General features: G+C 46.7%; 1 protein-coding gene across 2 annotated transcripts; it reads left to right on the top strand.

Moving 5' to 3' along the window:
* Window positions 1–38,083: 38,083 nt before the first annotated feature.
* On the top strand, window positions 38,084–69,017 carry LOC140205479 (cdc42 effector protein 1-like). 2 transcript variants are annotated; one of them, XM_072273088.1, is made up of 3 exons: window positions 38,084–38,170; window positions 55,841–57,009; window positions 67,202–69,017. In XM_072273088.1, the coding sequence occupies exons 2-3, from the start codon at window positions 56,592–56,594 to the stop codon at window positions 67,990–67,992; spliced, it is 1,209 nt and encodes a 402-aa protein (XP_072129189.1). In that variant the 5' UTR covers window positions 38,084–38,170; window positions 55,841–56,591; the 3' UTR covers window positions 67,993–69,017. The 2 variants fall into 2 exon arrangements, with proteins under 2 accessions (XP_072129189.1, XP_072129190.1); XM_072273089.1 differs by having other exon boundaries at window positions 38,169–38,232.
* The last annotated feature ends 2,910 nt before the right edge of the window (window positions 69,018–71,927 follow it).

Genomic DNA, 71,927 nt, shown 5'->3' with positions numbered 1-71,927 from the left:
CTGTTTTCCCTGATTGGATTCATGTGGACAGTCAGTGTTGCGGTGACTGTTTTCCCTGATTGGACTGATGTAGACGGTCAGTATTGGGGTGTCTCTTTTCCTTGATTGGACTGATGTATACTGTCAGTGTTGGGGTGACTGTTTTCCCTGATTGGATTGATGTAGACAGCCAGTAATGGGGTGAATATTTTCCCTGATTGGACTGATGTTAACAGCCAGTGTCGAAGTGAATGTTTTCCCTGATTGCATTGATGCAGACGGTCTGTGATGTGGTGATTCTTTTCCCTGATTGAACTGATGTGGATGGTCAGTGTTGGGGTGACAGTTTTCCCTGATTGGACTGATGTATAAAGTCAGTTTTGGGGTGACTGTTTTCCCTGATTGGACAGATGTAGGTGGTCAGTGTTGGGGTGACTGTTTTCCCTGATAGGACTGATGTAGACAGTCAGTATTGTGGTGACTCTTTTCCCTGATTGGACTGATGTGGACAGTCAGTGTTGATGTGACTGTTTTCCCTGATTGGACTGATGTAGACAGTCAGTGTTGGGGTGACTGTTTTCCCTGATTGGATTGATATAGACAGTCAGTATTGGGGTGGCTGATTTCCCTGATTGGATTGATGTAGACGGTCAATGTTGGTGTGGCTGTTTTCCCTGATTGGACTGATGTTGACAGCCCGTGTTGGGGTGAATGTTTTCCGTGATTGGATTGATGCAGACGGTCAGTGTTGGGGTAACTGTTTTCCCTGATTTGACTCATGTAGACAGTCAATGTTGGGGTGACTGTTTTCCCTGATTGGACTGATGTAGACGGTCAGTGTTGGGGTGAACGTTTTCCCTGATTGGACTGATGTAGACACCCAGAATTGGGGTGTCTCTTTTCCCTGATTGGACTGATGTAGACAGTCTGTATTGGGGTGACTGTTTTTCCTGATTGGACTGATGTAGACGATCAGTGTTGTGGTGACTGTTTTCCCTGATTGGACTGATGTAGACAGTCAGTGTTGGGGGTGACTGTTTTCGCCGTTTGGACTGATGTAGACAGTCAGTATTGGGGTGACTGTTTTCCCTGATTGGATTGATGTAGACAGTCAGTGTTGGGGTGACTGTTTTCCCTGATTGGTTTCATGTAAACACTCCGTAATGGGGTGACTGTTTTCCCTGATTGGATTGATGTAGACGGTCCGTGTTGGTGTGGCTGTTTTCCCTGATTGGACTGATGCTGACGGCCAGTATTGGGGTGAATGTTTTCCCTGATTGGATTGATGCAGACGGTCTGTGTTGGGGTGACTGTTTTCCCTGATTGGACTGATGTAGACAGTCAGTGTTGGGGTGACTGTTTTTCATGATTGGACTGATGTAGACAGCCAGTATTGGGGTGTCTCTTTTCCCTGATTCGACTGATGTAGACAGTCAGTATTGGGGTGACTGTTTTTCCTGATTGGACTGATGTAGACGGTCAGTGTTGTTGTGACTGTTTTCCCTGATAGGATTGATGTGCGCAGTCAGTGTTGGGGTGACTGTTTTCCCTGATTGTACTGATGTAGACAGTCAGTGTTGGGGTGACTGTTTTCCCAGTTTGGACTGATGTAGTCAGTCTGTATTGGGGTGACTGTTTTCCTGATTGGACTGATGTAGTCAGTCAGTGTTGGGGTGACTGTTTTCCCTGATTGCTTTGATATAGACATTCAGTATTGGCGTGGTGATTTCCCTGATTGGATTGATGTAGACGGACAATGTTGGTGTGGCTGTTTTCCCTGATTGGACTGATGTTGACAGCCCGTGTTGGGGTGAATGTTTTCCGTGATTGGATTGATGCAGACGGTCTGTGTTAGGGTGATTGTTTTCCCTGATGGGACTAATGTAGACCGTCAGTTTTGGGGTGACTGTTTTCCCTGATGGGACTGATGAAGGCAGTCTGTATTGGGGTGACTCTTTTCCCTGATTTGACTGATGTTGACAGTCAGTGTTGGGGTGACTGTTTTTCCTGATTGGTTTCATGTAAACACTCCGTAATGGGGTGACTGTTTTCCCTGATTGGACTGATGTAGACAGTCAGTGTTGGGGTGACTGTTTTTCATGATTGGACTGATGTAGACAGCCAGTATTGGGGTGTCTCTTTTCCCTGATTCGACTGATGTAGACAGTCAGTATTGGGGTGACTGTTTTTCCTGATTGGACTGATGTAGACGGTCAGTGTTGTTGTGACTGTTTTCCCTGATAGGATTGATGTGCGCAGTCAGTGTTGGGGTGACTGTTTTCCCTGATTGTACTGATGTAGACACTCAGTGTTGGGGTGACTGTTTTCCCAGTTTGGACTGATGTAGTCAGTCAGTGTTGGGGTGACTGTTTTCCCTGATTGCTTTGATATAGACATACAGTATTGGCGTGGTGATTTCCCTGATTGGATTGATGTAGACGGACAATGTTGGTGTGGCTGTTTTCCCTGATTGGACTGATGTTGACAGCCCGTGTTGGGGTGAATGTTTTCCGTGATTGGATTGATGCAGACGGTCTGTGTTAGGGTGATTGTTTTCCCTGATGGGACTAATGTAGACCGTCAGTGTTGGGGTGACTGTTTTCCCTGATGGGACTGATGAAGGCAGTCTGTATTGGGGTGACTCTTTTCCCTGATTTGACTGATGTTGACAGTCAGTGTTGGGGTGACTGTTTTTCCTGATTGGACTGATGTAGACAGTCAGTGTTGGGGTGACTGTTTTCCCTCATTGCACTGATGTAGACGGTCTGTATTGGGGTGACTGTTTTCCCTGATTGGACTGATGTAGACAGCCAGTATTCGGGTGACTCTTTTCCCTGATTGGACTGATGTAGATGGTCAGTGTTGGGGTGACAGTTTTCCCTGATTGGACTGATGTAGATGGTCAGTGTTGGGGTGACTTTTTCCCTAAATGTACTGATGTAGACAGTCAGTGCAGGGGTGACCGTTTTCCCCGATTGGTTGATGTAAACAGTCAGTGTTGTGGTGACAGTTTTCTCTGATTGGACTGATGTAGACGGTCAGTGTTGGGGTGACTGCTTTCCCTGATTGGACTGATGTAGACGGTCAGTATTGGGGTGTCTCTTTTCCTTGATTGGACTGATGTATACTGTCAGTGTTGGGGTGACTGTTTTCCCTGATTGGATTGATGTAGACAGCCAGTAATGGAGTGAATATTTTCCCTGATTGGACTGATGTTAACAGCCAGTGTCGAAGTGAATGTTTTCCCTGATTGCATTGATGCAGACGGTCTGTGATGTGGTGATTGTTTTCCCTGATTGAACTGATGTAGATGGTCAGTGTTGGGGTGACAGTTTTCCCTGATTGGACTGATGTATAAGGTCAGTTTTGGGGTGACTGTTTTCCCTGATTGGACAGATGTAGGTGGTCAGTGTTGGGGTGACTGTTTTCTCTGATAGGACTGATGTAGACAGTCAGTATTGGGGTGACTGTTTTTCCTCATTGGACTGATGTAGACGGTCAGTATTGTGGTGACTCTTTTCCCTGATTGGACTGATGTGGACAGTCAGTGTTGATGTGACTGTTTTCCCTGATTGGACTGATGTAGACAGTCAGTGTTGGGGTGACTGTTTTCCCTGATTGGATTGATATAGACAGTCAGTATTGGGGTGGCTGATTTCCCTGATTGGATTGATGTAGACGGTCAATGTTGGTGTGGCTGTTTTCCCTGATTGGACTGATGTTGACAGCCAGTATTTGGGTGTCTCTTTTCCCTGATTGGACTGATGTTGACAACCCGTGTTGGGGTGAATGTTTTCCGTGATTGGATTGATGCAGACGGTCTGTGTTAGGGTGATTGTTTTCCCTGATGGGACTGATGTAGACCGTCAGTGTTGGGGTGAATGTTTTCCCTGATGGGACTGATGAAGGCAGTCTGTATTGGGGTGACTCTTTTCCCTGATTTGACTGATGTTGACAGTCAGTGTTGGGGTGACTGTTTTTCCTGATTGGACTGATGTAGACAGTCAGTGTTGGGGTGACTGTTTTCCCTCATTGCACTGATGTAGACTGTCAGTATTGGGGTGACTGTTTTCCCTGATTGGTCTGATGTAGATGGTCAGTGTTGGGGTGACAGTTTTCCCTGATTGGACTGATGTAGACAGTCAGTGCAGGGGGACCGTTTTCCCCGATTGGTTGATGTAAACAGTCAGTATTGTGGTGACAGTTTTCTCTGATTGGACTGATGTAGATGGTCAGTGTTGTGGTGACGGTTTTCATTTATTGGACTGATGTAGACGGTCTGAATTGGGGTGACTGTTTTCCCTGATTGGATTCATGTGGACAGTCAGTGCTGGGGAGACTGTTTTCCCTGATTGGACTGATGTAGACAGTCAGTGTTGCGGTGACTGTTTTCCCTGATTGGACTGATGTAGACGGTCAGTATTGAGGTGTCTCTTTTCCTTGATTGGACTGATGTATACTGTCAGAGTTGGGGTGACTGTTTTCCCTGATTGGATTGATGTAGACAGCCAGTAATGGGGTGAATGTTTTCCCTGATTGGACTGATGTTAACAGCCAGTGTCGAAGTGAATGTTTTCCCTGATTGGATTGATGCAGACGGTCTGTGATGTGGTGATTGTTTTCCCTGATTGAACTGATGTAGATGGTCAGTGTTGGGGTGACAGTTTTCCCTGATTGGACTGATGTATAAACTCACTGTTGGGGTGACTGTTTTCCCTGATTGGACAGATGTAGGTGGTCAGTGTTGGGGTGACTGTTTTCCCTGATAGGACTGATGTAGACAGTCAGTATTGGGGTGACTGTTTTTCCTCATTGGACTGATGTAGACGGTCAGTATTGTGGTGACTCTTTTCCCTGATTGGACTGATGTGGACAGTCAGTGTTGATGTGACTGATTTCCCTGATTGGATTGATGTAGACGGTCAATGTTGGTGTGGCTGTTTTCCCTGATTGGACTGATGTTGACAGCCCGTGTTGGGGTGAATGTTTTCCGTGATTGGATTGATGCAGACGGTCAGTGTTGATGTGACTGTTTTCCCTGATTGAACTGTTGTAGACGGTCAGTGTTGGGGTGACTGCTTTCCCTGATTGGAATGATGTAGACAGTCAGTATTGGGGTGATTGTTTTCTCTGATTGGATTGATGCAGACAGTCAGTATTGGGGTGATTGTTTTCCCTGATTGGACTGATGTAGACGGTCAGTATTGGGGTGTCTCTTTTCCTTGATTGGACTGATGTATACAGTCTGTGCTGGGAGACTGTTTTCCCTGATTGGACTGATGTAGACGGTCAGTGTTGGGGTGACTGCTTTCCCTGATTGGAATGATGTAGACAGTCAGTATTGGGGTGATTGTTTTCTCTGATTGGATTGATGCAGACAGTCAGTATTGGGGTGATTGTTTTCCCTGATTGGACTGATGTAGACGGTCAGTATTGGGGTGTCTCTTTTCCTTGATTGGACTGATGTATACAGTCAGTGCTGGGAGACTGCTTTCCCTGATTGGACTGATGTAGACGGTCAGTATTGGGGTGTCTCTTTTCCTTGATTGGACTGATGTATACAGTCAGTGTTGGGGTGAATGTTTTCCCTGATTGGATTGATGCAGACGGTCTGTGATGTGGTGAATGTTTTCCCTGATTGAACTGATGTAGATGGTCAGTATTGTGGTGACTGTTTTCCCTGATTGGACTGATGTGGACAGTCAGTGTTGATTTGACTGTTTTCCCTGATAGAACTGATGTAGACGGTCAGTGTTGGGGTGACTGCTTTCCCTGATTGGAATGATGTAGACAGTCAGTATTGGGTGATTCATTTCCCTGATTGGATTGATGTAGACGGTCAGTGTTGGTGTGTCTGTTTTCCCTGATTGCAATGATGTAGACAGTCAGTATTGGTTTGACTGCTTTCCTTGATTGATCTGATGTAGACAGTCAGTATCGGGGCGCCAGATTTTCCTGATTGGACTGATGTAGACGGTCATTTGTTGGGGCGACTGTTTTTCCTGATTGGACAGATGTAGATGGTCAGTGTTGGGGTGACTCTTTTCCCTGATTGGACTGATGTAGTCAGTCAGTATTGGGGTGACTGTTTTCCCTAACTGGACTGATGTAGACAGTCAGTATTGGGGTAACTGTTTTCCCTGATTGGACTGATGTAGACAGTCAATGTTGGGGTGACTGTTCTCCCTGATTGGACTGATGTAGTCGGTCAGTGTTGGGATGAATGTTTTCCCTGATTGTACTGATGTGGACAGCCAGTATTTGGGTGTCTCTTTTCCCTGTTTGGACTGATGTTGACAACCCGTGTTGGGGTGAGTGTTTTCCCTGATTAAACTGATGTGGACAGTCAGTAATGGGGTGACTGTTTTCCCTGATTGGTCTGATGTAGATTGTCAGTGTTGTGGTGACTGTTTTACCTGATTGGACAGATGTAGATGGTCAGTGTTGGGGTGACTTTTTCCCTAAATGGACTGATGTTGACAGTCAGTGCTGGGGTGACCGTTTTCCCCGATTGGTTGATGTAAACAGTCAGTGTTGTGGTGACTGTTTTCTCTGATTGGACTGATGTAGATGGTCAGTGTTGTGGTGACGGTTTTCACTTATTGGACTGATGTAGACGGTCTGAATTGGGGTGACTGTTTTCCCTGATTGGATTCATGTGGACAGTCAGTGTTGAGGTGACAGTTTTCCATGATTCGACTGATGTATACAGTCAGTGCTGGGGAGACTGTTTTCCCTGATTGGACTGATGTAGACAGTCAGTGTTGCGGTGACTGTTTTCCCTGATTGGACTGATGTAGACAGTCAGTATTGGGGTATCTGTTTTCCCTGATTGGACTGATGTAGACAGTCAGTGTTGGGGTGACTGTTTTCCCTGATTGGATTGATGTAGACACCCAGAATTGGGGTGTCTCTTTTCCCTGATTGGACTGATGTAGACAGTCAGTATTGGGGTGACTGTTTTTCCTGATTGGACTGATGTAGACGATCAGTGTTGTGGTGACTGTTTTCCCTGATTGGATTGATGTGGGCAGTCAGTGTTGGGGTGACTGTTTTCCCTGATTGGACTGATGTAGACAGTCAGTGTTGGGGGTGACTGTTTTCGCTGTTTGGACTGATGTAGACAGTCAGTATTGGGGTGACTGTTTTCCCTGATTGGATTGATGTAGACAGTCAGTGTTGGGGTGACTGTTTTCCCTGATTGGTTTCATGTAAACACTCAGTAATGGGGTGACTGTTTTCCCTGATTGGATTGATGTAGACGGTCCGTGTTGGTGTGGCTGTTTTCCCTGATTGGATTGATGTAGACGGTCCGTGTTGTGGTGACTGTTTTCCCTGATAGGATTGATGTGCGCAGTCAGTGTTGGGGTGACTGTTTTCCCTGATTGTACTGATGTAGACAGTCAGTGTTGGGGTGACTGTTTTCCCTGATTGGACTGATGTATAAAGTCAGTTTTGGGGTGACTGTTTTCCCTGATTGGACAGATGTAGGTGGTCAGTGTTGGGGTGACTGTTTTCCCTGATAGGACTGATGTAGACAGTCAGTATTTGGGTGACTGTTTTTCCTGATTGGACTGATGTAGACGGTCAGTATTGTGGTGACTCTTTTCCCTGATTGGACTGATGTGGACAGTCAGTGTTGATGTGACTGTTTTCCCTGATTGGACTGATGTAGTCAGTCAGTGTTGGGGTGACTGTTTTCCCTGATTGGATTGATATAGACAGTCAGTATTGGGGTGGCTGATTTCCCTGATTGGATTGATGTAGACGGTCAATGTTGGTGTGGCTGTTTTCCCTGATTGGACTGATGTTGACAGCCCGTGTTGGGGTGAATGTTTTCCGTGATTGGATTGATGCAGACGGTCTGTGTTAGGGTGATTGTTTTCCCTGATGGGACTAATGTAGACCGTCAGTGTTGGGGGGACTGTTTTCCCTGATGGGACTGATGAAGGCAGTCTGTATTGGGGTGACTCTTTTCCCTGATTTGACTGATGTTGACAGTCAGTGTTGGGGTGACTGTTTTTCCTGATTGGACTGATGTAGACAGTCAGTGTTGGGGTGACTGTTTTCCCTCATTGCACTGATGTAGACGGTCTGTATTGGGGTGACTGTTTTCCCTGATTGGTCTGATGTAGACAATTAGTAATGGGGTGACTGTTTTCCCTGATTGGACTGATGTAGATGGTCAGTGTTGGGGTGACAGTTTTCCCTGATTGGACTGATGTAGACAGTCAGTGCAGGGGTGACCGTTTTCCCCAATTGGTTGATGTAAACAGTCAGTGTTGTGGTGACAGTTTTCTCTGATTGGACTGATGTAGATGGTCAGTGTTGTGGTGACGGTTTTCACTTATTGGATTGATGTAGACGGTCTGAATTGGGGTGACTGTTTTCCCTGATTGGATTCATGTGGACAGTCAGTGCTGGGGAGACTGTTTTCCCTGATTGGACTGATGTAGACAGTCAGTGTTGCGGTGACTTTTTTCCCTGATTGGACTGATGTAGACAGTCAGTGTTGCGGTGATTTTTTTCCCTGATTGGACTGATGTAGACGGTCAGTGTTGGGGTGACTGCTTTCCCTGATTGGACTGATGTAGACGGTCAGTATTGGGGTGTCTCTTTTCCTTGATTGGACTGATGTATACTGTCAGTGTTGGGGTGACTGTTTTCCCTGATTGGATTGATGTAGACAGCCAGTAATGGGGTGAATGTTTTCCCTGATTGGACTGATGTTAACAGCCAGTGTCGAAGTGAATGTTTTCCCTGATTGCATTGATGCAGACGGTCTGTGATGTGGTGATTGTTTTCCCTGATTGAACTGATGTAGATGGTCAGTGTTGGGGTGACAGTTTTCCCTGATTGGACTGATGTATAAAGTCAGTTTTGGGGTGACTGTTTTCCCTGATTGGACAGATGTAGGTGGTCAGTGTTGGGGTGACTGTTTTCCCTGATAGGACTGATGTAGACAGTCAGTATTGGGGTGACTGTTTTTCCTCATTGGACTGATGTAGACGGTCAGTATTGTGGTGACTCTTTTCCCTGATTGGACTGATGTGGACAGTCAGTGTTGATGTGACTGTTTTCCCTGATTGGACTGATGTAGACAGTCAGTGTTGGGGTGACTGTTTTCCCTGATTGGATTGATATAGACAGTCAGTATTGGGGTGGCTGATTTCCCTGATTGGATTGATGTAGACGGTCAATGTTGGTGTGGCTGTTTTCCCTGATTGGACTGATGTTGACAGCCCGTGTTGGGGTGAATGTTTTCCGTGATTGGATTGATGCAGACGGTCAGTGTTGATGTGACTGTTTTCCCTGATTGAACTGATGTAGACGGTCAGTGTTGGGGTGAATGTTTTCCCTGATTGGACTGATGTAGACAGCCAGTATTTGGGTGTCTCTTTTCCCTGATTGGACTGATGTTGACAACCCGTGTTGGGGTGACTGTTTTCCCTGATTGTACTGATGTAGACTGTCAGTGTTGGGGTGACTGTTTTCCCTGATTGGACTGATGTATAAAGTCAGTTTTGGGGTGACTGTTTTCCCTGATTGGACAGATGTAGGTGGTCAGTGTTGGGGTGACTGTTTTCCCTGATAGGACTGATGTAGACAGTCAGTATTTGGGTGACTGTTTTTCCTGATTGGACTGATGTAGACGGTCAGTATTGTGGTGACTCTTTTCCCTGATTGGACTGATGTGGACAGTCAGTGTTGATGTGACTGTTTTCCCTGATTGGACTGATGTAGTCAGTCAGTGTTGGGGTGACTGTTTTCCCTGATTGGATTGATATAGACAGTCAGTATTGGGGTGGCTGATTTCCCTGATTGGATTGATGTAGACGGTCAATGTTGGTGTGGCTGTTTTCCCTGATTGGACTGATGTTGACAGCCCGTGTTGGGGTGAATGTTTTCCGTGATTGGATTGATGCAGACGGTCTGTGTTAGGGTGATTGTTTTCCCTGATGGGACTAATGTAGACCGTCAGTGTTGGGGGGACTGTTTTCCCTGATGGGACTGATGAAGGCAGTCTGTATTGGGGTGACTCTTTTCCCTGATTTGACTGATGTTGACAGTCAGTGTTGGGGTGACTGTTTTTCCTGATTGGACTGATGTAGACAGTCAGTGTTGGGGTGACTGTTTTCCCTCATTGCACTGATGTAGACGGTCTGTATTGGGGTGACTGTTTTCCCTGATTGGTCTGATGTAGACAATTAGTAATGGGGTGACTGTTTTCCCTGATTGGACTGATGTAGATGGTCAGTGTTGGGGTGACAGTTTTCCCTGATTGGACTGATGTAGACAGTCAGTGCAGGGGTGACCGTTTTCCCCGATTGGTTGATGTAAACAGTCAGTGTTGTGGTGACAGTTTTCTCTGATTGGACTGATGTAGATGGTCAGTGTTGTGGTGACGGTTTTCACTTATTGGATTGATGTAGACGGTCTGAATTGGGGTGACTGTTTTCCCTGATTGGATTCATGTGGACAGTCAGTGCTGGGGAGACTGTTTTCCCTGATTGGACTGATGTAGACAGTCAGTGTTGCGGTGACTTTTTTCCCTGATTGGACTGATGTAGACAGTCAGTGTTGCGGTGATTTTTTTCCCTGATTGGACTGATGTAGACGGTCAGTGTTGGGGTGACTGCTTTCCCTGATTGGACTGATGTAGACGGTCAGTATTGGGGTGTCTCTTTTCCTTGATTGGACTGATGTATACTGTCAGTGTTGGGGTGACTGTTTTCCCTGATTGGATTGATGTAGACAGCCAGTAATGGGGTGAATGTTTTCCCTGATTGGACTGATGTTAACAGCCAGTGTCGAAGTGAATGTTTTCCCTGATTGCATTGATGCAGACGGTCTGTGATGTGGTGATTGTTTTCCCTGATTGAACTGATGTAGATGGTCAGTGTTGGGGTGACAGTTTTCCCTGATTGGACTGATGTATAAAGTCAGTTTTGGGGTGACTGTTTTCCCTGATTGGACAGATGTAGGTGGTCAGTGTTGGGGTGACTGTTTTCCCTGATAGGACTGATGTAGACAGTCAGTATTGGGGTGACTGTTTTTCCTCATTGGACTGATGTAGACGGTCAGTATTGTGGTGACTCTTTTCCCTGATTGGACTGATGTGGACAGTCAGTGTTGATGTGACTGTTTTCCCTGATTGGACTGATGTAGACAGTCAGTGTTGGGGTGACTGTTTTCCCTGATTGGATTGATATAGACAGTCAGTATTGGGGTGGCTGATTTCCCTGATTGGATTGATGTAGACGGTCAATGTTGGTGTGGCTGTTTTCCCTGATTGGACTGATGTTGACAGCCCGTGTTGGGGTGAATGTTTTCCGTGATTGGATTGATGCAGATGGTCAGTGTTGATGTGACTGTTTTCCCTGATTGAACTGATGTAGACGGTCAGTGTTGGGGTGAATGTTTTCCCTGATTGGACTGATGTAGACAGCCAGTATTTGGGTGTCTCTTTTCCCTGATTGGACTGATGTTGACAACCCGTGTTGGGGTGAATGTTTTCCGTGATTGGATTGATGCAGACGGACTGTGTTGGGGTGACTGCTTTCCCTGATGGGACTGATGAAGGCAGTCTGTATTGGGGTGACTCTTTTCCCTGATTTGACTGATGTTGACAGTCAGTGTTGGGGTGACTGTTTTTCCTGATTGGACTGATGTAGACAGTCAGTGTTGGGGTGACTGTTTTCCCTCATTGCACTGATGTAGACGGTCAGTATTGGGGTGACTGTTTTCCCTGATTGGTCTGATGTAGATGGTCAGTGTTGGGGTGACAGTTTTCCCTGATTGGACTGATGTAGATGGTCAGTGTTGGGGTGACTTTTTCCCTAAATGGACTGATGTAGACAGTCAGTGCAGGGGGACCGTTTTCCCCGATTGGTTGATGTAAACAGTCAGTGTTGGGGTGACAGTTTTCTCTGATTGGACTGATGTAGATGGTCAGTGTTGTGGTGACGGTTTTCATTTATTGGACTGATGTAGACGGTCTGAATTGGGGTGACTGTTTTCCCTGATTGGATTCATGTGGACAGTCAGTGTTGCGGTGACTGTTTTCCCTGATTGGACTGATGTAGACGGTCAGTATTGGGGTGTCTCTTTTCCTTGATTGGACTGATGTATACTGTCAGTGTTGGGGTGACTGTTTTCCCTGATTGGATTGATGTAGACAGCCAGTAATGGGATGAATGTTTTCCCTGATTGGACTGATGTTAACAGCCAGTGTCGAAGTGAATGTTTTCCCTGATTGGATTGATGCAGACGGTCTGTGATGTGGTGATTGTTTTCCCTGATTGAACTGATATAGATGGTCAGTGTTGGGGTGACAGTTTTCCCTGATTGGACTGATGTATAAACTCACTGTTGGGGTGACTGTTTTCCCTGATTGGACAGATGTAGGTGGTCAGTGTTGGGGTGACTGTTTTCCCTGATAGGACTGATGTAGACAGCCAGTATTGGGGTGACTGTTTTTCCTCATTGGACTGATGTAGACGGTCAGTATTGTGGTGACTCTTTTCCCTGATTGGACTGATGTGGACAGTCAGTGTTGATGTGACTGATTTCCCTGATTGGATTGATGTAGACGGTCAATGTTGGTGTGGCTGTTTTCCCTGATTGGACTGATGTTGACAGCCCGTGTTGGGGTGAATGTTTTCCGTGATTGGATTGATGCAGACGGTCAGTGTTGATGTGACTGTTTTCCCTGATTGAACTGATGTAGACGGTCAGTGTTGGGGTTACTGCTTTCCCTGATTGGACTGATGTAGACAGTCAGTGTTGGGGTTACTGCTTTCCCTGATTGGACTGATGTAGACAGTCAGTATTGGAGTGACTGTTTTCCCTCATTGGACTGATGAAGACGGTCAGTAATGGGGTGACTGTTTTCCCTGATTGGATTGATGTGAACAGTCAGTTTTGTGGTGACTGTTTTCCCTGATTGGACTGATGTAGATGGTCAGTGTTGGGGTGACAATTTTCCCTGATTGGACTGATGTATAAAGTCAGTGTTGGGGTGACTGTTTTCCCTGATTCGACAGATGTAGATGGTCAGTGTTGGGGTGACTCTTTTCCCTGATTGGACTGATGTAGACAGTCAGTATTGGGGTGACTATTTTCCCTGATTGGACTGATGTAGATTGTCAGTGTTGTGGTGACGGTTTTCCCTTATTGGACTGATGTAGGTGGTCTGTATTGGGGTGACTGTTTCCCCTGATTGTACTGATGTGGACAGTCAGTATTGGGGTGTCTCTTTTCCTTGATTGGACTGATGTATACAGTCAGTGTTGGGGTGACTGTTTTCCCTGATTGGATTGATGTAGACAGCCAGTAATGGGGTGACTGTTTTCCCTGATTGGACTGATGTTGACAGCCAGTGTCTGGGTGACTGTTTTCTTTGATTGGATTGATGTAGACGGTCAGTATTGGGGTGAATGTTTTCCCTGATTGGACTGATGTAGACGGTCAGTATTGGGGTGAATGTTTTCCCTGACTGGACTGATGTAGACAGTCAGTATTGGGGTGACCGTTTTCCCTGATTGGATTGATGTAAACAGTCAGTTTTGTGGTGACTGTTTTCCCTGATTGGACTGATGTAGATGGTCAGTGTTGGGGTGACAATTTTCCCTGATTGGAGTGATGTATAAAGTCAGTGTTGGGGTGACTGTTCTCCCTGATTCGACAGATGTAGATGGTCAGTGTTGGGGTGACTCTTTTCCCTGATTGGACTGATGTATAAAGTCAGTGTTGGGGTAACTGTTTTCCCTGATTGGACTGATGTAGATGGACAGTGCTGTGGTGACGGTTTTCCCTTATTGGACTGATGTAGGTGGTCTGTATTGGGGTGACTGTTTCCCCTGATTGTACTGATGTGGACAGTCAGTGTTGAGGTGACTGTTTTCCCTGATTGGACTGATGTAGACAGTCAGTATTGGGGTGACTATTTTCCCTGATTGGACTGATGTAGATGGTCAGTATTGGGGTGTCTCTTTTCCTTGATTGGACTGATGTATACAGTCAGTGTTGGGGTGACTGTTTTCCCTGATTGGATTGATGTAGACAGCCAGTAATGGGGTGACTGTTTTCCCTGATTGGACTGATGTTGACAGCCAGTGTCTGGGTGACTGTTTTCTTTGATTGGATTGATGTAGACGGTCAGTATTGGGGTGAATGTTTTCCCTGATTGGACTGATGTAGACAGTCATTATTGGGGTGACTGGTTTCCCTGATTTGACTGATGTAGACGGTGATGTGTTGGGATGACACTTTTTCCTGATTGGACTGATGTAGACGGTCAGTATTGGGGTGACTGTTTTCCCTGATTGGACTGATATAGAGAGTCAGTATTGGGGTGACTGTTTTCCCTGATTGGACTGAAGTAGACAATCAGTGTTGGGGTGACTGTTTTCCCTGATTGGACTGATGTAGACTGTCAGTATTTGGGTGACTGTTTTCCCTGATTAAACTGATGTGGACAGTCAGTAATGGGGTGACTCTTTTCCCTGATTGGACTGATGTAGATTGTCAGTGTTGGGGTGACTGCTTTCCTGATTGGACTGATGTATAAAGTCAGTGTTGGGTTGACTTTTTTCCCAGATTGGACTGATGTAGACAGCCAGTATCGGGGTGTCTCTTTTGCCTGATTGGACTGATGTAGACAGTCAGTATTGGGGTGATTGTTTTTCCTGATTGGATTGATGCAGACGGTCAGAGTTGGGGTGACTGTTTTCCCTGATTGGATTGCTGTAGACAGTCAGTGTTGATGTGACAGTTTTCCCTGATTGAACTGATGTAGACGGTCAGTGTTGGGGTGACTGCTTTCCCTGATTGCAATGATGTAGACAGTCAGTATTGGTTTGACTGCTTTCCTTGATTGATCTGATGTAGACAGTCAGTATCGGGGTGCCAGATTTTCCTGATTGGACTGATGTAGACATTCATTTGTTGGGGTGACTGTTTTTCCTGATTGGACTGATATAGACGGTCAGTGTTGGGGTGACTGTTTTCCCTGATTGGACTGATGTAGACGGTTAGTGTTGCGGTGACTGTTTTCCCTGATTGGACTGATGTAGACTGTCAGTATTGGGGTGACTGTTTTCCCTGATTAAACTGATGTGGACAGTCAGTAATGGGGTGACTGTTTTCCCTGATTGGACTGATGTAGATTGTCAGTGTTGGGGTGACTGTTTTCCCTGATTGAATTGATGTCGATAGTCAGTGTTGTGGTGACTGTTTTCCCTGATTGGACAGATGTAGACAGTCAGTATTGGGGTGACTGTTTTCCCTAACTGGACTGATGTATACAGTCAGTATTGGGGTAACTGTTTTCCCTGATTGGACTGATGTAGACGGTCAGTGTTGGGGTGAATGTTTTCCCTGATTGGACTGATGTAGACAGCCAGTATTTGGGTGTCTCTTTTCCCTGATTGGACTGATGTTGACAACCCGTGTTGGGGTGAATGTTTTCCGTGATTGGATTGATGCAGACGCTCTGTGTTGGGGTGACTGTTTTCCCTGATGGGACTGATGAAGGCAGTCTGTATTGGGGTGACTCTTTTCCCTGATTTGACTGATGTAGACAGTCAGTGTTGGGGTGACTGTTTTTCCTGATTGGACTGATGTAGACAGTCAGTGTTGGGGTGACTGTATTCCCTCATTGCACTGATGTAGACGGTTAGTATTGGGGTGACTGTTTTCTCTGACTGGTCTGATGTAGACAATTAGTAATGGGGTGACTGTTTTCCCTGATTGGACTGATGTAGATGGTCAGTGTTGGGGTGACAGTTTTCCCTGATTGGACTGATGTAGACAGTCTGTATTGGGGTGACTGTTTTCCCTGATTGGACTGATGCAGACAGTCAATATTGGGGTGACTGTTTTCCCTGATTGGACTGATGTAGACGGTCAGTATTGGGGTGTCTCTTTTCCTTGATTGGACTGATGTATACAGTCAGTGTTGGGGTGACTGTTTTCCCTGATTGGATTGATGTAGACAGTCAATGTTGGGGTGACTGTTTTCCCTGATTGGACTGATGTAGACGGTCAGTGTTGGGATGACTGTTTTCCCATATGGGACTGATGTAGACTGTCAGTGTTGCGGTGACTGTTTTCCCTGATTGGATTGATGTAGACAGCCAGTAATGGGGTGACTGTTTTCCGTGATTGGACTGATGTTGACAGCCGGTGTCTGGGTGAATGTTTTCTTTGATTGGATTGATGCAGACGGTCTGTGTTGTGGTGACTGTTTTCCCTAATTGGACTGATGTAGACGGTCACTTTTGTCGTGACTGTTTTTCCTGACTGGACTGATGTAGACGGTCAGTATTGGGGTGACTGTTTTCCCTGATTGGACTGATGTAGACGGTCAGTATTGGGGTGAATGTTTTCCCTTATTGGGTTGATGTAGACGGTCAGTATTGGTGTGACTGTTTTCCCTGATTGGATTGATGTTGACAGTGAGTATTGGGGTGACTGTTTTCCCTGATTGGATTGATGCAGACAGTCATTGTCGGGGTGACTGTTTTCCCTGATTGGACAGATGTAGACAGTCATTGTTGGGGTGACTTTTTCCCTGATTGGATTGATGTAGACAGTCAGTGTTGGGGTGACTGTTTTCCCTGATTGGACTGATACAGAATGTCATTACTGGGGAGACTGTTTTCCCTGATTGGATTCATATAGACAGTCAGTGTTAGGGTGACTGTTTTCGCAGATTGGACTGATGTAGACAGTCAGTATTGGGGTGACTGTTTTCCCTGATTGGATTGATGCAGACAGTTTATGTCGACGTGACTGTTTTCCCTGATTGGATTGATGTAGACAGCCAGTGTTGGGGTAACTGTTTTCCCTGATTGGACTGATGTAGATAGTCAGTACTGGGGTGACTGTTTTCCCTCATTGGATTCATATAGACAGTCAGTGTTGGGGTGACTGTTTTCCCAGATTGGACTGATGTAGACAGTTAGTGTTGAGGTGACTGTTTTCCCTGATTGGACTGATGTAGACAGTCATCATTGGGGTGACTGGTTTCCCTGATTTGACTGATGTAGACGGTGATGTGTTGGGATGACACTTTTTCCTGATTGGACTGATGTAGACGGTCAGTGTTGGGGTGACTGTTTTCCCTGATTGGACTGATGTAGACTGTCAGTATTGGGGTGACTGTTTTCCCTGATTAAACTGATGTGGACAGTCAGTAATGGGGTGACTGTTTTCCCTGATTGGACTGATGTAGATTGTCAGTGTTGGGGTGACTGTTTTCCCTGATTGGACTGATGTATAAAGTCAGTGTTGGGGTGACTTTTTTCCCAGATTGGACTGATGTAGACGGTCAGTATTGGTGTGATTATTTTCCCTGATTGGATTGATGTATACGGTCAGTATTGGGGTGACTGTTTTCCCTGATTGGATTGATGTTGACAGTGAGTATTGGGGTGACTGTTTTCCCTGATTGGATTGATGCAGACAGTCATTGTCGGGGTGACTGTTTTCCCTGATTGGGCAGATGTAGACAGTCATTGTTGGGGTGACTTTTTCCCTGATTGGATTGATGTAGACAGTCAGTGTTGGGGTGACTGTTTTCCCTGATTGGACTGATACAGAATGTCAGTACTGGGGAGACTGTTTTCCCTGATTGGATTCATATAGACAGTCAGTGTTAGGGTGACTGTTTTCGCAGATTGGACTGATGTAGACAGTCAGTATTGGGGTGACTGTTTTCCCTGATTGGATTGTTGCAGACAGTTTATGTCGACGTGACTGTTTTCCCTGATTGGATTGATGTAGACAGCCAGTGTTGGGGTAACAGTTTTCCCTGATTGGACTGATGTAGATAGTCAGTACTGGGGTGACTGTTTTCCCTCATTGGATTCATATAGACAGTCAGTGTTGGGGTGACTGTTTTCCCAGATTGGACTGATGTGGATGGTCAGTATTGGGGTGACTGTTTTCCCTGATTGGACAGATGTAGACAGTCATTGTTGGGGTGACTTTTTCCCTGATTGGATTGATGTAGACAGTCAGTGTTGGGGTGACTGTTTTCCCTGATTGGACTGATACAGAATGTCATTACTGGGGAGACTGTTTTCCCTGATTGGATTCATATAGACAGTCAGTGTTGGGGTGACTGTTTTCCCAGATTGGACTGATGTAGACAGTTAGTGTTGAGGTGACTGTTTTCCCTGATTGGACTGATGTAGACAGTCATCATTGGGGTGACTGGTTTCCCTGATTTGACTGATGTAGACGGTGATGTGTTGGGATGACACTTTTTCCTGATTGGACTGATGTAGACGGTCAGTGTTGGGGTGACTGTTTTCCCTGATTGGACTGAAGTAGACAATCAGTGTTGGGGTGACTGTTTTCCCTGATTGGACTGATGTAGACTGTCAGTATTGGGGTGACTGTTTTCCCTGATTAAACTGATGTGGACAGTCAGTAATGGGGTGACTGTTTTCCCTGATTGGACTGATGTAGATTGTCAGTGTTGGGGTGACTGTTTTCCCTGATTGGACTGATGTATAAAGTCAGTGTTGGGGTGACTTTTTTCCCAGATTGGACTGATGTAGACGGTCAGTATTGGTGTGATTATTTTCCCTGATTGGATTGATGTATACGGTCAGTATTGGGGTGACTGTTTTCCCTGATTGGATTGATGTTGACAGTGAGTATTGGGGTGACTGTTTTCCCTGATTGGATTGATGCAGACAGTCATTGTCGGGGTGACTGTTTTCCCTGATTGGACAGATGTAGACAGTCATTGTTGGGGTGACTTTTTCCCTGATTGGATTGATGTAGACAGTCAGTGTTGGGGTGACTGTTTTCCCTGATTGGACTGATACAGAATGTCAGTACTGGGGAGACTGTTTTCCCTGATTGGATTCATATAGACAGTCAGTGTTAGGGTGACTGTTTTCGCAGATTGGACTGATGTAGACAGTCAGTATTGGGGTGACTGTTTTCCCTGATTGGATTGTTGCAGACAGTTTATGTCGACGTGACTGTTTTCCCTGATTGGATTGATGTAGACAGCCAGTGTTGGGGTAACAGTTTTCCCTGATTGGACTGATGTAGATAGTCAGTACTGGGGTGACTGTTTTCCCTCATTGGATTCATATAGACAGTCAGTGTTGGGGTGACTGTTTTCCCAGATTGGACTGATGTGGATGGTCAGTATTGGGGTGACTGTTTTCCCTGATTGGATTGATGTGGACAGTCAGTGTTGGGGAGACTGTTTTCCCTGATTGGGCTGATGTAGACAGTCAGTGTTGGGGAGACTGTTTTCCCTGATTGGATTGATGTGGACGGTTAGTTATGGGGTGACTGTTTTACCTGATTGGATTGATGCAGACTGTCTGTGTTGGGGTGACTGTTTTCCCTGATTGGACTGATGTAGACAGTCAGTGCTGGAGTGACTGATTTCCCTGACTGTACTGATGTACAGTCAGTACAGGGGTGACTGATTTCCCTGATTGGATTGATATAGACAGTCAGTGTTTGGATGACTGTTTCCCCTGATCGGATTGATGTGGACGGTCAGTGTTCTGGTGACTGTTTTCCCTGATTGTGTTAATGTAGACGGTCATTATTGGGGTGATTATTTTCCCTGACTGGATTGATGTATACCGTCAGTATTGGGGTGACTGTTTTTCCTGATTGGATTGATGTTGACAGTGAGTATTGGGGTGACTGTTTTCCCTGATTGGATTCATGTGGACAGTCAGTGTTGGGGTGACTGTTTTCCGTGATTGGATTGATGTAGACGGTCTGTATTGGGGTGACAGTTTTCGCTGATTGGATTTATGTAGACAGTCACTCTTGGGGTGACTGTTTTCCCTGATTGGATTGATGTAGACAGTGAGTATTGGGGTGACTGTTTTCCCTGAGTGGATTGATGAAAACAGTCAGTACTGGGCTTACTGTTTTCCCTGATTGGATTGATATCGACCGTTAGTGTAGTGGTGACTGTTTTCCCTGACTTTACTGATGTACAGTCAGTACTGGGGTGACTGTTTTCCCAGATTGGATTGATATAGACAGTCAAAGTTGGGGTGACTGTTTCCCCGATTGGATTGATGTGGACGGTCAGTGTTGGGGTGACTGATTTTCCTGATTGGATTGATGTGGGCAGTCAGTGTTGGGGTGACTGTTTTCCCTGATTGGGTTGATCTAGACGGTCAGTATTGGGGAGATTATTTTGCCTGATTGGATTGATGTATACGGTCAGTATTGGGGTGACTCTTTTCCATGATTGGATTGATGTTGACAGTCATTGTCGGGGTGACCGTTTTCCCTGATTGGACTGATGTAGACAGTCATTGTTGGGGTGACTTTTTCCCTGATTGGACTGATGTAGACAGTCAGTACTGGGGTGACTGTTTTCCCTGTTTGGATTGATATAGACAGTCAGTGTTGGGGTGACTTTTTTCCCAGATTGGATTGATGTATACAGTCAGTGTTGGGGTGACTTTTTTCCCAGATTGGATTGATGTAGACGGTCTGTATTGGGGTGACAGTTTTCGCTGATTGGATTTATGTAGACAGTCACTCTTGGGGTGACTGTTTTCCCTGATTGGATTGATGTAGACAGTGAGTATTGGGGTGACTGTTTTCCCTGAGTGGATTGATGAAAACAGTCAGTACTGGGCTTACTGTTTTCCCTGATTGGATTGATATCGACCGTTAGTGTAGTGGTGACTGTTTTCCCTGACTTTACTGATGTACAGTCAGTACTGGGGTGACTGTTTTCCCAGATTGGATTGATATAGACAGTCAAAGTTGGGGTGACTGTTTCCCCGATTGGATTGATGTGGACGGTCAGTGTTGGGGTGACTGATTTTCCTGATTGGATTGATGTGGGCAGTCAGTGTTGGGGTGACTGTTTTCCCTGATTGGGTTGATCTAGACGGTCAGTATTGGGGAGATTATTTTGCCTGATTGGATTGATGTATACGGTCAGTATTGGGGTGACTCTTTTCCATGATTGGATTGATGTTGACAGTCATTGTCGGGGTGACCGTTTTCCCTGATTGGACTGATGTAGACAGTCATTGTTGGGGTGACTTTTTCCCTGATTGGACTGATGTAGACAGTCAGTACTGGGGTGACTGTTTTCCCTGTTTGGATTGATATAGACAGTCAGTGTTGGGGTGACTTTTTTCCCAGATTGGATTGATGTATACAGTCAGTGTTGGGGTGACTTTTTTCCCAGATTGGATTGATGTAGACAGTCAGTGTTGGTGTGACTGTTTTCCCTGATTGGACTGATGTAGACAGTCAGTGTTTGGGTGACTGTTTTCCCTGATTGGACATGATTTAGACAGTCAGTACTGGAGTGACTGTTTTCCCTGATTGGATTGATGTGGACAGTCAGTGTTGGGGTGACTTTTTTCCCAGATTGGATTGATGTAGACAGTCAGTATTGGGGTGACTGTTTTCCCTGATTGGACTGATGTAGACAGTCATTGTTGGGGTGACTGTTTTCCCTGATTGGATTGATGTGGACAGTCAGTGTTTGGGTGACTGTTTTCCCTGATTGGACTGATATAGACAGTGAGTGTTGGGGTGACTCTCTTCCCAGATTGGACTGATGTAGATGGTCAGTATTGGGGTGACTGTTTTCCCTGATTGGATTGATGTGGACAGTCAGTGTTAGGGGAACTGTTTTCCCTGATTGGACTGATGTAGACAGTCAGTGTTTGGGTGACTGTTTTCCCTGATTGGACATGATTTAGACAGTCAGTACTGGAGTGACTGTTTTCCCTGATTGGATTGATGTGGACAGTCAGTGTTGGGGTGACTTTTTTCCCAGATTGGATTGATGTAGACAGTCAGTATTGGGGTGACTGTTTTCCCTGATTGGACTGATGTAGACAGTCATTGTTGGGGTGACTGTTTTCCCTGATTGGATTGATGTGGACAGTCAGTGTTTGGGTGACTGTTTTCCCTGATTGGACTGATATAGACAGTGAGTGTTGGGGTGACTCTCTTCCCAGATTGGACTGATGTAGATGGTCAGTATTGGGGTGACTGTTTTCCCTGATTGGATTGATGTGGACAGTCAGTGTTAGGGGAACTGTTTTCCCTGATTGGACTGATGTAGACCGTCAGTGTTGGCGTGACTGTTTTCCCTGATTGGATTGATGTGGATGGTCAGTGTTGGGGTGACTGTTTTCCCTGATTGGGTTGATGTAGACCGTCAGTATTGGGGTGATTATTTTCCCTGATTGGATTGATGTAGACAGTCAGTATTGGGGTGACTGTTTTCCCTGATTGGATTGATGTAGACAGTCAGTGTTTGGGTGACTGTTTTCCCTGATTGGACTGATGTAGGAAGTCAGTGTTGCGGAGACTGTTTTCCCTGATTGGACTGATGTAGGCAGTCTGTGTTGGGGTGACTGTTTTCCCTGATTGGATTGATGTGGACGGTCACTATTGGGGTGACTGTTTTCCCTGATTGGACTGATGTAGACAGTTAGTGTTGGGGTGACTGTTTTCCCTGATTGGATTGATGTTGACGGTCTGTATCGTGGTGAATGTTTTCCCTGATTGGATTGATGTTGACGGTCTGTATCGTTGTGAATGTTTTCCCTGATTGGATTGATGTAGACGGTCAGTATTGGGGTGACTGTTTTCCCTGATTGGACTGATGTAGACAGTCAGTATTGGGGTGACTGTTTTCGCTGATTGGATTGATGTAGACAGTCAGTGTTGGGGTGACTGTTTTCCCTGATTGAATTGATGTAGACATTCAGTATTGGAGTGACTGTTTTCCCTGATTGGATTGATGTAGACAGTCAGTATTGGGGTGACTGTTTTCCCTGATTGGATTGATGTAGACAGTCAGTATTGGGGTGCATGTTTTCCCTGATTGGATTGATATGGACAATCAGTGTTGGGGTGACTATTTTCCCTCATTCATTTCATGAAGATTGTCAGTGTTGGGTTGGCTGATTTCCCTGACTGGATTGTTGTAGACAGTCAGTGTCATGGTCCAGTCCGTGAATTCCATATTCCGCGTCACGGTCTGGTCCATCGATCCTTATTGCAGGTTTTTCGCTTTTCCCTTGTCCTGTGTGTGTGTTAATTGAGGGACATGATTCTCATCTTTGGCTGGCTACATAAGCAGCTTCTGGGTTCATCTTCAGCTGCTGGACTGTTCTTTTCCCTTCTCCTCACCTTCTGCCTGAATCCTTGCCTGCATCCTCGCCTTTATCGCTGTCAAGTTCTACAGCTGGAGCAAGACTGGAGCCTTGCTCTATCTAGATAAGGAACTGTCTATCGCTGTTTGGAACTGTCTCTGTGTCCACGCCTTCGCTAGGTAGGTCCAGCCATTTGCCACTACCTCGTGTTGGGAGCTGTCTCTCAGTATTCTGTGTATGAGTCCCGTCCCTAGTCCTGTTCCCAAGGAGGGTTCCTGGCTCTGTGTTCCATGTTCCTGTTCTTCCTCGACCAAGGCTCTGCGTTCCTGTCTCCCTCAACCAAGTCAAGTCTTCATGTTCTCGTCCTGTCCATGTGCCTTGCCCAGCCCAGGAGTACCTTGCCCACCCTGGTGCTGGGTTTCCCTTGTCCTGTCCAAGCCACGTCCAAGTACCTCACCCTGTCCAAGCCATGACCAAGAACCTCGTCCTGTCCAAGTCAAGGTTTTGCGTTCTCATCCTGTTGTTGTTCCTCTTCCTGTGCAGGAGTTCCATGGCCTGTTCTGTAGCCAGGTCCTGTCCTTGCCAAAATCCTAGTCCTGAGTGCTAGACTAGACCCGGGTTCCGGTTCTGAGTCAAGACCCAGGTTCCGAGTCCCAACCAAGATCCAGGTTCTGGGTCCTTGTCCGGGCTCAGGTTCCGGAGTTCCGTGTCACTAGTCCAGGCTCCTTGTTCCTAGTTCCTTGTCCCGGTTCCATGTTTCTTGTCTAGTCCTAGCCCAGGCCCTATATCCTAGCCTCGTCCAGGGCCTGTGGCCTGCCCAGCGTCATTTCTTCCCCACTTCCCTTGCTTGTTTGACTCACCTAGTCCTGTTCCTAGCACTTTATTGTCTAAGTCTTGCATTTGGGTCAGCTCCCAGTGCCCTCGTATGACAGAACAGTCCAGCCAAATATGGACTCAGCGACACAGACACTGTCATTTTACTCTTGCCACCTTCGGTTCCCTCCTGTTGAATGCACCCCCACCAGCCCATGTTATCCTTTGTCCCGGAGAGTCTGTTCAGTCGCCAGGAGACTCCCATAGAGGGTGGGGGGGTTACTGTCATGGTCCGGTCTGTGAAGTCCACGTTCCGGTTCTCGGTCCGGTCCATCGATCCTTATTACAGGTTTTCCGGTTTTCCCTTGCCCTGTGTGTGCCTTAATTGAGGCACATGATTCTCATCTTGGATAGTCATAGTCATAGTCATACTTTATTGATCCCGAGGGAAATTGGTTTTCTTTACAATTGCACCATAAATAATTAAATAGTAATACAACCATAAATAATTAAATAGTAATATGTAAATTATGCCAGGAAATAAGTCCAGGACCAGTCTATTGGCTTAGGGTGTCTGACCCTCCAAGGGAGGAGTTGTAAAGTTTGATGGCCACAGGCAGGAATGACTTCCTATGACGCTCAGTGTTGCATCTCGGTGGAATGAGTCTCTGGCTGAATGTACTCCTGTGCCCGACCAGTACATTATGTAGTGGATGGGAGACATTATCCAAGATGACATGCAACTTGGACAGCATCCTCTTTTCAGACACCACTGTCAGATGGCGGTGGGCTACGTAAACAGCTCCTGGATTCAGCTTCAGCTGCTGGACTGTTCCCTTCCCTTCTACCTGAAGCCTTGTCTGCAACCTCGCCTACGTCCTCGCCAGTATCGCTGTCAAGTTCTACCACTGGAGCAAGCCCGGAGCCTTGCTGTGTCTAGGTAAGGAACTGTCTATCATTGTTTGGAACCGTATCTGTGTCCACGCCTTCACTAGGTAGGTCCAGCCATTTGCTGCTACCTTGTGTTGGGAACTGTTTCTCAGTATTCTGTGTATGAGTCCCAGCCCTACGTCCTGTTCCCAAGGAGGGTTCCCAGCTCTGTGTTCCATGTTCCTGTTCTCCCTCAACCAAGGCTCCACGTTCTTGTCTTCTTCAACCAAGGCTCTGCTTTCCTGTCCCCCTCGACCTAGTCAAGGCTTCATGTCCTTGTCCTGTCCATGTGCCTCACCCAGCCCAGGAGTACCTCGCCCAGCACGGTGCTGGGGTTCCCTCATTCTGTCCAAGTACCTCGTCCTATCGAAGTCATGTCCAAGAACCTCGTTGTGTCCAAGTCAAGGCTTTGCATTCTCATCCTGTCCATGTGCCTTGTCCTGTGCAGGAGTTCCACGGCCTGTTCTGTAGCCACGTCCTGTCCTTGCCAAGATCCTAGTCCCGAGTCCTAGTGTAGACCCGGCTTCCGGTTCCGAGTGAAGACCCAGGTTCTGGGTCTTTGTCCAGGCCCTGGTTCCAGAGTTTTGTGTCACTAGTCCAAGCTCCTTGTTCCTAGTTCCTTGTCTGAGTTCGATGTTTCTTGTCTAGTCCTAGCCCAGGCCCTGTATCCTAGCCTCATCCAGGGCCTGTGTCCTGTCCAGTGTCATTTCTTCCCCACTTCCCTTGTTTGTTTGGCTCACTTAGTCCTGTTCCTAGTACTTCAGTGTCTGTGTCTTGCATTTGGGTCCACTCTCAGCACCCTCGTATGATAGTCAGTGTTGGGGTGGCTGTTTTCTCTGACTATATTGATGTAGACAGTCAGTGTTGGGCTGACTGTTTTCCCTGATTAGGTTGATGTAGACAGTTAGTGTTGGGGTGACTGTTTTCCTGGATTGGATTAATTTAGACAGTCAGTGTTGGGGTGCAAACACGAGGAAATCTGCAGATGATGGAATTTCAAGCTACACACAGAGAAGTTGCTAGTGAATGCAGCAGGCCAGGCAGCATCTATAGGAAGAGGTACAGTCGACGTTTCGGGCCGGGACCCTTCGTCAGGACTAACTGGAAGAAAAGCTAATAAGAGATTTGAAAATGGGAGGGGGAGGGGGAGATCTAAAATGGTAGGAGAAGACAGGAGGAGGAGGGATGGAGCCAAGAGTTGGACAGTTGATTGGCAAAAGGGATATGAGAGGATCATGGGACAGGAGGCCCAGGGAGAAAAAAAGGGGGAGGAGGGGGAAAGCACAGAGGATGGGCAAGGGGTATAGTGAGAGGGACAGAGGAAGAAAAAGGAGAGAGAGAAAAAGTATATATATATCTATATATTAAATAACGGATGGGGTATGAGGCGAGGTGGGGCATTAACGGAAGTTAGAGAAGTCAATGTTCATGCCATCAGGTTGGAGGCTATCCAGATGGAATATAAGGTGTTGTTCTTCCAACCTGAGTGTGGCTTCATCTTTACAGTAGAGGAGGCCGTGGATAGACATGTCAGAATGGGAATGGGTCGTGGAATTAAGATGTGTGGCCACTGGGAGATCCTGCTTTCTCTGGCGGATAGAGCATAGGTGTTCAGCAAAACGATCTCCCAGTCTGCGTCAGGTCTCGCTAATATATAGAAGGCCACATCAGGAGCACCGGATGCAGTATATCACCCCAGCCGACTCACAGGTGAAGTGTCGCCTCACCTGGAAGGACTGTCTGGGGCCCTGAATGGTGGTAAGGGAGGAAGTGTAAGGGCATGTGTAGCACTTGTTCCGCTTACAAGAATAAATGTCGGGAGGGAGATCGGTGGGAAGGGATGGGGGGACGAATGGACAAGGGAGTCGCGTAGGGAGCAATCCCTGTGGAAAGCAGAAAGAGAGTGGGAGGGAAAGATGTGCTTAGTGGTGGGATCCCGTTGGAGGTGGCGGAAGTTACAGAGAATAATATGTTGGACCCGGAGACTGGTGGGGTGGTAGGTGAGGGTAAGGGGAACCCTATTCCTAGTGGGGTGGCGGGAGGATGGGGTGAGAGCAGAGTTGATGGTGGAGGAAGGGAAACCCCTTTCTTTAAAAAAGGAGGACACCTCCTCTGTCCTGGAATGAAAAGCCTCATCATGAGAGCAGATGCGGCGGAGATGGAGGAATTGCGAGAAGTGGATAGCATTTTTGCAAGAGACAGGGTGAGAAGAGGAATAGTCCAGATAGCTGTAAGAGTCCGTAGGCTTATAGTAGACATCAGTAGATAAGCTGTCTCCAGAGACAGAGATAGAAAGATCTAGAAAGGGGAGGGAGGTGTCGGAAATGGACCAGGTAAACCTGAGGGCAGGGTGAACGTTGGAGGCAAAGTTAATGAAGTCAATGAGCTCAGCATGCGTGCAGGAAGCAGCGCCTATGCAGTCGTCAATGTAGTGAAGGAAAAGTGGGGGAGAGATACCAGTATAGGTTTGTAACATGGATTGTTCCACAAAGTCAACAAAAAGGCAGGCATAGCTGGGACCCATACGGGTGCCCATAGCTACACCTTTAGTTTGGAAGAAGTGGGAGGAGCCAAAGGAGAAATTATTAAGAGTAAGGACTAATTCTGCTAGATGGAGCAGAGTGGTGGTAGAGGGGAACTGGTTAGGTCTGGAATCCAAAAAGAAGCGGAGAGCTTTGAGACCTTCCTGGTGGGAGATGGAAGTAAATAGGGACTGGACATCCATGGTGAAAATACAGCGGTGGGGGCCAGGGAACTTAAAATCATCGAAACATTTCAGAGCATGAGAAGTGTCACGAACGTAGGTAGAAAGGGATTGAACAAGGGGGGATAAAACAAGGAGGGAAGTGTTGGGGTGGCTGTTTTCCCTGATTGGACTGATGTAGACAGTCAGTATTGGGGTGACTGTTTTCCCTGATTGGACTGATGTAGACAGTCAGTGTTGGGGTGGCTGTTTTCCCTGATTGGACTGATGTAGACAGTCAGTATTGGGGTGACTGTTTTCCCTGATTGGATTGATGTAGACAGTTAGTATTGGGGTGGCTGTTTTCCCTGATTGGACTGATGTAGACAGTCAGTATTGGGGTGACTGTTTTCCCTGATTGGATTGATGTAGACAGTCAGTGTTGGGGTGGCTGTTTTCCCTGATTGGATTGTCTACATTCATAACTCTCTGTATCTACTTGATGTCTTGGGCAGAGTAGCTGCCATACCAATCTGTGGCCCATCTGAACAGAATGTTTTTGAAGTACAGCATATTTGGGATCAGGATCATACTGAATTTCTTTGGCCTTCTCCACAGGAGTAGAATATTGAACACAGGATACTACAGTACAGTGGTGATCCTTCAGCCAATACTTTTAACCTGCTCAAAGTCTGACAAATCCTTCCAGCTGACAGAACCCTCCATTTTTCTACTATACACATGATGAATTAAGAGTTTCTTAAATTCCCCTAATGTACCTGCCTCTATCAACATCTCCAGTATGGTACTCCACACGCCCACCATTCTCTGCCTTTAGAAACTACCTCTGACATCCCCCGTACACTTCCCTCCAATCACCTTAAAATTATGTCTCCTCATATTAGACATTTCACCCAGGGAATAAAATCTCTGGCTAACTATTCCGTCTATGTCTTTTATCCTCTTGTACACCTCTATCAAGTCATCTCATCCTCCTCCTCTCCAGAGAGAAAAGCCCAGTCTTGCTCAACCTAGCATCATAAGACATGCTCTCTAATCCAGGCAGCGAGCATCCTGGTAAATATCCTCTGTACCCTCCTTAAAGCTTCCAAATCTTTCCTATAAGCTATCTTACTTATTTACAGTATATTTATTGTGTTTTATGTATGTAAGTTATCTTAGGTATTTATGTTATTGTTTTTTTTGTGAGCATCAGATCCGGACTAACAATTACTCATTCCCCTTCACACTTGTATACTGGAAATGACATTAAACAATCTTGAAACTTCATGAGGCAACCACAACTGAACACAAAACTCCAAGTGTGGAGTAACTAGGGTTTTAGGTTTTATAGAGCAGCAACATTACCTGTGGGCATGTGGCCAAGTGGTTAAGGTGTTCGTCTAGCGATCTCAGGGTCACCAGTTTGAGCCACAGCTGTGGCAGCGTGTTTGTGTCCTTGAGCAAGGCACTTGATCACACCTTGCTCTAGTGTCTGTGCGAGGAGTGGTGCCCCACACAGACTTCCAATCTGCGCCTTGTAAGGCATGAAAATGCCCAACGCAGGCCTCTCACGATCTGAGTCGATGTTCCCCTACCCCCAACATTACCTCGCTTCCTTGGCCATGACATCTATGTGGATGGATGAAGACAAATTGTTGGTGATAGGAACTTGAAATTCTCAACTTGACCTCCTCAGCCACGTTGATATCGGCAGGGCAGTACACTCCACCCCACTTCGGTAAAGCGGGTGGACAAAACAGAATATTTCTATTCAAAGAATCAGATGAAAGTGGAGGAAGAGCTCACCTGGAAGGAAAGCTCAGGCCTTGTTGGCCTTGTTCTCTCCCGTACATGTGGTGTGGCATTGCTTGTGATTCCTTTCCCATCCTCGTTCTATCCAACCTGCCCCGGTTTAGTTCCCCTTTGGTGACTTTGTAACAGCAATCTCTGGTATCCAATTGCTTAGGATTATTTCAGTCCACAGAAGTACACCTTCCCATTTCAGCTAAACTCATTCTTCATAAGCTGTCCCTTGAGATATTGCTGCCAACAACTGCAAATAATAGCAACTCCATCTCAATATGCCTGTCCTCAAAATGCCAACCTTGTCATCATGGTCCCATTTATCTTTGCTCTCTTTACCTACTTTACTTTACACCTTCCTTCCTCCTATTTGGACCAGGGGATTCTGTAATTGTAGAGAAGCAGCCTATTGGCTCTGTGATGGGGTGTGCAATCCAAACCCAATCCCACAGCCCAGAGCGAATACATCACCTTGTAACTTCCTCCAGTACAAGAATTGTAAAGATGAGCTTTATTTGTCACATGTATATTGAAACACACGGTGAAGTGTGTCATCTTGCATCAAATCAAATCAGCAAGGTCTGAGCCCAAAGTGCTGCCGCTCTTGCGGTGCCAACATACCTTACCCACAACTTAGTAACCCTAACCCACTCTTCATTGTAATGTAGGAGGAAACCAGAGCAACCAAGGGAAACCCAGACAGCCACGGGGAGAATGTATAAACTTCTTACAGACAGCAATGGGAATTGAACCCCAATCAGTGGTCGTTGATGCTGTAAAACACGGCGATAACCACTGTGCTACCATGCTGCCCACTGCCAGTCTGAGAGGCGGATGGGTCTGCGAGTCAAAAATTGATGCTGAAACAAAGCCGAAGAGACAGACGTCAGGCAGAGCCATGGCAGTAGGAGACTCCATAGTGAGAGGTACAGGTAGGGGTTTCTGCGGCAACAGGCGGGATTTAAGGATGGTGTGTTGCCTCCCTGGTGCCAGGATCCAGGACGTCACAGACCGATTGCAGGGCATCCTCAAGGGTGAAAGTGAACAGCTGGAAGTGGTGGTGCATGTTGGCACAAATGACATCGGGAAGAAGAGGAGAGACATTCTGCAGCGTGACTTCAGAGAACTCGGAAGAAGGCTGAAAAGCAGGACCTCCAGGGTGGTTATCTCGGGTTTGCTTCCAGTTCCTTGTGCTGGTGAGGACAGGAACAGGGAGATAGGGGATCTGAATGTGTGGCTGAGGAGCTGGTGCGGGAGGCAGGGATTTAGATTCTTGGACCGCTGGGATCTATTTTGGGGTAAGGATGAATTGTATAGAAGGGACGGATTGCATCTTAACAGACGGGGGACCAGCATTCTGGCAGGCAGGTTTACCACTGCTACACGGGTGTGTTTAAACTAAGTAGTGGGGGGGGGGGTTGGGAGGGGATGAACAGGAAATATAAGGATGGAGTTAAAGGGAAAGAGAGAATAAGAAAAGTTAAGAAAGACAACAGAATTAAAGGGGCAGAAAGCTCAGGAAGGGATCGGAGAGTATGGCCAAGTGCAATAGGAATCGATGTGAAAGGTGAGGGGAGTAAAAGTATTACTTAAAATGGATTAAAAGTATTATATATGCATGCACGGAGTATAAGAAATTAAGTGGATGAGCTTGAGGTTCAGTTGGAAATTGGCAAGTATGATGTTGTGGGAATAACAGAGGACCAGGGCTGGGAAATGAATATTCAAGGTATACATCCTATCGAAAGGACAGACAGGTTGGCAGAGGGGGATAGGGTGGCTCTGTTGGTGAGGGATGAAATTCAGTCACTTGCGAGGGGGGACATAGAATCAGGAGATGTAGAGTCAGTATGGATAGAACTGAGAAACTGTAAGGGCAAAAAGACCCTAATGGGAGTTATCTACAGACCCCAAACAGTAGCCTGGATATAGGGTGCAAGTTAAATCAAGAGTTAAAATTGGCATGTTGCAAAGGTAATTCTACAGTTGTTATGGGGGATTTCAATATGCAGGTCAGACTGGGAAAATCAGGTTGGTACTGGACCCCAAGAAAGGGAGTTTGTGGCGAGCCTCAGAGATGGATTCTTAGAGCAGCTTGTATTAGAGCCTACCAGGGAGAAGGCAATTCTGGATTTAGTGTTGTGTAATGAGCCAGATTTTGATAAGGGAACTCAAGGTAAAGAAACCATTAGGAGGTAGTGACAATAATATGATAAGTTTTAATCTACAATTTGAGAGGGAGAAGGGAAAATCGGAAGTGTCAGTATTACAGTTGAACAAAGGGGACTATGGACCCATGAGGGAGGAGCTGGCCAAAGTTGACTGGAAAGATACTCCAGCATGGATGACAGTGGAACAAGAATGGCAGGTATTTCTGGGAATAATACAGAAGGTGCAGGATCAGTTCATTCCAAAGAGGAAGAAAGATTCTAAGGGGAGTAAGGGGCGACTGTGGATGACAAGGGAAGTCAAGGATGGTATAAAAATAAAAGAGAGGAAGTATAACGTAGCAAGGATGAGCGGGAAGCCGGAGGATTGGGAGACTTTTATGGAGCAACAGAAGATAACTAAAAAGGTAATATGGGGGTGGGGGGAAAGATGAGGTATGAAGGTAAGCTAGCAAAGAATATAAAGGAGGATAGTAAAAGCTTCTTTAGGTATGTGAAGAGGAAAAAATTAAGACCAAAGTTGGGCCCTTGAAGGCAGAAACGGGTGAAATTATTATGGGGAATAAGAAAATGGTAGACGAGCTGAACAGGTACTTTGGATCTGTCTTCACTAGGGAAGACACAAACAGTCCCCCAGATGTAATAGTGGCCAGAGAACCTAGGGTAACAGAGGAACTGAAGGAAATTCACATTAGGCAGAAAATGGTGTTGAGTAAACTGATGGGACTGAAGGCTGATAAATTCCTGGGGCCTGATGGTCTGCATCCCAGGGTACTTAAGGAGGTGGCTCTAGAAACTGTGGATGCACTGGTAATCATTTTCCCATGTTCTATAGATTCAAGATCAGTTCCTGTGGATTGGAGGGCAGCTAATGTTATCCCACTTTTTAAGAAAGGAGGGACAGAGAAAACAGGCAATTGTAGACCAGTTAGTCTGACATCAGTGGTGGAGAAGATGCTGGAATCAATTATAAAAGATGAAATGGTGGCATATTTGGACAGCAGTAGCAGGATAGGTTCGAGTCAGCATGGATTTACGAAGCGGAAATCATGCTTGACTAATCTTCTGGAATTTTTTTGAGAATGTAACTATGAAAATGGACATGGGAAAGCCAGTGGATGTAGTGTACCTGGACTTTCAGAAAGCCTTTGATAAGGTCCCACATAGGAGGTTAGTGTGCAAAATTAGAGCAGATGGTATTGGGGGTAGGGTACTGACATGGATAGAAAATTGGTTGGCAGACAGGAAACAAAGAGTAGGGTTCTTTTCAGAATGGCAGGCAGTGACTAGTGAGGCACCGCAAGGCTCGGTGCTGGGACCACAGCTATTTACAATCTACATTAATGATTTAGATGAAGGGATTAAAAGTAACATTAGCAAATTTGCAGATGACACAAAGCTGGCTGACAGTGTGAAATATGAGGAGGATGTTATGAGAATGCAGGGTGACTTAGACAGGTTGGGTGAGTGGGCAGATGCTTGGCAGATGCAGTTTAATGTGGATAAATGTGAGGTTATCCACTTTGGTGGCAAGAACAGGAAGGCAGATTACTATCTGAAAGGTGTCAAGTTAGAAAAAGGGGAAGTACAACGAGATCTAGGTGTCCTTGTTCGTCAGCCACTGAAAGTAAGCATGCAGGTACAGCAGGCAGTGAAGAAAGCTAATGGCATGCTGGCCTTCATAACAAGGGGAGTTGAGCATAGGAGCAAAGAGGTCCTTCTGCAGTTGTACAGGGCCCTGATGAGACCACACTTGGAGTATTGTGTACAGTTTTGGTCTCCAAATTTGAGGAAGGACATACTAGCAATTGAGGGAGTGCAGCGTAGGTTCACGAGGTTAATTCCCGGGATGGCAGGACTGCCATATGTTGAAAGATTAGAGCGATTGGGGTTGTATACACCGGAATTTAGAAGGATGAGAGGGGATCTGATTGAAACATATAAGATTATTAGGGGATTGGACATGCTAGAGGCAGGAAACATGTTCTCAATGTTGGGGGAGTCCAGAACCAGAGGCCACAGTTTAAGGATAAGGGGTAGACAATTTAGAACGGAGTTGAGGAAAAACTTTTTCACACAGAGGGTTGTGGTTCTGTGGAATGCTCTGCCTCAATAACAGCACAGCTCAGTACAAGCCCTTCAGACTATGATGTTGTGCCAACCTTTTAACCTACTCTAAGATTACTCGATCACTTTCCCCCCAAATGGCACTCCATATTTTTCATGCATGTGCTGATTTAAGTTTCTTAAATATCCTTGATGTACCTGCCTCTACCACCTCCCCTGGCAGGGCGTTCCATGCATCCACCACTCTGTGTAAAAAAAACATACTTCTGACATCCCCCTATACTTTACTCCAATCACCTTAAAATGATGCCCCTCAATTTAGCCATTTCTGCCCAGGCAGACACATTAGGAGCATTTAGAAGACTCTCAGATACTCACAAGAGTGAAAGAAAACTAGAGGGCTATGTAGGAGGAAAGGGTTGGATTGATCTTGCAGTAGGCACAGCGTGGTGGGCTGATTGGCCTGGGTAAAAGTCTTTGGCTATCCACTTGATCCATGCCTCTTATCACCTTGTACACTTCTTTCAAGGCACCTCTCATCTTCCTTCACTCCAAAGAGCAAAGCCCCAGCTCACTCAACGTTTCCTCATAAGACATTCTCTCTACCACGCAACATCCTGGTAGATCTCCTCTGCACCCTCTCTAAAGCTGCCACATCCTTCCTATAATGAGCTGACCAAAACTGAACTCAATACTCCAAGTGTGGTCTAACCAGGATTTTATAGAAATAAAGTGTCTAAGCCAGTCGGTTCTATAATGTGCAAGGAGGATTCAACAAGAAATGAAGGTAGGGAGGGAGTTGGGAGGTAGGGAGGGAGTTGGAAGGCGGAGGGGGAGTGCGGAGGGGGAGTGGGGAGTGGGGAGGGGGAGTTGGAAGGAAGTGGGGAGTGGGGAGGTAGGGAAGCATTTGGGAGGGGGAGTGTGGAGGCGGAGTTGGGAGGGGGAGTGGGGAGGGGGAGTTGGAAGGTAGGGATGCAGTTGGGAGGGGGAGGTGGAGAGTTCGAAGGGGGAGTGGGGAGTTGGAAGTGGAGGGGAGGGGGAGTTGGAAGGGAGTGGGGAGGTAGGGAAGCACATGGGAGGGGGAATGGGGAGGCGGAGTTGGGAGGAGGACGGGGAGGGGGAGTTGGAAAGGGAGTTGGGAGGGGGAGTTGGAAGGGAGTGGGGATTGGGGAAGTAGGGAAGCATTTGGGAGGGGGAGTGTGGAGGCGGAGTTGGGAGGGGGAGGGGAGGAGGAGGGGAGGGGGAGTTGGAAGGGGAGTTGGGAGGGGGAGTTGGAAGGTGGAGGGGAGGGGGAGTTGGAAGGTGGAGGGGGAGGGGGAGTTGGAAAGGGAGTTGGGAGGGGGAGTTGGAAGGGAGTGGGGATTGGAGAGGTAGGGAAGCATTTGGGAGGGGGAGTGTGGAGGCGGAGTTGGGAGGGGGCGGTGGAGAGTTGGGAGGGGGAGTGGGGAGGGGAAGTTAGAAGGCGAAGAGGAGGGGGAGTTGGAAGGGGGGTTGGGAGGGGGAGTTGGAAGGTAGGGAGGCAGTTGGGAGGGGGAGGTGGAGAGTTCGAAAGGGGAGTGGGGAGGGGAGTGGGGAGTTGGAAGGCGGAGGGGAGGGGGAGTTGGAAGGGGAGGAGGAGTTGGAAGGGAGTGGGGAGGTAGGGAAGCACTTGGGAGGGGGAATGGGGAGGCGGAGTTGGAAGGGGAGTTGGGAGGGGGATTTGGAAAGTAGGGAGGCAGTTGGGAAGGGGAGTTGGGAGGGGGAGTGGGGAGGGGGAGGGGGAGTTGGAAGGCGGAGGGGGAGGGGGAGTTGGGAGGGGGAAGCGGAGGGTTGGGAGGCAGTTGAGAAGGGGAGTTGGAAGGTAGGGAGGCAGTTGGGAGGGGGAGTGGGGAGGGGGAGGGGGAGTTGGGAGGGGGAGGTGGAGGGTTGGGAGGCAGTTGAGAAGGGGAGTTGGAAGGTAGGGAGGCAGTTGGGAGGGGGAGGTGGAGAGTTCGGAAGGGGAGTGGGGAGGGGAGTGGGGAGTTGGAAGGCGGAGGGGAGGGGGAGTTGGAAGGGGAGGGGGAGTTGGAAGGGGAGGAGGAGTTGGAAGGGAGTGGGGAGGTAGGGAAAGCACTTGGGAGGGGGAATGGGGAGGCGGAGTTGGAAGGGGAGTTGGGAGGGGGATTTGGAAAGTAGGGAGGCAGTTGGGAAGGGGAGTTGGGAGGGGGAGTGGGGAGGGGGGAGGGGGAGTTGGAAGGCGGAGGGGGAGGGGGAGTTGGGAAGGGGGAAGCGGAGGGTTGGGAGGCAGTTGAGAAGGGAGTGGAAGTAGGGAGGCAGTTGGGAGGGGGAGGGGGGAGGGGGAGGGGGGAGTTGGGAGGGGGAGGTGGAGGGTTGGGAGGCAGTTGAGAAGGGGAGTTGGAAGGTAGGGAGGCAGTTGGAGGGGGGAGTTGGGAGGGGGAGTGGGGAGGGGGAGGGGGAGTTGGAAGGCAGAGGGGGAGGGGGAGTTGGGAGGGGGAGGCGGAGGGTTGGGAGGCAGTTGAGAAGGGGGAGTTGGAAGGTAGGGAAGCAGTTGGGAAGGGGAGGGGGAGTTGGAGGGCGGAGGGGGAGGGGGAGTTGGGAGGAGGAGGTGGAGGGTTGGGAGGCAGTTGAGAAGGGGAGTTGGAAGGTAGGGAGGCAGTTGGGAGGGGGAGTTGGAAGGGGGAGTGGGGGGGAGTTGGGAGGGGGAGGCGGAGGGTTGGGAGGCAGTTGAGAAGGGGAGTTGGAAGGTAGGGAGGCAGTTGGGAGGGGGAGTTGGGAGGGGGAGGGAGTGGGGAGGGGGAGGGGGAGGGGGAGTTGGAAGGCGGAGGGGGAGGGGGGAGTTGGGAAGGGGAGGCGGAGGGGGAGCGGAGGGTAGGGAGGCAGTTGGGAGGGGAGGGGGGAGTTGGGAGGGGGAGGCGGAGGGTTGGGAGGCAGTTGGGAGGGGAGGGGGAGTTGGAGGGCCTGTCCTGAGCCCGGCACAGCAGCAACTCCACTTCGAAGTTAGCAAAGATTCAGCATGACATCTACAACTTTGACAATCCTCTATAGAAGGACATGCTCACTTCTCACTACAACCATCAGGATTTATTGGGTATGTCTACAAGAAAATGGATCTCAGGGTTAATATATGTACTCTGATAATAAATTTACTTTGAACTTTGAGCTTTAAACATGTAGTGGAGAGAATATTGACTGGCTTCATCATGGTCTGGTATGGAAACACTAATGCCTTTGAACAAAAAATTCTACAAAGAGAGGTGGATACAGCCCTCGCCACCACCGAGCACATCTACATGAAACACTGTCACAGAAACACAGCATCCATCATCAGGGACCCCCTCCCCCCACATGCTGCCATCAGGAAGAAGGTACAGGAGCCTCCAGACTCACACCACTAGGTTCAAGAACGTATTACCCCTCAACCATCCAAATAGATAGCTTCACTCAGCTTCACTTGCCCAATCATTGAGATGTTCCCACAACCAATGGACTCATTTTCAGCAACTCTTTATCTCATGTTCACTGTTTATTGCTTATTTGCTTTTATTATTATTACTTTCTTTTTGTATGTGTACAGTTTGTTGTTGTTTGCGCGTTGGGTGAATGCCCAGGGTCTTTCATTGATTCTGTTCTGGATTTATTGAGCATGCCCACAAGAAAACGAATCTCAGGGTTATACATAGTGACATACAGTAAATAAATTTACTTTGAACTTTGTATAATGTCTGATAACCAAAATAGAATATGTAATGTTTCCCCAGGCTCCCAGCCTCTCCCAAAAACAACATCTCATTCCCGAGCAACAAGCTATTTACTGGAAGAACTCAGCAGGTCAGGAACATCTGTAGGAGGAAAGGAACTGTCAACGCTTCAGGTTTCTTCTCGCTGCTGCCATCGGGCAGGAGGTACAGGCGCCTTAGATCCAACACCATCCAGTTCAAGAACAGTTATTACCCCTCAACCATCAGGTTCCTGAACCAGAGGGAATAACTTCACTCACCTGAACACTGAACTGATTCCACAACTTAAGAAGCCACTTCAAGGGTTTTACAGCTCATGTTGTACTATTGGTTGATTGATTGTATAGTATTTGCGCAGTTTATCTTCTTTTGCACGTTGGTTGTTTGTCCGTCTCTGCTTGTGTGTAGTTTTTCATTGTTTCTATTGAGTTGCTCTATTGCGAATGCCTGCAAGGAAATGAGTGACAGATACAGACTTTGATAATAAATTTACTTTGAACTAGAGGTCGAAACCCATGGTCAACCTCTGCCGCAGAGCTCCTCTCCCAGACTGTTTCCCAGTTTCCTGTTTGATCCCACTCCCGATCCTGATACTGTACAGGGCTTCGACATGATACGTCAATAATTTCCACAGCACGTTGTGCGAAAGTTGGCCAGGAGGTATATTGTCCTCTACTCTGATTGGATGGTACTGATATCCATCAAACATTGCTGTTTTGTCCCGCCTTTCTCGGACGTGGGTGCAGCGCGCAGGCGTGACCGTTCCAGTGGGCTGTCCTTTGGAAATAGAGTTGTGTAGAAAGTTTTAGAGTTACAGCAGGATTCAAAGGCGGTGGAGAATTGTTGCTTGTGCAACAGAAACAGGTATTTAATATCTTACAACCTTATAAGCCGTTGCGTTTTGAAGGCGACTGCAGAACTTTTGAGTAAGTTTAGGTATTTGCCATTGTTTTTCATTGGAAAGTTTATAATGTGATCTGGTTCTTACAGTTTCTTATGATTTAGTCTTGTGGAAACAAACTCAAACAGCCATCGTTTCCAATAACACGATTCTTGAACTTCGAGTTCCAGCCTAGATATGTTCCTTAAAAACCCTGTCTATATTCATAGGTTAGAAGGTCGTGTAGTATACGTGACGGTGGGATTTTCAAAATCGCTGTCCTTCGCCGTTGTGATCAAGTTCAGTCAATAAGAAAATCCATTCCCAGTCCCAGATAAATACCAGCAAGATAGGTAAACGCGACTTGTTCAAACATCTCAGAGGTCTCGCTGCAGATATGATCCAATTTTTATTAAGACTGCAGTCAAAACACTTGTTTGATTCAGGGATGGGGGTGCCGAGATAAGTAAGGACAGATACTACGAATAGCATTAATTTTTTTCCCCTTTTCTTAAACAATAGTTAACTTTTTGAGAAAGAAAGGAAGAAATAAAACCTTCCCTTCTGGGAAAATAAATGAAGGTTCGGAAAGACGTGAATCCTAATTGTCTTTATAAAATGGTTTTCCATATCCCGACCACACCATCATCATTGTTGGAGTAACTTTTTTAGTTCAGTTTTGTTTTGTTGTTGGGTGGTGCAGAGGTAGATTCTCCCCACAGCATCTGTTATCATTGGGAAGGGGACAATCTGCATTGCTTTATGTTAGAAGTTATACTAATTGTACCCGTGGTATTTGGAACGTATGATCTGAAATGCTGATTGAAAGCCATTGGAAAATCCCTGTGGCTGGATTTGTTTAAGATTGTCTCGGCCTGGAGTAATGTTTGATAGGGATATTTGTATTTAATTTCCTGTTGGACCGTTTGAGGGGGCATTCCCCTTTGGGCCTATAATCAAATTCAGTGACTGTGGAACCGTTAACCGGGAAAGCGGTAATCTGCAGTTAATTTGATGTGAAAGGCTCTGCCCAGTACTTAATTGCATACAAATGTCACTTGTACAGTGCAGCCTTGTTACATGGCAGTTTAGGCCCAGACTCGAAATAGCATTTAGGAATCCGACTGCAGGGTTAATAGGAAAGAGCACATCAAACTGGGATCTACATTCGTTTTACGCGCTCGGGACTTGTGTAATGCAGTAAATATTGGACCAGTAGCCTGCTCTAGAAATGAGCTCAAATCTCCAGCATGTTTACAAAGTGCCTTCTTCCCCCTGTGTTCAGTCGAAGGGTTCTTTTATTAAATATTTTTGTCCAGTTTGTCTGAGGCTGCCGAGCTTTGCCGGCGCTCTGATCAGGGGCACGGACTCTCCTGTCTGCTCAGTCCCGCCCCCTGGTGGAATAACCGTGATCTGCCTCGCGCTCTTCACTAGTTAGTTGTTAACCAAGGTTAAACGATACTAAAGGGCAGTATTTCACACATTTCCAACGATTTTTCTTTGATTTTGTAAAATGTCAGTGACTTCCCATTCCCATAGAATGACGGAGGAGCTCAGCAGGCCAGGCAGTATCTATGAAGATCAATGAACAATGGACGTTTTTGGTTAATCAGAATTCGGCTCAAAACGTCGACTGTTTATTCCTCTCCATAGAATATCTGCTGTATAACCTGCTGAGTTCTTCCAGAATTTTGCGTGTGTTGTTCTGGATTTTAAACATCCAGAATCTCGTGTTTCCCATTCTGACCTATTCTACCTCACTCAGATTGGAGGTGCAACACCTTATGTTCTGTCTAGGTAGAACATCGATTTCGCTAACTTCTGGTCATCTACCCCTTTCTCTTGATTTTCAGTCCCCATTCTGGTTCCTATCTCCTCACTTGCCCATTACCTCCCCCTTTCTCCCCAATTAGATGTCGGCTCCCGCTTCCAATTTACTCTCAGTAGCCACTTTATTGGGTACATTTGTACACCTGCTCGTTAATGTAAATATCTAATCAGCTAATGAATGCTGATTAGATATTTGCCAGCAACGCAATGCATAAAAGCATGGTTGAGGTTTAGTTGTTCAGACCAAACATCAGAATGGGTGAGAAATGTGATCTAACTGACTTTGACTGTGGAATGATTGTGATTGTCTCCGAAACTGCTAATCTCTTGGGATTTTCACACACAACAGTCTCTAGAATTTACAAGAATAGTGGAAAAATAAAGATCATCCAGTGAGCAGCAGTCCTGTGGGCGAAAACACCTTGTTAATGACAGAGGTCAGAGGTGAATGGCCAGACTGGTTCAAGCTGACAGGAAGGTGACAGTAACTCAAGTAAACATACTAAAACAGTGGTGTTGCAGAGAAGAACATGTCCGAATGCCCAGCAAATCGAACCTGAAAGTGGATGGGCTACAGTATCAGAAAACCACACACACACACACACACACACACACACACACACACTCAATGACCACTTTATTAGCTATAGAACGCACCTAATTAGCTATAGAAGGTACCTAATAAAGTGGCCACAAAGTGTATAGTCAAAGACTCAGCCTCCACAGCTCCCTGTGGCAATGAATTCCACAGATCACCACCCTCTGGCTAAAGAAATTCCTCCTCGTATCTGTTCTAAAGGGATGTCCTTCTATTCTGAGGCTGTGCCTTCTGTGGGCAAAATAAAATGGAATTAATGTCTACTTGGTGTAAATGGATGGTTGATGGGCAGCAAACAGGCAGAATTCTGCAGATGCTGGAAATTCAAGCAACACACATCAAAGTTGCTGGTGAACGCAGCAGGCCAGGCAGCATCTCCAGGAAGAAGTACAGTTGACGTTTCAGGCTGAGGCCCTTCGTCAGGACTAACTGAAGAAAGAGCTAGTAAGAGATTTGAAAGTGGGAGGGAGAGGGGGAGATCCAAAATGATAGGAGAAGACAGGAGGGGGAGGGATGGAGCCAAGAGCTGGACAGGTGATTGGCAAAAGGGATATAAGAGGATCATGGGACAGGAGGCCCAGGGAGAAGGAAAAAGGGGGGGAGGGGAACCCAGAGGATGGGCGAGGGGTATAGTCAGAGGGAGAAAAAGGAGAGTGAGGGAAAGAATGTGTGTATATAAATAACAGATGGGGTACGAGGGGGAGGTGGGGCATTAGCGGAAGTTAGAGAAGTCGATGTTCATGCCATCAGGTTGGAGGCTACCCAGACGGAATATAAGGTGTTGTTCCTCCAACCTGAGTGTGGCTTCATCTTTAAAGTAGAGGAGGCCGTGGATAGACATGTCAGAATGGGAATGGGATGTGGAATTAAAATGTGTGGCCACTGGAAGATCCTGCTTTCAACGGCGGACAGAGCGTAGGTGTTCAGCAAAATGATCTCCCAGTCTGCGTCAGGTCTCGCCAATATATAGAAGCCCACATCAGGAGCACCGGACGCAGTATATCACCCCAGCCCAACTCACAGGTGAAGTGTCGCCTCACCTGGAAGGACTGTCTGGGGACTTGAATGGTGGTAAGGGAGGAAGTGTAAGGGCATGTGTGGCACTTGTTCCACTTATAAGGATAAGTGCCAGGAGGGAGATCAGTGGGGAGGGATGGGGGGAGACGAATGGACAAGGGAGTCGCGTAGGGAGCGATCCTTGCGGAAAGCGGGGGGGGGGGAGGGAAAAATGCGCTTAGTGGTGGGATCCCGTTGGAGGTGACGGAAGTTACGGAGAATAATATGTTGGACCCAGAGGCTGGTGGGGTGGTAGGTGAGGACCAGGGGAATGCTATTCCTAGTGGGGTGGCAGGAGGATGGAGTGAGAGCAGATGTGCGTGAAATGGGGGAGATTCGTTTGAGAGCAGAGTTGATGGTGGAGGAAGGGAAGCCCCTTTCTTTAAAAAAGGAGGACATCTCCCTCGTCCTGGAATGAAAAGCCTCATCCTGAGAGCAGATGCGACGGAGACGGAGGAATTGTGAGAAGGGGATGGCATTTTTGCAAGAGGAATAGTCCAGATAGCTGTGAGAGTCAGTAGGCTTATAGCAGACATCAGTAGATAAGCTGTCTCCAGAGATAGAGACAGAAAGATCTAGAAAAGGGCAGGAGGTGTCGGAAATGGACCAGGTAAACTTGAGGGCAGGGTGAAAGTTGGAGGCAAAATTAATAAAGTCAACGAGTTCTGCATGCGTGCAGGAAGCAGCGCCAATGCAGTCATTGATGTAGCGAAGGAAAAGTGGGGGACAGATACCAGAATAGGTACGGAACATGGATTGTTCCACAAAGCCAACAAAAAGGCAGGCATAGCTAGGACCCATACGGGTGCCCATAGCTACATCTTTAGTTTGGAGGAAGTGGGAGGAGCCAAAGGAGAAATTATTAAGAGTAAGGACTAATTCTGCAGACGGAGCAGAGTGGTGGTAGAGGGGAACTGATTAGGTCTGGATTCCAAAAAAAAGCGTAGAGCTTTGAGACCTTCCTGATGGGGGATGGAAGTATATAAGGACTGGACATCCATGGTGAAAATAAAGCGGTGGGGGCCAGGGAACTTAAAATCATTGAAAAGTTTAAGAGCGTGAGAAGTGTCACGAACATAGGTAGGAAGGGATTGAACAAGGGCGGATAAAACCGTGTCGAGGTATGCAGAAACGAGTTCAGTGGGGCAGGAGCAAACTGAGACAATAGGTCTGCCAGGACAGGCAGGTTTGTGGATCTTGGGTAGGAGGTAGAAACGGGAAGTGCGGGGTGTGGGAACTATAAGGTTGGTAGCAGTGGATGGGAGATCCCCTGAGCGGATAAAGTCGGTGATGGTGTGGGAGACAATGGCCTGGTGCTCCTTAGTGGGGTCACGATCGAGGGGTAAATAAGAGGAGGTATCCGTGAGTTGTCGCTGTGCCTCAGCAAGGTAGGTGTCACTGCGCCAGACTACAACAGCACCCCCCCTTATTGGCGGGTTTCATAGTAAGGTTAGGATTAGTGCGGAGGGAGTGGAGAGCAGAGCGTTCGGAAGGAGTGAGGTTGGAGGTTGTTGGGCAGGGTGGAGTCAGTGGACTTTTGTTAGTCATAGAGAAGTACAGCACAGAAGCAGGCCCTTCAGGTTGTGTGAAACTAGAACCGTAGGTCATAAGCTAATGGTGAAATGCTTAAGAGGAATTTGAGGGGAAACTCCATCACTCAGAGGGTGGTGTGAGTGTGGGATGAGTTGCTAGTGGAAGTGGTGGATGCAGGTTCAATTGCAATATTGGAGAGAAGTTTGCTTGGGACGGGAGGGGTATTGATAGCTATGGTTTGGGTGTGGGTCGATGGGACTAGGCAGACTAATAGTTTAGCATGGGTAGATGGGCCAAATGGTCTGTTTCTATACTGTAATCTTCTATGACTCTACATTCTTCCACTATGGATACTCAGTTGATCCATTTATTACTGGGCATTAAAGGAATACAGGTGACAAACCAGTCGACTGGACATGATGCTGAGTGGTGGAGCAGAGACGAGGTAACTTGTGCCCTGGTGTATGAACTACACTGATAACGATTGCCTGTCACAGAGAATGGCAGTTGGAAAGAGCAGATAAATCTTATTAAGATGTCATGATGGGGTGCTGGGAACGGACCCAAATGCGAGACATAGACACTGAAGTACAAGGAACAGGACTTCACTAGAGTAGGGACGTGACAGGATTCAGGCAAGGAGCAGGGACAAGAATGCAGAGTTGGGCTAGGGAAAGGGGGACCAGGACTAGGAACCATGGACAAGGAGACAAGGCTTGGACTCCGAGCCGGAGACTGGACGAAGACCCAGAACCTGGGTCTTGCCTCGGGCTCTGACCCCGGAACCAGGCAAGGACATGACATGCCTTCAGGACAGGATGTGGCTGGGGTCTAGATGCCTGAGCTTGGAGACAAGACAAGGCTCAGACTCCAAGCCCTAGACTGGACAAGCACCCAGAACCTGGGTCCTGCCTCAGGCTCGGACCCCAGAACCAGGCAAGGACATGACATGGCTTGAGGCTTGGGGTCTTGGGTCCGGAGCTTGGCTGTGGGATCCTCGAGACTTGGGGTCTTGGGGCTAGAGCTTGGCTGCGGGATCCTCGAGGCTTGGGGTCTTGGGTCTAGAGCTTGGCTGCGGGATCCTCGAGGCTTGGGGTCTTGGGTCCAGAGCTTGGCTGCGGGATCCTCGAGGCTTGGGGTCTTGGGTCCAGAGCTTGGCTGCGGGATCCTCGAGACTTGGGGTCTTGGGGCTAGAGCTTGGCTGCAGGATCCTCGAGGCTTGGGGTCTTGGGGCTAGAGCTTGGCTGCGGGATCCTCGAGGCTTGGGGTCTTGGGGCTAGAGCTTGGCTGCGGGATCCTCGAGGCTTGGGGTCTTGGGGCTAGAGCTTGACTGCGGGTTCCTCGAGGCTTGGGGTCTTGGGTCCAGAGCTTGGCTGCGGGATCCTCGAGGCTTGGGGTCTTGGGTCCAGAGCTTGGCTGCGGGATCCTCGAGGCTTGGGGTCTTGGGTCCAGAGCTTGGCTGCGGGATCCTCGAGACTTGGGGTCTTGGGGCTAGAGCTTGGCCGCGGGATCCTCGAGACTTGGGGTCTTGGGGCTAGAGCTTGGCCGCGGGATCCTCGAGGCTTGGGGTCTTGGGGCTCGAGCTTGGCTGCGGGTTCCTCGAGGCTTGGGGTCTTGGGGCTTGGGCTGCGGGTTCCTCGAGGCTAGGGTTCTTGGAGCTTGGGCTGCGGGATCCTCGAGGCTTGGGTTCTTTGTCTTGAAATGCGGAGGCTGATAACTCAGAGACTGGAGCTGAGAGACAGACTGGGAACTGAACATCAACATAGAGCTGGGACTTATCCTTTGACAAGCCGGGACTCATCTTTAACACAACACAAACATGAGACAGGACAGAACATAGACATAGAGCCAGGACTTATCCTACAACAAGCCAGGACTCAACTTAATCTCCACACCAAGGTGGGACAGGTCTCTGCGTCAGGTAACAGCAGAACAGCCAGACTTACCCAACAGAGGCAAGGACAAGACAAGACAGATCCCCCTGCAGGGCAACAGCAAAACAGCCTGGCTTACCCCACAGAGGCAAGGACAAGAAGAGACAAACACCAAAGAACGACAGACAGTTCCATCTCTGCTCCAGGGAAGCTCCAAGTCTCAGTTCAGCCAGCAACCTCAGCTGGCTACAGAAACAGCCGGATCCCTACCTAGCTTAGAGTGACTGGCAGCCACTCAGCTGGCCCGGGAAACAGCCGAATCTATACCACAAAGACCACTCCAACAAGTGGCAACAAGGCTCCATGAAGCAGTGGTCCTCCAACCAGGCCTAGAGATCACAAATGGTTTCACTAGCCTTCCATCAGCAGGTTGCTCCAAGGGGGACTGACAAGACAAACCAGCAGCCCACACTCACTCCCAAGACTACTTATATTGCAAGCCCAAAGATGGGAATAAGGTGCCTATGATTAACTCAAACAAGGGACAACTGGAAGACCCGGAGTCCTGAGTCCACGGACCGGACCATGAACCGGAATGCAGATTCACGGATCTGACCATGACATAGGAGGAACGCACACAGAATGCTGGAGAAACTCAGCAGGCCAGGAAGCATCTATGACAAAAGAAAAATAGTCAACATTTTGGGCTGGGAAATCCTGCTTTTTGAGGTAAATGGAGTGAAGGGTTTGACAAATTGGTCTCCCAATCTATGCCGTGTCTCACCGATATACAGGAGGCCGCACTGGATATGGTAATAAGAGTGGGATTTCCCTGTAGCCACCCGTTTGAATTCTATTTCCCATTCCAACATGTCAGTCCATGTCCTGCTCTACTGCCATGATAAGGTCACACTTGTGTTGGAGGAGCAACACCTTGTATTCCATCCAAGTAGCCTCCAACCTGTTGGCATGAACATCGATTTCATAACGTCTGGTAATTGCTCCCCCCCCCTTCTCCTTCAGCATTCCCCGTACCTGCTTCCCTCTCTCACCTTACCTCCTTCGCTGCCTATCACCTCTCTCTGGTACTCCTGTCTCTTCCCTTTCTTCCATAGTCTTCTATGCTCTCCTATCAGATTCCCCCTTCTCCAGCCCTTTATCTCTTTCACCAATCAACTTCCCTGCTCTTTACTTCACCCCTCCTCCAGTTTCACCTATCACATTGTGTTCCTCTCTCCCCTCGTCCCACCTTCTAACTCTGACTTCTCATTTTTTTTTTCTCTGCAGTCCTGATGAAGGGTCTCAGCCCAAAACATCGACTGTGCTCTTTTCCATGGATGCTGCCTGGCCTGCTGAGTTCCTCCAGTATTTTGTGTGTGTTGCCCCCCCACCCCACTCCTGGTTTCACCTATCACCTACACCCTTTACTTCTTCCTCTCCTCCTCCCACCTTCTTACCCTGACTTCACCTTTCTTTCCATTCCAGAAGAAGGGTCTCAGCCCGAAATGACGACTGTTTACTTTTTTTTCCATAGATGCTGCCTGGCTTGCTGAGATCCTCCAGGATTTTGTGTGTGTTGCTTAGGATTTCCAGCATTTGCAGATTTTCTTGTGTTTGTGAAAATTTATGAGGCTGTGGCCAGGACTATATGGCCTGAGTTAGAGGGAGAGGTTGTCCAGGTGGAAGGGAGAGGAGGGGAGGAAGGGTCCCCTCCCTTCCCTCCCTCCAGGTTGTCCAGGTGAGGTTCTTATTCCTTGGAACGTAGGAGACTCGGGGCAACCTTATGGAAGTACTTAAAGTAATGAGAGGCATAGATAAGGTGGAGGGAAGGTGAGTCGAAAGCTGGAGGGCGTAGGTTCAGCCGAGAGGGGAAAATGTTTGAAAGTGACCTGGGAACTTTTCCACACAGAGGGTGGTGAGTATGTGCCCAGAGAAAGTGGTTGTTTGAGGCAGATACAGTGGCAACATTTCAGAAGCACTTGGGTAGGTTCTTGGAGGGGTGGGGCTTTGATTGGAGGGATATGGGCCAAACACAGGGAATTTGGATTGGCTGGGTGGGCACTTTGGTCAGTATGGACTGGTTAAGCCGAAAAGCCAGTCTCCATGCTGACATGCTCTGAGTCTATGGCAGCCCCTCTGATACAGTTGTGCAGATGGACCTCATCCAAGAAATGTACTTCCCAACTTCTCAGGCCAGTGGGAACTTAGAGACCTCTTGTGCCTCTGACAAGCCTTGTGACACTCTTTGGTGCTCTTAAACTTTCATCCCATCTCCCTCCCCCAGACCACCCCCTTTCTGGGCCTGCCACTGATGTAGCCCACCTACTGATTCCTACAGGTCACTGGGGGTGCAGGGGGGAGGTTGGAACTCTTTCCTGAGATGGACCTGTAAGTTCACCCTCAGTCCAGGGACCAGGAGTATAGGTGTAAGGGACGCCCAGTGTACTCTTGCTCTGAGAGTTGTCTCCATGGAAACTAATTTTGGGGAATATTGGGTGCAGCTCCCAGTTCAGTGCCAGGTATTTCCTATCATGCTGAGCCTGCCAATACAGCAGGCTGCCATTTGACCCTCCTTGCTTATGCCAACTACCTGCTTCCCTTCAGTACTTTGTGGGTTTAGACAGGGAGCAACACAGCACGAGAACAAGTGCAATGTCTGTACTCAGAATGATGCCAAATTAAACTAATCCTGTCTGTCAGCATATAATCCCTATCCCTCCATTTCCTGCTTTTCCTGGCTGTCTCACAACCTCCTAGACTCCACTCTCATATCTGCATCCACCACCATTCTGGGTAGGTCGTCCTGGACCAGACACCTCACACTCTCCCTCTTTGTATTTAAATAAAATAATTTGCCCTACATATCTTTACAAGTTCCCCCCCCCTTGTTTTAATGCATGCTCTCAAGTATTCGATACCTCTCCCCTGTGAAGAAGATCCTATCTCTCTATCCATAAGACTTAGGAGCAGATATTCAGCCCATCGAGACTGTTCTGCCATTCCAGCAAGGCTGATTTATTATCCCACTCAACCCATTCTCCTGCCTTATCACTGTAATCTTTGCTACCCTTAGGAACCCATCAATCCTTGCTTTAAATACTACACCCAATGACTTGTCCTCCACAACTGTCTATGGCAATGAATTCCGCAGATTACCACCGACTGGCTAAAGAAATTTCTCCTCACCTCCGCTCTAAAGGGGCATACTTGTATCCTGAGACAGTGGCCTCTGGTCCAAGACTCCTCCCCCCCCCCCCCCTCCGCCATATAGTATCCTCTCCACATCCACTCTGACCAGGCCTTTCAATATTCAATAGGTTTCAATGAGATCCCTCCTCATTCTTCTAAACTCCAGTGAGTACTGGCTCAGAGCCATCAAATGCTCCTCATTAATCCTTTCATTCCCAGGATAATTCTCGTGAACCACCTCTCAACCCAATCTATGTCTCTCATAATTTTATACATGATTATCAGTTTTCATATCTAATTGTCTGTTAGAAGTTCTCTCTGAATCTCTTGCTGGCTTTTTCAGGCAGCACGCCACCTTAAATCTCTCACCTCCTTTCCCCTTTAGTTTTTATTGTCAATTGATTTTAACTGTGTACTCCAGTTATCAACTCTCCTACCATTAAAACACTTTCTGCATATTTGTTATCAAACTCCTCAACTTTATTTACTTTTCTCAAATCTCTTCTGAACCCTCTTGGATCCAAGGAAATTTTTCCTTAAGTGTTCTGTCACTCCACATCCTGAGCCCTGTTCTGATGAAACTCCTCCACAATCCCGTGGTAGGTTAAAAGTCAGCACAATATCATGGACAAAGGGCCAATACTGTGCTCCAGTGTTCAGTGTTCTAAATCAGTTGTTGGGTGCTGTGCAGTGAACCAGAATTGATCAGAGAGCTCAAGGTAAAAGAACCCCTAAGGGTAAATGATCATAATATGATGGAGTTCACCCTGAAAAATTGGAGAAGCTAAAGTCAGATGTATTAGTATTATGATGGAGTAAAGGGAATTACAGAGGCATGAGAGAGGAGTCGGCCAGAACTGATTGGAAAAGAAAACTGGCAGAGATGATGGCAGAGCAGCAATGGATGGAATTTCTGGAAGCAATTTGGAAGGCACAGGATATATACATCCCAAAGAGGAAGAAACATTCTAAAGGCAAGATGACACAACTGTGGCTAATGAGAAGTCAAAGCCAACATAAAAACCAAAGAGAGGGCATATAACAGAGAAAAAATCAGTGGGAAGTTGGAGGATTAAGAAGGTTTTAAAAACTATGAGAAGGCAACTGAAAAGCCAATACAAAGGTAAAGATGGAATATGAAAGTACGCCAGCCAATAAAGAGGATACCAAACGTTTCTTCAGGTACACAAAGTGTAAAAGAGAGGTGAGAGTGGATATCAGACATCTGGAAAATGATGCTGGAGAGGTAGTAATGTGGCATGGGGGTGGTGGGGGGAGACAAGGAAATAGTAGACTGACTGAATTAAATATCTTGCATCAGTCACAACTGTGGAAGACACTAGCAGTATGGTGGAAGTTCCGGTGTCAGTGCTCATGAAGTGTGTGAAGTTACCATAACTGGAGAGAAGGTTCTTAGGAAACTGAAAGGTCTGAAGGTAGATAAGTCACCAGAACCAAATGGGGTACACCCCAGGGTTCTGAAAGAGGTGGCTGAAGAGATTGGAGATGCATTCGTAATGATTTTCCAAGAATCACTAGATTCTGGAATGGTTCCAGGAGACTGAAAAATTGCAAATGTTATTCCATTCTTCAAGAAAGGAGAGAGGCAGAAAAAAGGAAACTACAGGCCAGTTAGTCTGACCTCAGTGGTTGGGAAGATGTTGAAGTCAATTATTAAGGATGTGGTCTCGGGGTACTTGGAGGCAATTATTAAAATAGGCCGTAATCATCACGGTTTTCTCAAGGGAAAATCTTGCCAACAAATCTGTTGGAAGTCTTTGAAGAAACAAAAGCAGAATTGACAAAGAAAGTTGTGTACTTGGATTGTCAGAAGGGTTTTGATAAGGTGCCATACATGAAGCTGCTTAACAAGCTATGAGCCCTTGGTATTACAGGGAAGACGCTAGCATGGATAAAGCAGTGGCTGAATAGCAGGAAGCAAAGAGTGGAAATAAAGGGAGCCTTTTCTGGTTGGCTGCCGGTGTCTAATGGTGTTCCACAGGGGCCCGTGTTGGGACTGATTTTTTTTTTAACGTTATATGTCAGTAATTTGAATGATGGAACTAATGACTTTTTTGCGAAGTTTGCAGACGATGTGAAGTTAGGTGAAAGGGCATGTAGTTTTGAGGAAGTAGAGAGGCTACAGAAGGACTTGGATTAGGAGACTGGGCAAAGGAATGGCAGGTGGAATACCATGTTGGGAACTGTATAGTCATGCACTTTGGTAGAAGAAATGACATGATTGAGTATTTTCTAAATGGAGAGAAAATGCAAAAAACTGAGGCAAAAAAGAATTTGGAAGTATTTGTGCAGGATTCCCTAAAGGTTAATTTGCAGGTTGAGTCTGTGGTGAGGAAGACAAATGCAATGTTAACAACAGGAATTCTGCAGATGCTGGAAATTCAAGCAACACACATAAAAGTTGCTGGTGAACGCAGCAGGCCAGGCAGCATCTCTAGGAAGAGGTACAGTCGACGTTTCAGGCCGAGACCCTTCGTCAGGACTAACTGAAGGACTAACTCTGCCTTCAGTTAGTCCTGACGAAGGGTCTCGGCCTGAAACGTCGACTGTACCTCTTCCTAGAGATGCTGCCTGGCCTGCTGCGTTCACCAGCAACTTTTAAATGCAATGTTACCTCATTTGGAGTTCTATGAGTAGTTTTGGGCCCCTCATCTTGGAAAGGATGTTTTGAAACTGGAGAGGGTTCGATGGAGGTTCACAATAATGATTCCAGGATTGAATGGCTCATCATGTGAAGAGCGTTTGATGTCTCTGTGACTGTATTCACTAGAATTCAAAAGAATGAGGGCTGCCTCATTGAAACCTATGGAATAGTGAAAGGCCTTGATAGAGTGGATGTGGAGAGGATGTTTCCTGTGGTGGGAGAGCCTAAGACCAGAGGATATAACCTCATAGTAAAGGGTTGTCCTTTTAGAATGGAGATGAGGATGTATTTCTTTAGCCAGAGAGTGGTGAATCTGTGGAATTCTTTGCCACAAGCAGCTGCAGAGGCCAAGTCTTTATGTATATTTATGGCAGAAGTTAATAGATTCTTGATTGGTCAGGGCATGAAGGGATATAGGGGGAAGCAGGAGATTGGGACTGAGAGGAAAATTGGATCAGCCATGATGAAGTGGCAGAGCAGACTCGATGGGCTAAATGGACTAATTCTGCCCCTATATCTTACGGTCGAGGTATCAATGTGTGGTGAATAAGTTTTTTTCATACTACCAATACAGGTGAATTCATTTCCACAGTCCATTGAGGTAGTACAATGGAAAAGCAATGAATGAATACAGAATAAAGTGTAATGGAGAGTGTGGTGCAGACAGACAATAAAGTGCAAGGACATAATGAGGGAGATAGAGGTCAGGAGTCCATCTTATCATACAAGGGAGCCATTTAATAGTCTGATAACAGCAGGATAGAGTCTGCCCTTGAGCCTGGTGGGACCTGCTTTCAGGTTTTTGTATCTTCTGTCCAATGGGAGAGGAGAGAAGAGAGAATGTCCGGTATAGGTGGGCTCTTGATTATGTTGGCTGCTTTATGCTGAAGTATAGACAGATGCCATGGAAGAGAGGCTGGTTCCTGTGATATGGACACAGCTCAGCATGACCTTTGCAAGTTTGTTATGGTCACATTCAGGGCAGTTGCCTTTACCATGTCATCTTGCATCCAGATAGCAAATGAGAGAATCTGCAGATGCTGGAAATCTGAGCAACACACACAAAGCGCTGAGTTCCTCCAGCATGTATCCAGACGGAATGCTTTGGAATGTCCCCACCAGTCCGTGAAGCTCCACATTCAATGTTCAGCAACCCCGCCCCTACAGACATTTTTGCACATGGAGAGCTTTGTCTTGTCTGACATGAGACATTTCAACTCCTGGGGAGTTTGTGATAGGTAAAAAGGAGTTGCTTCCTAAACGCTTGTAAGCCAGCAGAATCTGGCTTGGTACCGAGTTGCATTTTGCAGTTTTATTCCGTTCTGTTGGGCCTAGTTTGCTCCTCTTGTATGTGGTATAATTGGGTCTTCTACATGCACTTCCTGAAGTTGATCTGGTCATGGGAATGTAGAAGAGGTGACTGTAAACAAGTCACAGGTATGAGATGACTACCATGTGATGAAAGTACACATAAGATAAGGAGTTGGCATTTTTCTGAAGTAAAGTGTAGCAGTTCCATTAGTTCTGCCTGCATTGCTAGGGACCCAAGGGTTTTTAATCCATGTATTAGTTCAAAGTAAATTTATTATCAAAGTATGATTATGTCAGCATAGACAACCCTGAAATTTATTTTCTTGCAGGCATTCACAGTAGAACAAAAATGCGATGGAATCAATGAAAAGCAAGCAAAGGGCAAAAGAAGACAAACTGTGCAAATACTAGATAAATAGATAGCTGGGTCAATAAATAGGTAGATAAATACCATAGGCAGATAAACAGATATTGTAGATCAATAAATAAACTGAGAGCATGACTTGTAGAGTCCATAGGTTGTGAAATCCAGTGTTGTGGGTGAATGAAGGGTAATGTCTGTTCCTGAAGCTGGAGGTTCAGATCATCATTAATAGTCATTGCTCATATCAGGGGCAAGAGATCAATCCTCTGGACAGTGCTTGAAGCAAGCCAGAAGTGAATGAAATGGGTGACAAAAAGAATTGTTTTTCTCTGAATGAGGGAGTTATAGTTATGAAGACGTGCTGGGAAAGTTGGATGTGAGCTTAGAAGATGTTATTGAAGTATTTGAGATTCTGAGGGGTGGTGTGTCATTGATAAGAGGGTGTTTTCCTCTGGTGGGAGAATCTATGATTTAGAATATGGACACAAGTTTATGTAGATGCTGGAAATCCAGTCTAACACACACAAAATGCTGAAGGAACTCAATAGGTCAGACCTGATGAAGGGTCTTGGCCCGAAACATTGATTGTTTATTCCTCTCCACCGATGCTGCCTGGCCTTTTGAGTTCCTCCAGAATTCTGTGTTGCTGAGTCACCAGCTTTATTCCAGAGGCTAAGAGAGATCGGCAAAATGTCAATGAGAGCAAGATGGAACTGAGGCCAAGATTGAGCCAACAATGTTGCTATTGATCAACGGGGCAGGTTCAGGAGCTCAGCCCTCTTACCATTCAGTGTAGGCGTTGGGACATTATGCTTCAGTTGCTAAAGTTGTTAGTGAGGCCTCACTTGAATACTGTGTAGGGTTTTGGTCACCCTTTTATAGGAGGCCGTGGTTGAACTGCAAAGATCGTGGAAAAGATTTATGAAAATGCTTCCAGGGAGCTAAAGGGGTTGGCCATGGTAGGACCCTGGAGCATAAGGGACTGACGGGTGACCCTAATGAATTAAATAGTATTAGGTTTCCAGGGCGTAATTCTTATGTAATTTAAATTCATATCAGTTTTAATATTTCTTTGACTTCAGTAGGGAAGAGTGCGAACAGGTATATGTAAAGACATGCTGATTTCAATGTTAAACCACGTAATGTAAGAATCCTGAAGTTGTAGTCAGTAACACAGAATAGTGACAGTAGTATTAGTAGTTGTGCTGTTTTTTTTAAAAAAAGCTAAAAAATGGACATGCTGTAATCTGAAATAAAAACAGAAAATATTGGAAACGCTCAGCAAGCTGGTCAGTATTTGTAACATTTTCAAGTTTGTTGATTACAAAACCATGTGGGACTGAGTAGTGATAAAGATGTAAGGAAGCTCATGGGGGTTTGTCAGGAGATGTCAGGGGTAAGTTTTTTACACAGAGAGTGGGGAGTGCGTGGAATGGGCTGCTGGCGGCGGTGGTGGAAGCAGAAACGATAGGTCCTTTTAAGAGACTCCTGGATGGCTACATGGAGCTTAGAAAAACAGAGGACTATGGGTAAAGCCTAGGTAGTTCTAAGGTAAGGACATGTTCGGCACAGCTTTGTGGGCCGAAGGGCCTGTATTGTGCTGTATGTTTTCTACGTTTCTAATGTGAGTGTTTAAAATTATGAGAGGCATAGATAATGTGAATAGTAACGGGTAGAGGAATCTAAAACTCGGGGCATGGGTTTAGGATGAGAGGGAAAACATTTAAAAGGGACCTGTGGGCAACTTTAGCACACAGTGGACTGATTATATGGACCAAGCTTCCAGACGAAATGGTTGAGGCAGATACAATAGTGTCATTTAAGAGGCAGTCACACAGACTCAGGAGAGGCAGGGCTTGGGATTTGGGCCAAACGCAAGAAATTGTGACGAGCAGGATGTGGTTGTGCCAAGGTGCCTGTATCCGTGCTGCACTGATCTATGACCATCAGGAGTTCGTGGTTTGCAGGTCTTTGTGGCAAGACCAAATCCCAGCGAGTCCATAAAAATTCACCCCAGTTGGTTAATTGTGGCTGTTGGAACCAAAGGATAAGTAGATTTCTCCGTCACTAAGCTGGAATTTGGATATTGGTCACACAGCTAAAGTGAGGATAGTTTCCGTGAGATATGTGATCTTGGAGAAGAATGTAGGTCCTGTAACCGAGGACCTTGGACTCCAGAATCTGATACCTCTGGGGTAGGGGAAATTCTGAAAACCTTCCAACAGTATGGCACATTCTCCCCGTGACCACCTGGGTCTTCTCCGGGTGCTCTGGTTTCCTCTCATCTGATGGGCCCAGTGGCGGAATTCTGCTCCTGTGTCTTGTTCACTTCTGGGGTTGCTTCAAGCACTTCCCCAGAAGATTAATTTCTTGCATCCTGTTATAAGCCCTCTTCTGCAGACAAGATGGGTAATATAGGTACATACTTTGAGGTACAGGAGAGGAACCCAGTGTGATCTTCTGCTGCTGTAGCCCAACCACTTTAAGTGCAATGTGTTGTGCATTCAGAGATGTTCTTCTGCACACCACTGTTGTAACGCATAGTTATTTGAGATTCTGTCACCTTCCTGTCAGCTTGAACCAGTCTGGCCATTCCCCTCTGACCTCTCTCAATAGCAAAGCATTTTTGCCCACAGAACCACTGACCACTGGATTTTTTTTTGTTTTTTGCCCCATTCTCTATAAACCCTAGTGACTGAAAATCCCAGGAGATCAGCAATTTCTGAGATACTCAAACCACCCCATCTGGCACCAACAATCATTGTATGGTCAAAATCACTTAGATCACATTTCTTCCCCATTCTGATACTTGGTCTGAACCTCTTGATGATGCATTGAGTTGCTGCCACATTATTGACCGATTAGATATTTACGTGAGTGAGCGGGTGCACCTGATAAAGTGGCCACTGAGGGTATATGTCACCACAAACCTTGATCCATTTTCTTACAGGCGTTTACAGGAAAATAAAGATGCCGATTTTAAAAAATAGTCAAAAAGCTAGGAAAAACTATCCTGTACAAATGAGAGTTTTGTCATTTAGAGGAATGCTGGTTAGAACACTGGAATATGTTTGATGATGAATATTGAGAGCTGTTTAGTCCATGATTTAGAATTGAGAATTGTGATGAATTTTACAAATATGTATGTACAATGTGAGCCAGTGTTTAGTCAAAGGGCAGTTAAATCCTATTTTCGCTCCTATTTATAGTAGAAATGTTATTGTCTGCTTCCAGATGTCTTCTGAAACTCAGGAGCTGTCCAGAACATTGACAAATTGTGGCTTCTGTCCACGGGGAGGTCCCGATGCTTTAGCTGTCTGCAACCTGAAGCAAATCTTCATCTGTCTTCCATTGAAGCTCTTGAGACCTTTGGAATGAAACACGACCCCTTACAATTCCTTCTCAGGATTCCTGACTCTACCAGAGACCTTTGATTCTCTCTTCCAACTGAACACAGGAAGGGTGTGCCAGACCCCCATTACATCCCACCCTGTACAAGAGTCAAATGAGGGACGACAGCACGAGACCCAAGAGATGGGCCAGATTAAGTAGCCTCACCTGAGGCCCGCTTCACACTAGAAACTGAGTACAAACAGGAGACAGAAGTGAAGATATTTTATTCCCTAACAGTCACAAGATTTTCTTATAATCGAGCTGATCTGAGGAAGACTATATTGGGTGTTTTTTTTAAAAGTAGGAAGTATATTTTGAAATGATTGCATTCTTCTTGCTCGAGATTCTTTCTGAGAAAGTGTGAAACTAATTTTAAAAAGCACAGCATTCCTTAGTACAAATTATTGGAAGAGCTTCTTTACCCGCAAACAAATCTGGTGCAAAAATACAGAAGTTGGAAGTTGGATTTGAGTACCAGTCAATTCCAGTCTTATGGTAGAATGAAGTGGTGCTGATGATCTTGGCTTTGTACGTCGGGTAACCGATTTGTAGAGCTGTGTTGTTTAAGGTCAGGAGATAAAGAGGAAGAACGATGAGTTTGGCAAAGTTACCCGTCTTCAAGAACCTGGTACCTGGTTCCCACAGCAAGCGGAGGCTCAAGCCAGACCTGACCACGGACATGATCAGCCCCCCGCTGGGAGACTTCCGACACACCATGCATGTGGGGCGAGGTGGTGATGTCTTCGGCGACACCTCCTTCCTCAGTGATCATGGCGGCGAGAAAGCCCGCGAGGGCGCCAAGTCCAACCCCCTGATGCGAGCACTGAGGAATGTCAGGAAGTCCCCGATGAGGAACAGCAACCGGGAAGTGTCTCCGCCCCCAGTGGTGTCTCCCATTATTAAAAACGCAGTCTCCCTGCCTCATCTGTTGGAGACCAAGAATGGGTCAGTGGAACGACTCAACTTCAAAACCGTGATGTCAAGTCCAGGAGTAATAGATGGATCATATGGTAAATTCAATTCACGAATTAGCCCTGTCCTCTGCATGCTCTCGAATCCTCCTGTTACCTTGGGATGTCAAGTTACAGTAGTACAAGTCATTGATGTGAACACACTTGGAATATTGTGTGCAGTTCTCCTCACAAATGATAGGAAGTATAGTCCATCAGACATAGGAACAGAATTATGCCATTTGGCCCATCAAGTCTGCTCTGCCATTTCATCAAGGCTGATTTATTTTTCCTGTCAATCCTATTCTCACTCCTTTCCCCATAATCTATGATGCCCTCACTAATCAGAACCTATCAACCACTGTTTTAAATATACCCAATGATTTGGTCTCCACAGCCGTCTGTGGCAATGAATTCCACAGAACTGTCCTTTTTGGCTAAAGAAACTCCTCCTCATTTCCATTCTAAAGGGACGTCCTTTTATTCTGAGGCTGTGTCCTCTGGTCCTAGACTCTCCCACCATCGAGAGAGGAGAAATCCTCTCCATGTCCACTGTATCTTGGCCTTTCAATATTTAGTAGATTTCAATGAGATCCTCCCTCATTCTTGTAAACTCCAGCGAGTACAGGACTAGAGCTATTAACACTCCTCGTGTTAATCCTTACGTTCCTGCATTAACCACGTCCCTTTGCACCTCCAATTTTGAATTTTCTCACAGTTTAGAAAATAGACTATGCCTTTATTCCTTCTGCCAAAGTGCATGACAATATACTTCCCGATGCTGTATTCCATCTGCCACTTCTTTGCCCATTCTCCAAATCTGACTAAGTCTGTCTGCTTCCTCAATACTACCTGTTCCTCCACCTATCTTTTTATCATCTGTGATTAACCTAGAGAGGGTGCAGGAAAGATCCGCGGGGATGTTGAAGGGGCTGGAGGTACCGAGTTATAAGGAGAGACTGGATAGACTGGGACTGTTTTCCCTGGACCAAAGGAGGCTGAAGAGTGACCTTATAAAGGTTTACAAAAATCATGAGGGACATAGGGTAGACGGTTACAGTCTTTCTTTTCTCCCCTCAGGTAAGCTATAAGTTTAAGGTGAGAGGGGAAAGATTTGGGGATATGAGGAGCAAGAATTTTGTATGGAGGGTGGTGCGTAAAGGGACAAGCTACCAGAGGAAGTGGTAGGTGCAGGTACGGTTGGAATTGGTTTATTATTGTCACGTACCAAGATACATTAAAAAGCTTGTGTTGCATACTGTTACTACAAATCAAAACATTACACCATGTGGTGTGGTAGAACACGGTAAAACAATAACTGATTCGACAGATCATAAGCACGAGAAATTCTGCAGATGATGGAAATCCAGAGCGACACACACTAAATGCTGGAAGAACTCAGCAGTTCAGGCAGCATCTATGGAGAGGAGTAACCAGTCAACGTTTGGGGCTGAGACCCTTCATCTGTTGCCTGCCCTGCCAAGTTCCTCCAGCATTTTGTGAGTGTTACTCTAAAACAGGGGTCGACAAACTCCTTGCTTAGTGATATCGGTCCATGGCATAAAAAGGGTTGGCATATAAAATGGTACTGAATGCAGAATAAAGCTACAGAGAAAGTGCAGATAAACAAACAGTAAGGTGCAAGATCATAACGAGGTAGATTGTGAGGTCAGGGCTCCAACTTATCATACCAGACTATCAAGAAGTTTCATAACAGCAGGGTAGAAGCTGTCCTTCAGCCTGTTGGTACATGCTTTTGATGTTTGTATCGTCTGCCCAGTGGAAGAAAGGAGAAGAGGGAATATGCAAGGGGTAGTTCTGCTGGCAGTGAGAAGTATAAACAGTCCACGGAGGGGAGACTGGGTCCTGTGATGTGCTGAGCTGTGTCCACAACTCTCTGTGGTCACTGTAATTGCTGAGTGGTTGCAACACCAGGATGTTATGCATCTTGACAGGATTGTAAAGATTTTGACAGGAAAGATTCGGAGGGATATGGGCCAAACTTGGGCAAGTAGTGTAAGCATGAATGCTTGGCTAGCATGGAAGAATGGGCTGAAGGGCCTGTTCTCATGTTGTCTATCATTGAATTAGCGTTCACTGCTCTCGAGTCCTGCACATGTTCAGTGCATCTTTCACTCACTCCACCCTACCCTTCAATGCTCACTTCACCCCTCACCTCCTCTCTCTTCCTCTCCTCACTACCTAATCTCCACCCCAGCCCTTTCTATCACCCACCATCAACGCCTTCCCAATCTTTGCTGCCCCCCACATTCACCGCTCTTCCCCTCCCCCCCCCCACCTTCCCCACGCAGCTTCTGGATGCAAGTTAGACTCATTAAGTGAGTGGAGCACATTACCCAGATCTGCCCAGTATTCCTGGGCAGTGGTCCTGTCCTCCCAGATGGGTGTCGTGGGTACTGTGAGGTGAGTTTTGCCTGTACCCTGGGTCATTCCACATGTTGGGTAGGAAATCGGGTACTGATTTTGTGGGATCTTGCTTTGTATAAAATGGCTGCCTACCTACAAGGTGTTCCGATACTTATAGTTTGAGAAATAGTGTGTGTGCCATTCCAGGCCTTCAGTTTGTTTCCATCGTCTCACCTCAGTCCCCTCCCGTTCTCTAATGATGACCGCATAGAGTGGACTTTAACAGTAGACCACAGCCAATCTTATGCAGTGTACCCAGAAACATTCATACAGGTAGAGTCAGTTTAGAATCACAGCCGTCCTGCATTGAAACGGCATCATCTGAGACCACTCGGCCCATTGACCCTCTACTGGCTCTTTTGAGGATTTATGTAACTGGTCCCTGCTCTGTACCAGACCCCCATGCATTTTTCTCTTCCAGTATTCATCACAATCCCTTAAATATCATGACCTTATCTAGTTTCATGATTTGTTTGCACAGCACTCTGTATCGAGACCAAGCTGATTTAGTGATGTATGGTTTCAGAGACCCACGTTCAACCCTGACCCTGGGCATTAGCTGTGTGGAGTTTGCATGCTGTCAACAGGTTTTCCCCCGGCGCCCTGGTTTCCTCCCAATTCCCAAAGACTTAACTGGCTGCTGAAAGTTGCCTCATTGTGTAGGCCAAGGACTAACAATTAATGGTTATGTGAGAGAATAAGGAAAGGGAATGATGGGACTACACTGGGCCAAATGGCATCCTCCCGTGGCATGGAGTTTTCTCATTGTCTCCCAATCACGGGACATAATGAAATAGAATATGACAGCGCAGTGTGGGCCCTTTGGCCCATGATGTTCTGCTGCCCTTTAACTTGCTCTAAGATCTATCTAACCCTTCCCTCCTACATAGCCCTCCATTTTTCATTCACATGCTTATCTGAATTTCTTCAATGCCCCTAGTATCTCTGACTGTGCTACCACCCCTCGTAGCACAGTCCATGTTTTTTTTAAAACTTTACTTTTGACATCTCTCCGCCCCCCCACATCCCCACATACTTAATTAGCTAGGCCTGGGGAAAAGTCTCTGGCTGTCCACTCATCTCATGTTGTTCACCTCCGTCACCATAAATCCGTGACTCTATGGACCTGTGGTATTTACTTCATCCACACAGCTTTAAACTAAATTTACACTTGCCTTTCTCCTTCCAGACTGTCCATTTAACCTATCCCTCATCCCCAATACCAAACCTGTACATCTCCGCACCACCTCAAAGGCTGTGCTGTCCTTTCTAGAGGCTTGCCCGCCCAGAACTGTGCTGTATCCGAGCCTGAGGCAGACTGACAGTCTACAGCCAGCAACATTCCTCATTGGTTATCCAACTGCAAGTTTTACATTATCCATCATTATCTATTCAGTTGATCTCCCGCTGTTAAAAATCGCCGGAAATAATTCTTGTTACTTGATAAGCAATTCCACATGTTCCCCCTCTTGCAGGAGTGTCCTCTGTGCTTCACTGCTCTGCCAAGTTGTTTGAAGTCCTGTGAGTTAATGGTTGCCTTTACTGGAAATACGTGAGCATTTCCAGTTTCTGTGCAGTCTGCCTTTTGAAGACATTGTCTTCCCTTTCCTTCTGCTTCCAAACGTTCCTCCTCTTCTGTTTACCGAGCTTCCCCATAAACTCATGTGCTCAACTGCTCGAGGTGGCAGAACTTTTCTGCATTTTTCTGAATTCCCTGCTGAATTTATTAGTGATTTGTCTTGGATCTGTTTGCACCATTTTCCAGTCTGCTCAGCTTGCACACCAGTGTGGCACAGCAATTAGCACAACACCCTACAGCGCCAGCAACTGGGGTTCAAATCCCACCACTCTCTGCTAAGGGGTCTGTACTTTCTCCTGGTGGCCGTCTGGGTTTGCACTGGGTGCTCTGGTTTCCTTCACATTCCAAAGACATAAAAGTTAGAGTTGTACGTCTCCAACCTGATGGCATGAACATTGACTTCTCAAGCTTCCACTAATGCCCCACCTCCACCTCGTACCCCATCCATTATTTATTTATATACACGCATTCTTTCTCTCTCTCTCCTTTTTCTCCCTCTGTCCCTCTCACTATACCCCTTGCCCATCCTCTGGGTTTCCCCCCCCCTCTTTTCTTTCTCCCTGGGCCTCCTGTCCCATGATCCTCTCATATCCCTTTTGCCAATCACCTGTCCAGCTCTTGGCTCCAACCCTCCCGCTCCTGTCTTCTCCTATCATTTTGGATCTCCCCCTCCCCCTCCCACTTTCAAATCTCTTACTCACTCTTCCTTCAGTTAGTCCTGACGAAGGGTCTCGGCCTGAAACGTCGACTGCACCTCTTCCTAGAGATGCTGCCTGGCCTGCTGCATTCACCAGCAACTTTGATGTGTGTTGCTGCAAGTTAGAGTTAGTAAGTTGTGGGCATGCTATGGAAGCATGGTCACACCTCCAGGCTGCCCCCAGCACGTCCTTGGACTGTGTTAGTCGTGACTCAAATGACACATTTCACTGTTTTGATGTACATGTGACAAATAACTTGGGAGTAGAAAGTAAGCCTCAACCATCCCCTCTACAAGTTCAGTAAGGGAATCGCAGTGAATTGTTTTCCTACAACACACAAAATACTGAAGGAACTCGGCAGTCTGGGCAGCATTTATGGAAAAGACTAAACAGGCAGTGTTTCGGGCCGAGACAGTCCTGATGAAGAGTCTCTGCCTGAAACGTTGACTTTTTTCTTTTCCATAGATGCTGAATTTCTCCATTTCATGTCCGTGGCTTTGTATCTCCAGCATCTGCAGATTTCCCCTTTCTCCTCTACGATGGTTTTACTCTAGCCTCTTGAATTTCACAAGCAAGAGCTGTTCCCAGCCACCACGAACACCACATAGTCAACGAACACGCAATAGAGAATAGGTTTCCTAGAAGAGCAAAGGTTCAGCGGGTGGAGCTGCCGTCTCACAGCCTCCAGGTTCAGGTTCAATCCTGACCCCGGGTGCTGTCTGTGCAGAATTTGCACATTCTACCTGCGACCACGCGAGTCTCCTCCGGATGCTCCTATATCCCAAAGACACAGGTTAGTAGTGTAATTGGCTGCTGTAGGTTCAAATATAGAACAGTACAGCACAGGAACAAGCCCTTTGGCCCATAATGTTATGCTGAACCAATTAAGCTGGTAATACCTAATCGCGCCATCCCTGTCCACGGTCGACGTCGCGCCATCCCTGCTCACACCTCTTCAGTTCCTCTATCATGTCTGCCTCTACCACCAGTTCTGGCTGCACATTACAGGTACCTACCTCCCTTGTATTTTGAAACAAAAGCTTTACCCACACATCATAAACAAAAGAGATCCTACAGGTGCAGGAAATCCAGAGTAACACACACAAAATGCTGCTAGACCTGCTGAGTTTCTCCAGCGTTTTCTGTGTGTCTCCCGCACATCTGCTTTGAGCTTTCTCCTCTCACCTTAAATACATGCCCTGTAGTACAAGACATTTTGAGGCTGGGGAGAAAGTTACCAGCTGTCTTTCTAAATTTTGAAGTTGTTGCAGGTGTATAAGCAAGGGGTAGAACATGGGTGGAACACAATGGGATTAGTGTAAATGGGTACATGAGACTGCAGGTGCTGAAATCTGCAGTGCCAATCAATCTGACAGACTCCAGATACAACATTTCAATCCAAAACATTGACTATCCCTTTCCCTCACTCAGCCGGCTGCGTTCCTCCAGCAGATTGTCAGTGCAGATTCAGGATTCATGTACACTATCAAACCATTTATAATCTTAAAATTGAGTTGTCATCTGCCATGTTCAGATCAAAGTCAAGTTTATTGTCACATTGTGTACTTGTGCAGAAGACTGTAAGAGTTAGCACAGAATTAGGCCGTTTGGCCCATCGGCACTGCTCTGCCATTCTATCATGGCGGATTTATTATCACTCAAGCCTATTCAGCTGCATTCTCTCCATAACCTTTAATGCCCTTACTAAGTGAGAACCTGTCAACCTCCACTTTAAATATATCCAGTGACTTGGACTCCACAGCTGCCTATGGCAATGAATTCCACCATTTCACCATCTTCTGGTTAAAGAAGTTAATCCTCATCTCTGTTCTAAAGGAACATCCTTGTATTCTGAGGCTGTGCACTTGGTCCTAGACTCAATTTCCCCCCACCACCCCCACAACTACAGGTAATATCCTCTTCACATCCACTCTATCTAGGCTTTTCAATATTCACCTGGTTTCAATGAGATTCCCCCCCCCCCATTCTTCTAAACTCCATCACATGCTCCTTATATATTAACCCTTTTTATTCCCAGGGATCTTTCTCCTAAACCTGTGGACCCTCTCCAACGCCAGCACTTCCTTTCTTGGATAAGGGTCCCAAAACTGTACACAATACTACAAGTGCGGTCTACACATATGCACAGGTGCAATGAAAAAATTCCTTGCATCAGCATGAGTATATTACAATAGTCATGGGGGATTTCAAGATGCAGGTAGATTGGGAAAAATCAGGTTGGTGCTGGATTGCAGCAGGGAGAATTTCCAGAGTGCCTATGAAATGGCCCTTTAGACCAGCTTGTGGTTGAGCCCACTAGGAGATCAGCTATTCTGGATTGGGTGTTGTGCAATGAACCAGAATTGTTTAAAGAGCTTAGGGTAAAAGAACCATTTGGAGAAAATGCTCATAATATGATCTAACTCATCCTGCAATTTGAGAAGGAGATGTATCAGTATTACAGTGGGGTGATGGGAAGTACAGAGGCGTGAGAGAGGATTTGGCCAGAATTGATTGGAAAAGAACACTGGCAGGGATGATGGCAGACCAGCAATGGTTGGAATTTCTGGAAGTATTTGGAAGGCACAGGATACATACATCCCAAACAGGAAGAAGTATTCTAAAGGCAAGATGACACAACCGTGGCTAACAAGAGAAGTCAAAGCCAGCACAAAAGCCAAAGAGAAGGCATATAATAGAGCAAAATTTCGTGGGAAGTTAGAGGATTGCAAAGCTTTTAAAAACCAACAAAAGGCAACTAAAAAAAGTCATTAAGGCATAGATGGAATATGAAAGTAAGCTAGCCAATGATACTAAAGAGGATACCAAAAGCTTCTTCAGGTACATAAAGTGTAAAAGAGAGGTGAGAGTGGATATCAGACTGCTGGAAAACGAAGCTGAGGAGGTAGTAATGAGGGACAATGAAATGGCAGATAAACTGAATAAGTATTTTGCACCAGTCTTCACTGTGGAAGACACAAACAGTATGATAGAAGTTCCAGGTGTCAGGTGCCATGAAGTGTGAAGTTACCATTACTAGGGTGAAGGTTCTTGGGAACTGAAAGGTCTGAGGGTAGATAAGTCACCTGGACCAGATGGTGTACACCCCAGGGTTCTGAAAGGCATTAGTAATGATCTCTGAAAAATCACTAGATTCTGGAATGGTTCCGAACTACCGGAAATTTGCAAAAGTCAATCCACTCTTCAAGAAAGGAGAGAGGCAGAAGAAAGGAGACTGTTGGCCAGTTAGTCTGTCCTCTGGGAAGATGTTGGAGTCAATTATCAAAGTGTAGGTCTCAGGGTACTTGGAGGCACATGATAAAATAGGCCGTGGTCATCATGGTTTCCTCAAGGGAAAATCTTGCCTGACATATTTGTGGACGAATGAACTCTTCTCAGGCTTCCAGACAGGTATAGGTATCATTTTTAACCGACATTTCAATGACAAACTCTGCCATCCCTAATGAAGATGGCAGAGTTTGTCACTAAAACATCGGTTAAAATCAATACCTGTACCCAGCCACTCGGCTGGAAGCCCAGGAAGAGTTATATACACCAGGAAAGCACTGGATTCTTTTTCAAATCTGTTGGAATTCTTCAAAGGAATAACAAACAGGATAGGCAAAGAAGAATTTGTTGATGTTGTGTACTTGGATTTTCTGAAGGCCTTTGACAAAGTGCCACACATGAGGCTGCTTAAAAACTACAAGCAGTTGGTGTTACAGGGAAGATTCTGGCATGGATAAAGCAGTGGCTGACTGGCAGAAGGCAAAGACTGGGAATAAAGGGAGCCTTTTCTGGTTGGCTGCCAGTGACTAGTGGTGTTCCACAGAGGGCTGTGTTGGGACTGATTTGTTTTACGTTATGTCAATGACTTGGATGATGGAATTGATGGCTTTGTTGCAAAGTTTGCAGCCAATGTGAAGATAGGTGGAAGGGCAGGTAGTTTTGAGGAAGTAGAGAGGCTACAGAAGGACTTGGATTAGGAGATTGGGCAAAGAAATGGCAAATGGAATACAGTGTTGGGAAGTGTATAGTCATGCATTTTGGTAGAAAAAAATGAAAGGGTTGACTACTTTCTAAATGGAGAGAAAATATAAAAATCTGAGGTGCAGAAGGACTTGGGGCTCCTTGTGCAGGATTCCCTAAAGGTTAATTTGAAGATTGAGGCTGTGGTAAGGAAGGCAAATGTTATGTTAGCACACATTTCAAGAGGACTAGAATATAAAAGCAAGGATGTAATGTTGAGAGTTTATAAAGCACTGGTGAGGCCTCACTTGGAGCATTGTGAGCAGAGTTATGCCCCTTATCTTAGAAAGCATATGCTGACACTGAAGAGGGTTCAAAGGAGTTTCAGGAAAATGAGTCCAGGATTGAATGGCTTGTCATATGAAGAGCCTTTGATCGCTCTGGGCCTGTGTTCACTGGAATTCAGAAGAATGAAGGTTAACCTCATTGAAACCTATTGAATGGTGAAAGGCCTTTATAGAGTGGATGTGGAGAGGGTGTTTCCTATGGTGAGAGAGTTCAAGACCAGAGGGGATAGTCTCAGAATAGAGAGGTGACCTTTTAGAACAGGGATGAGGAGGAATTTCTTTAGCTAGAGAGTGGTGAATCTGTGGAATTCATTGTCACGGGCAGCAGTGGAGGCCAAGTCTTTATATTTAAGGAAGAGGTTGATAGATTCTTGATTGGTCAGGGCATGAAGGGATACGGGGAGAAGGCAGGAGACTGGGGCTGAGAGAAAAATGAATCATCCATGATGAAATGATGGAGCAGTCTTGAAGGGTCAAATGGCCTAGTTCTGCTCCAATATCTTGTGATCTTATTACAGCCACGCAGAGTAGCATCATAAAAGCAGTATTCAGAATCAGATCTATTATCACTGACGTAGGACATGAAATTTGTTGTTTTATGTCAGTATAGTGCACAGACATAAAATTACCCTAAACTACAAAATACTGCAAAGATAATGGGCATTGAAGTAGCACAGCAGTTAGTGGAACTCCTACTCCTCAGAGCACTCCAAGATTATCATCTGTAAGGAGGTTGTACATTCTCACGGAGAACTACATGGGTTTTCTCCCATGGTCCAAAGACATTAGTAGGTTTATTGGTCATTGTAAATTGTTCTGTGATCAGGCTAGGGTTAAATGGGTGGGTTGCTGGGTGGTGAGGGCGTGTTGGTCCAGAAGGGTCTGTTTCATGCTAAGTATATTTTTGAAATGAATGGTTGAGGTAGTGTTCATGAGATAAAGGGCAATTCAGAAAGCTGATGGCGGAGGGATAGGAGCCGATCCAAATTGTTGAGTGTGGGTCTTTAGTCACAGGAAAACAATAAATGAACATAAATTAGGGATTATCTTTTCTTTAACAAGGAGGAACACAATTTTAAAAAAAAATCCCGTGGCCTTTTTGTTCCATCATTTGGATTGGTGGGTGTGGGGGATATAGGGGGGAGGATTTTGTCTGGGTCAGTTTGAAAGCTACAGGTATTAGATCTGTGATCAGTTTAATCTCACTGTAAATGCTGCCTTGTGTTGTTCAGGACTGGAGTCAGGATTCTGCACCCTTCCCAGATGGTCCAGGCTGGAGAAACCCAAGGATACGTCATCCAAGGTGGAGCCAGCAAAGCCTCTGGAGGAGCTGGATGTGGTGGACTTGGAGTTGCCTCGCACGGACTCCCTGCTGTCCTTCAGCCTGGATCTGGGGCCTTCACTAATGAGCGAGGTGCTGGCTGTCATGGGGCCCGAAGGCCAGGTGGAGAATGAATCCCCACACATCCCGGAGAACGGGGCAAGGCTAGTGAAGTTCCACCTGGATGGACCTCTTGACCAGCAGAATGGCACAGGCCACCACAGCAACTGCGCCGATTTGCTTGGAGACGATGGGCAGGCCTTTGGCAGAGGGCCTTCGCCCGGTGAGTCACGGAGGTGGTATGCGCAAGTAACCAGGCGGGATGAGCTGGAGGATGTCAAGATGGGGAAACTGCCCCCGCGGCACTTCGAGGGCCTGAATGGCAAGGGAGGCAACGCCAGCGAGGTATGGGATGCCCCCCTTTCTCCCAGCAAGACTACCCATGCTCAAGATGGTAGCCCACTGCTGGGTCGCTGGTCTGTCTCCACTGCTTGGCATCCTGATGATGAGGGTGCCCCCAGCACACGGGCAAGCTGGAGGCCGTCGAGGCCACGAGTCCCTGCAGATGGAGAGGAGGCCGAGCCCGGGCACTGCCAGCATCGGTGGGAGAACCAGCTGCTCCCCGCTGAGGGTGCAGGCTTCAATCCCCTGAAGGCCGAGGCCTTCGCCTTCGCCGACGAGGATGAGGAAATCCGGGTATAGTCCAGGACGATGGAAACCTCGGATTCTCCACTGATTGATTACCAGATCTTGTCTTCAAGGAAAATCCACCAAAAGAAAACTGCGGGTGCTGGAAATCTGAAATAAAAAAGAGACAGGAAGCATTCAGTAGGTCGACAAGCACCTGTGCAGAAAGAAACAGCTAACGTTTTGGGTTCAGCGCCCTTCAGCAAAACTGGTGTTTTTCTAGGGTTATCTTAAAGGATTTTTTTTTTAATTACTGCCTTTATTGGTAATACATTGAAGCCACTTTAAGATCATTTCCCAAAGAGATGAACAAGGCAGGAATGCTTTCTGTGGTAAGTGTGTCACCAAAGAACGTGCTTCCAGTTCTTGGTCTCAGTGGAGTTGGTTGAACTTGGCTGTTGTTTGAGGTCATTCATGGTGTCTCGGGCTCAGGGAGGGGAACAGGTGGGTGTTACTCTTGGTAGCTTTCATAACATTGGTGGGCAGGTGGGTGTGGGGGGGATAAGAGGGCAGAGTTGAGCCCTCCCATGGTCACATGAAAACCTCCTGTATCCAGAAACTTTGGATTTAAAGATTAAGTATTAAAGAATAACTTTATTTGTTACATGTACATCGAAACACACAGTGGCATGTGTTGTTTGCATCAATGATTAATGCAGGCCTGGATACGTGCTGCGGGCAGCCCACAAATGTCGCCACACTTCTGGCTCCAACAGAACATGCCCACAATTTACTAATACCAACCCGTACGTCTCTGGAATCTGGGAGGAAACCGGAGCACCCGGAGGAAACCCACGCAGTTACAGGGAGAACGTACAAACTCCTTACAGAGAGCGACGGGAATTGAACCCCGATCGCTGACGCTGTAAATCGTTACGCCTACCACTGCACTGAGGTGCCTCCCAGCCCCAGATGTGACCTGATTTCCCGGGTTCCAGTGAACTTCTGAAGTCTGTAGGCCGAAGGCCTGTTCACTGACTCTTAACAAAAATAAATTTACAAAAAGATGGAAGTGGGAACTCGGAAATTAAAACAAACTGCTGGAAAAGCTCAGCAGGCTGGGCGGTGTCTGTGGGGGGGGGTGGGATGGGATGGAGAAGGATGATGAAGCATGAAACATGAGCACTGTTTCTCTTTATGTGGATGCTGCCACTTTTCAGACCACCTGTCTTGTCCCTTGACTGGATTACGTACCATTTAGACCCTGAGGCCTAGTTCACTTAGGAACATCAGAAGTAGTCACAAGGACAGCTGTGGAAACATTACAGAGAAAGTGAAGCTACGTTTTAAATAAATGAAACCAACAAGAGGAAAATCCTTATGACTGAGAGGTTAGACCAAAAAGTTCGGATCATGGGTTACAGATCAGCTCTGTTTGTCACCAAAGCCTGCAGTGAAGTCAGCCATTTTGAGTCGAGGATATGCTGGGGACAGCCCGAAATCAGAGCATGCCCACAACTTACTAACCCCAAACTGCACATCTCTCGAAGGTGGCAGGGAACAAGAGCACCCATGTGATCACATTGAGAATGCACAACTTTAGTGGCAGAAACTGAACCCCAATTATACAGCTGGCACTGTGCCATTACCCCAACCCCTACACTGACTGGCACTGTGCCATTACCCCAACCCCTACACTGACTGGCACTGTGTCATTACCCCAACCCCTACACTGACTGGCACTCTGCCATTACCCCAACCCCTACACTGACTGGCACTCCGCCACTGGCACTGCCATTACCCCAACCCCTACACTGACTGGCACTGTCATTACCCCAACCCCTACACTGACTGGCACTGTGTCATTACCCCAACCCCTACACTGACTGGCACTGTGTCATTACTCCAACCCCTACACTGACTGGCACTGTGTCATTACTCCAACCCCTACACTGACTGGCACTGTGTCATTACCCCAACCTCTACACTGACTGGCACTGCCATTACCCCAACCTCTACACTGACTGGCACTGCCATTACCCCAACCCCTACACTGACTGGTACTGTGTCATTACCCCAACCTCTACACTGACTGGCACTGTGTCATTACCCCAACCCCTACACTGACTGGCACTGTGTCATTACCCCAACCCCTACACTGACTGGCACTGTGCCATTACCCCAACTCCTACAGTACTGAGCTGGCAATAGCACTCCATCCATAACCTCACTACTGCTGCAGAGGCAGATTGTACTTCCTCCCCTCACTCGCTGCAGCATTGTCCCTGGTTCCAGCCTTGCCAATCCCCAGGAGAGACGCTGCTGGTTTGGGTGTTGCAAATGGGACAGAAAGACCAGTGAGTCAGAGAGATGCACACTCTGTGGGGAGGAGAGGGCTCATTCAGATCTGACGAAGTGGCAATGCACTCAATTGTAAATGAAAATTTGAAGGGAAAAGATGAGCTTTATTTGTCACATGTACATTGAAACATACAGTGAAATGCATCAAATCAAATCAGTGAGGATTGTTTTGGGCAGCCCGCAAGTGTCACCATGCTTTCAGCACCAACATAGTTTTGCCACAACTCACTAACCCTGACCCGTACGCGGTCACAGGATGAACATACAAACTCCTTACAGACAACAGCAGGTAGTGAACTCCCATCTTACAGCTATCTGCTGTAAAATGTGCTAACTACTATGATACCTGTTTTTAAAAAGCCACGAATGCTAGAACATTCTTACATAACCAGAAACACTCAGTAGGTCAGGTAGCATCTGTGGAGAGAGAAAGAGATTTAAGGTTTTGAAATAGAAACCATTTGGATCCAATATAGCTCTCCAATCTGAAACCTTAACTGTTTCTCTCTCCACAATGCTGCCTGGCCTGCTGAGTGTTTTCACCATCTCCTGCTTTCCTTTAACATTTCCTGCATTTTTTTAAATTTAGATTGCTCATGCTCTGTACATTTTTGTAGCAGAGGGAATAGGTTGTCATTCCATTTTATTGTAACTTTTCATCATCATTACTACCTCAGCTGGATCTGCCAGTTAACATCCATCCGAGATGGAATATTCAACCTTGGATTCCAGCTGACTGTCACTTTGAAGGAGGGCTGCTGTGCTGGCGACCACACTAAGGCAACTAAAGCATTGAACCCTCTAGTTTTAATCTTGCACATGTGTAGAGTTGCATGCACAAGGTGGCAAAAGGTTAGAACGGAAACTTCAGTGTTTGCCCTAAAGTGGCCAAAACCAGCAACTACACTGTGACGGCTGACATAGGAAAAGTGAATGGGAACAATTGACAATTAGAATCTGGCTTCTTGTCACTGACATGTTGCTTTGTGGCAGCAGTACGGTGCCAAACATGTATATTGAGAATATTAAAAATAGGATGTGCAAAAGGAGAACAGAATAATGAGGACCATTCCGAAATTTTAACACAAATCCACCCAGGTTTTATACCGAGGAAGCAAAACATACACAGGAATTGTAAGCTGCACAGTAGTATTTTAAATGTTTTGAAAGTTACACGTGAAGATTGAAATGGAATGGAACTAACTCCAAGCTAACATTTGTAAATTGTTTCTCACACATCTTGTAACTTTTTCTGTGATTGTAAACAATCTGCTGTCTCCTGTTGGGATCTCCTTTACCAGTCATCTTGTCTGACTTTGTCTTTCTCTACACTAGTCAATTCTGAGAGCAGAATATTGTCTGAATGCCTCCTCCCCTTTCCCTCCACCCCCACTCCCCCCCCGGCTCCCCCTCTCGGTGCCTTCCCCCCACTCCCCCCCCCCCCGGCTCCCCTCTCGGTGCCTTCCCCCCACCCCCCCCCGGCTCCCCCTTTCGGTGCCTTACCCCCTCTCTGGTACACAATGTGTCAGGACTGATGTTATCTCTCTGTCCTGTCTTCTGCCAGGTGTTGCCCACATTGTGACTCTCGCCCCCGGCTTTCTCCTACCAAAAGAATCCTTTTTATCTGCTTTTTTGTATCACTGCCAGAG

This window comes from Mobula birostris, chromosome 11, assembly GCF_030028105.1.
Source record: "Mobula birostris isolate sMobBir1 chromosome 11, sMobBir1.hap1, whole genome shotgun sequence".
Classification (NCBI taxonomy): Eukaryota; Metazoa; Chordata; class Chondrichthyes; order Myliobatiformes; family Myliobatidae; genus Mobula; species Mobula birostris.
Note: the sequence above shows the minus strand (reverse complement) of the source record. Positions and strands in the feature narration are given on the sequence as shown.

Excerpts from the sequence above, each read along its gene's own strand:
- LOC140205479 (XM_072273088.1), top strand. The coding sequence starts at position 56,592 with ATGAGTTTGGCAAAGTTACCCGTCTTCAAGAACCTGGTACCTGGTTCC. Across the intron at positions 57,010-67,201 it reads AGTAATAGATGGATCATATG|GACTGGAGTCAGGATTCTGC; the intron begins GTAAATTCAATT and ends TGTGTTGTTCAG.